At 55.4% G+C, this 60948-nt stretch overlaps 8 protein-coding genes and 1 pseudogene across 9 annotated transcripts; 5 read left to right on the top strand and 4 right to left on the bottom strand.

Moving 5' to 3' along the window:
• Positions 1-951: 951 nt before the first annotated feature.
• LOC125159419 (EKC/KEOPS complex subunit LAGE3-like) lies at positions 952-2269 on the bottom strand. The gene is made up of 3 exons (XM_047847754.1): positions 1950-2269; positions 1509-1637; positions 952-1240 (listed from the first exon to the last, which is right to left on the bottom strand). The coding sequence occupies exons 1-3, from the start codon at positions 2207-2209 to the stop codon at positions 1102-1104; spliced, it is 528 nt and encodes a 175-aa protein (XP_047703710.1). The 5' UTR covers positions 2210-2269; the 3' UTR covers positions 952-1101.
• A 3298-nt stretch (positions 2270-5567) lies between these two features.
• LOC125159417 (cancer/testis antigen 1-like) lies at positions 5568-7032 on the top strand. Its single transcript, XM_047847752.1, has 3 exons — positions 5568-6081; positions 6399-6527; positions 6741-7032. Exons 1-3 carry the CDS (start codon positions 5786-5788, stop codon positions 6877-6879), a joined length of 564 nt encoding a protein of 187 aa, XP_047703708.1. The 5' UTR covers positions 5568-5785; the 3' UTR covers positions 6880-7032.
• Positions 7033-10417: 3385 nt separating this feature from the next.
• On the bottom strand, positions 10418-18738 carry LOC125159415 (olfactory receptor 3A3-like). The gene is given in 4 exon segments (XM_047847748.1): positions 10418-11993; positions 11995-12418; positions 17594-17721; positions 18274-18738. Coding segments are annotated over 2 exon segments (789 nt in total). The 5' UTR covers positions 12259-12418; positions 17594-17721; positions 18274-18738; the 3' UTR covers positions 10418-11468.
• A 308-nt stretch (positions 18739-19046) lies between these two features.
• On the top strand, positions 19047-20762 carry LOC125159420 (EKC/KEOPS complex subunit LAGE3-like). The gene is made up of 3 exons (XM_047847755.1): positions 19047-19802; positions 20183-20308; positions 20521-20762. The coding sequence occupies exons 1-3, from the start codon at positions 19720-19722 to the stop codon at positions 20645-20647; spliced, it is 336 nt and encodes a 111-aa protein (XP_047703711.1). The 5' UTR covers positions 19047-19719; the 3' UTR covers positions 20648-20762.
• A 332-nt stretch (positions 20763-21094) lies between these two features.
• Positions 21095-31069, bottom strand: LOC125159404 (uncharacterized). Its single transcript, XM_047847742.1, has 5 exons — positions 31035-31069; positions 24395-24950; positions 22608-22811; positions 21202-21309; positions 21095-21100 (listed from the first exon to the last, which is right to left on the bottom strand). The coding sequence occupies exons 1-5, from the start codon at positions 31067-31069 to the stop codon at positions 21095-21097; spliced, it is 909 nt and encodes a 302-aa protein (XP_047703698.1).
• LOC125159416 (EKC/KEOPS complex subunit LAGE3-like) lies at positions 24450-26032 on the top strand. Of its 2 annotated transcripts, none has more exons than XM_047847750.1 (3): positions 24450-25080; positions 25371-25496; positions 25712-26032. In XM_047847750.1, the coding sequence occupies exons 1-3, from the start codon at positions 24698-24700 to the stop codon at positions 25854-25856; spliced, it is 654 nt and encodes a 217-aa protein (XP_047703706.1). In that variant the 5' UTR covers positions 24450-24697; the 3' UTR covers positions 25857-26032. The 2 variants fall into 2 exon arrangements, with proteins under 2 accessions (XP_047703706.1, XP_047703705.1); XM_047847749.1 differs by having other exon boundaries at positions 24452-25080; positions 25368-25496.
• Positions 31070-34745: 3676 nt separating the features above from the next.
• Positions 34746-36153, top strand: LOC125159418 (cancer/testis antigen 1-like). The gene is made up of 3 exons (XM_047847753.1): positions 34746-35136; positions 35457-35585; positions 35836-36153. Exons 1-3 carry the CDS (start codon positions 34877-34879, stop codon positions 35972-35974), a joined length of 528 nt encoding a protein of 175 aa, XP_047703709.1. The 5' UTR covers positions 34746-34876; the 3' UTR covers positions 35975-36153.
• A 1496-nt stretch (positions 36154-37649) lies between these two features.
• Positions 37650-45121, bottom strand: LOC125159403 (cytochrome c oxidase subunit 4 isoform 1, mitochondrial-like; annotated as a pseudogene).
• A 4430-nt stretch (positions 45122-49551) lies between these two features.
• LOC125159402 (sodium- and chloride-dependent creatine transporter 1-like) lies at positions 49552-53991 on the top strand. Its single transcript, XM_047847740.1, is given in 11 exon segments — positions 49552-49590; positions 50606-50659; positions 50661-50741; positions 50828-50931; positions 51020-51144; positions 51733-51845; positions 51966-52103; positions 52180-52282; positions 52375-52475; positions 52545-52742; positions 53920-53991. Coding segments are annotated over 11 exon segments (1128 nt in total).
• The last annotated feature ends 6957 nt before the right edge of the window (positions 53992-60948 follow it).

The raw sequence follows: 60948 nt of genomic DNA, 5'->3' as shown, positions 1-60948 counted from the left end.
GGGGTAGTGAGGGCAAAAGAGATCGTGGGATGTACAGTCACCAAGGGTTGCTGGGGCTGGTGAAGCTCTCTGTGTAACTTACTTCTTGCTTCCCCAGAAGCAAAGAAGAACCATACAGAGAAGACAGAACTCAAAGTACAGGCAGGGGTGGGGGGAAGACAGCGGGAGCAGGGGAGTTGACACTCATTAGATCCCAGTTGCTTTTGCTTCATCTAGGAAGGGTTCAGGGTGATGACCATTAAAGTAAAATTGGGTACCTGCGTGTGTGTGTGTGTGTGTGTGTGTGTGTGTGTGTTTGCATAAACTTAGACATATATACTCATATGCATGTATTCATAGAAAGATGCCTAGAATAATATTCGCCAAGATGCTAATTGACCAACTGTGGTCATTGCTAGGATGTGAGATTTTTAACTCGAATGCTTTTAAACAAAAATCATATCAGTCTTCTAAACTGTGTTCCTTGGGGGTGCCCGGCAGACAGTCAGCTGAGTAAGCGACTCTCGATCTTGAGGGTGTGAGTTCGAGCCCCACAATGGATGTAAAGATTACTTAAAACTAAAATCTTTAAATAAATTAAAAATAAAGAAAAATGGTGTTCCTTGGGTGTCAACAAGAGTTTCAAGAGGTTTCTGTGATACTTGAGGAGTTTGGATAAAAAGTTCACATTAGATGAAAGCCATCAGGAGTAATGCGAAACGTGCAAACGATGGGCATATTCCCACATGTTGAGAGTCCTTGATACCGAAGGACAGGACGCACGTGGGTTCTGCCAGTTCCCAAACTGCCTTCTACCACCTTCCGAGACTTGCACGTCGACATCCCAGGAGCCGCCCCGCCCCCCCGCCTGAGGACAAAGGGAAGACTATCCGGGGGTGCCACAACTGAGAAGGAACCGGGAATAGCAAAGCGCAGTTTTATTTTCTGCAGTAGCAAACATTTAAATGGCAAACAAAACAAGGGGACCATGAGTGCCCAAGGGCTCGGGCCCTCGTTGCCCTCAGAAGACCAGGCAGGCGCCCAACCTCAGGTGGCGGCTAGCGCAGGAATCACTGCCCTAGGAAGGACGGACCGCCCAGACGGGGGACACGAGGCTAGACCTTAGCCCCCTTTCGCCAGCGCGGGCTTAGCGGGAACCGGGAACCGGAAGCGCTGCATGGTCCGAATCACCACGCAAAGCTGGTCAAGAAAGTTGATGATGGAAATTCGGAGGAGGAAAGGGTTTTCAGCTCTCCAGCGGCTGAGAGAGGAGAAAAGGCAATCAAGTTGGAGGTGGTGGCTCCTCCCCTTCCTCGCTCAGCTCCCCTCCCCGCCCAGGTACCCATCCCTTGCACCCTTCCCCGCGCCCAGGAGCGACCCCCCCTACCCGCAGGTGCAGGTGTTAGAGCCTGCGGGCCCTGGCCCGCACCTAGCCCTCGACGATCCAGCAGAGAGCGCCCCCCCCACCCCCCATGGAGACTGGACCCGCCACCTGCAGCCACCCCGACCCCGGCCCTTCCAGAACTAACATGGCCAGGACGCTGCCGAACACAGTGAGCTGCTGCTCCACAAGGCATCCATACGGTTCCCGATATGGGGCGAAAGACGCACAGGCGATCTCCGCCTCCAACTGGGACGGGAAAGGCACGCCGAGGGCGCTGGGTGCAGATTCGGTTAAGGTACCACCACTACTCACTCAGGGCCTGAGCCCCCTTCTCAGGCCACCCTGACGAGGCCACCCACTCCCGACCCTAATGGCTCGCGGCCACCCCGTTACCAGGCCCATGTCCGCCCACCGCCCCCGGGAACCCGTTTCCCCCCTGATCTCCTTCCTTCCTCCTCCCCCACCTCTCTCCAGCCACCCCGGGACCACCCTGCTTTCAGATCTTTGCCCCGCGCCCCGCAGGTCACCGCGGCTCCTCTCCCTTTCCGCCCCCTGCCCATGCCCGCTGTCCCCTCGGCTAGGATACAATATGTGTACTCGGGTTTCCGGCCTTCCGGCCGTGGAGAGGGCATCTCCGCCTGGCCCGGGGGCGTGAGGTGGTCGCGGGACACGCGGAGCCTCGCCGGCGACCGCGGCCTCCGCGGCCGCGCCTCCGAGGCCGTGACCGTGCCCGCGGCGGCCGAGGCCGCCTCCCTGGCCCTCCTGGCCCTCCTGGCCCCCCTGGCCGTCCCGGGCGTTGTCGGCGCCGCCCGCCTCGCCGCCTGCGGCTTTGTCTGCCGCCTCCATGGTCGTCAGGCTCCGCCTCAGGTCCAGTCCCCTGAACACAGGCCCGGCCGGGCGCTCGCCCAGTCGCCCAGTCCGCTGGGCTGGCGGCTGAGGCGCTGCGGCTCCTTCCCGAAGCTCCGCCCCGCGCGCCGACCCCGCCCTCCCCGCGCACGCGCAAACGGGCCGTCGGGAGGCTGCCGGGCGCGTGGCCGGTTCCCGGCAAAGCGACGCTGTCCCAGGCTCTCTCGGACCCTGGCTGCGGAAGCCCCGCCTATCACAGCTCGACGCCACCCCCAGGCGCCTGCGCCAACGGGCTCCTAGGGTTCCTAGTGAGGCCGCCAGGCCTGCGGCCGGTGCCCGCCCAGCCGGCCTTTCCGCCCTTGGGCCCTGGGAGACCCCCTGGCTTAGCTAGACTATGAGCGCTTCCTCATAAAGCCCACGCAAGTCACCCCGGCCTCCCGGGAGCGCCGAGGCCAACATTTCCCCACCCCCACCTCCCGGCCGTTCCCTTGGGCGCCTGACTGGTTCCCGCCCAGCCAGCTCTGCCAGGAGCCCCTAGAGACTACCCCCCCCACCCTTGTCCTCCTAGCCAACGAGGGTTCCCTCCTAAGGCTCCGCCCCCAAGCATCCAAAGCAAGGGGGCTCCCAGGAGCGCCTGAGCAAACAGACCCCTCTGTGTTCCTCCCGGGCCTGGACCTGCTTCCCGCGCGCCTGCCCCGAAGCCAGCTCTGCCCTGGGCTCCCAGAGACCCCGCCCTCGGCCGCCTCTCCAGCAGCTGCTCCCTCACCAATCGTCCCCACGGGCTGTGACGTGTGACACCACTGCACCCGCGCAAACCAGTCCTACCTCAGCTCCACCCCCTCCCCACACCCCTAGCCCCTCCCCAGACCTCGTGGGAGGCCGCCAGACTCCACGGCCTGTTGTCCAGAGGGCCCTGCCTCTTCCTTGGGCTCAGTGTCCCCAGCACGTGGGGCTCCACGACCTCGCAGCGGTTCGTGGAGGGAGATGGGCCACAGCCCAGACGGACACGGCCCCGCACCCCGTCCCCTTCCCCGGTACAGGTGGACACACCAAAGCGGCCTTTGGAGGGGGCGACTGAGCACAGGTGCGGATCCGATCGGCGGTCTGGGAAGGTCACGAAGGGGCTCCCGTCGGGGGGCAAGCCTGCCAGTAGGAGGCAAGGAGGGAAGGGATGCCGACTGGAGCTAAAGTAGTTAGTGGCCACGGAGAACAGGGATGCGGTCGCATAGGAAAAAACCACAGTGCAAAAGGGAAATCACTAAAATCCCAACTTAGGAAGCTACTGTATATGTGCACGGAAATCCTGCCACGGTAGCCTGAAGTGTAAACACCTCGTATCTCTGTGTGGTGCGATTGAGGGTGGTCCCCACTTCTTTTTTGTGTATTTCTCCCCCAAAAGGTTCACAATGACTTTACCTGACCTTTAGTGTTTTCAATTCTTTGACATCCTTGCGTGCGTGATCTCTACGCCCCACGTGGTGCCGGCACTCACGACCCAGTGAGTGCTTCCACAAGTCAGGCTTGAGAGAGCAGATGATGCCATGCAGGGCGCCGGGCAGCAGCACTCCCCGCACCAACAGCACGACGAGGACCACGCAGGGGAAGGTAGCTGTGAAGTACACGATCTGGGGCGGGACGGAGGGGGGGACCTGCTCAGAAGGGGCCCTGCGGCCCCGCCTCCCCACTTAGGGGCCCCCAGCCTCAGCAGGGGGACAGGCGGGCCACACTCCCCCCACTGTGGTACGGTCCGCTCCGAGGTCAAGCGGGAGGCCAGCCTGCAGCCCCCCCTTCTACTCCTCAGAGCCTGGGCTCCTCCCGAAGGAAGCGGGGTGCTCAGCTGGCCATCGGCCGCCCCCGCAAGGACAGGTCAGCTGTAGAGAGGGAGGGCGGAGGCAGGACCTTCCCCGGGTGGGGAGCAGGACATCAGCCTGGAGGCAGGTCCCATGCCTCCTGTGGTTCTCTGCACAGAGGCAGGGTCCTGGGCAGGACGGAGTGGACTGGGCCGGCCAGAGACAGAGGCGACAGCGAGGTGACCGCGAAGACCTCTGCCTCCGTCCCACCCTCAGCAGAGCAGGACAGGTAGGCAAGGGAGGGCCACGGGCCGGGTCCCCCCAGGCTGGCCGCAAAGCAGAGAGTGAGGAAGTAGTGAGTGAGGAAGAGAGGGAAACTGGGGCGGGGATGCCCGACACGGGCAAGTTCAGCTGGCGGTCGCCTGGGCCTGTCCCCTCAGGACGGAAGGCGGCTGGGCTGGAGTTTGGAGGTTGCGGAGGACTACCCAGGCACGCGTGGGAAATCCACCGGGCTGGGTTCAAGGACCTGCCCCCGCCTCAGGCCCTGGCCCGGTCACCTCGCATGGCGGGGTGCCCCTGCCCCCCACCGGCCATGCTGCCCCCACCCCTGCCATCATCACCCACCCCGACCCGCCCGCCTCCAGCTGTAGCTTTCCTGTTGACTTGACCCCCTTGCAGACACAGAAGTAGGCCAGCACCCAGCAGGCCGGCAGACACAGGGTCACCTCCCAGTTGAGGGCCCCTGGCACGTCCAGCACTCCCCCCCCCGCCCCCCCGAGAGCCGCAAGACTTTGTTCCTGGGGGGGGTCAGCCCGTCAGGGCTGCCGCAGCTGAGGGCACAGCGAGCGGGGAGCTGTCGCCGGGGCGGTGCTCCCCCATGCCGCTGCCCTCGGGTCCAGCTGGGCCCCCCTGGGCCCTCAGGCCCCCGGCCCAAGCCCGCAGCCATTGCGGTGTGGGAGGCGGGAGCCCGGGAGCCCCCGGCCAGAGGCCGGTCGCGCCCTCGGCGGTGTACCCTCCCCCAGGCTGGCAGGCACTAGGGGACTGACGGCGCCCGGGACCGAGAAATGGTGAGGGAGCCAGGCCCGTCCCTTCCAGCTCCCCTAGGGGCCGCGCGGGGCGTGCTCCCTGAGGACAGGCAGGGCCTGGGAGTGGCCCCTGCTCGGCATCCCGCGTCGGCCCCCCCGGCCCCCGGGGACGGGTCCCGGCACACGCAGACCCGAGTCGTACGGGGAGCCCACAGACAGGGACAGGCACGGTGCTGCCCAGAAGCGCCTGAGCGCGGCCCACGCCTCGATGCCCGGGACCCGGGCGGGCGGCGGTCAGGGGGCTGCTCACAAGTGCGCCCGGCTGGCGCCTGCGCAGACACACGCTTGGGGGGAGGGGCGGGCCAGGCCGGAAACAGTCACGTGCCAGTGGCCTCACCAGAATGCTCTCGGGGACGAAGGAGCCCGACAGTGACGTCACGCGTCGAGGGGCGCAGCTTCCGGAACCAGCCTCCATCTCCTCGGGGTCAGCGTCGACCGGATCCAGGCTCTGGGCCAACACAGCAAGGCCGGCTCGGTGGGAACCAGCCTGAACACGCTTGAGGGGAGGGGCGGGCCGCGCCGGAAACAGTCACGTGCCAGTGGCCTACAGGAGGGGATTCTGGGCATTAGCCTCGGGCCGGTTTGCGCAGGTGCGCGGGGAGCGCAGGTGACGTCACCCGCTTCCCGAGGGAGCCTCGTTAGTTCGTTCGTTCGTTCGTTCGTTCCCTCGGCGGTTCAGCCGAAGTCCAGGCCGGGGACCCATGGAGGCCACAGATCGAGGCGCAGGCGGTGGGGCCGGCGGTCCCGAGGGTCAGCGTGGCCCGGGAGACCCCGGTGTCCCAGATGGCCCCGGAGGCCACGAGGGCCCCGGCGGCGGCGGAGGTGGTGAGGGAGAGGAGTGTGCCACGGCCGGTGCGGCCCCGCGGGTCGCGCAGGCGCCATGTGCTCCCGTCCCGGGCGCAGCTGCCGTGCCAGGGCTTGGCGGACACCCTTTGCCGGGACCCGGTGGGCACGGCGGTCCCACAGCCGGAGGGCCGGGGAGCCAGCCGCTGCAGTTGTATCCTCTTGGCCGAGTGGCGGGTGGCCGGGGCGATGGGCCTAGAGGAGGCGACGGGGCGGGGGGCGGAGGGGAGGGGGTTCAGCCTGGGGGTCCGGGGCACCGGAGGGACCGGCCCGGGGGGCGGATGGGCCAGGGGTGGCCGGGAGGGGTGGCGGGGAGAGGCGGCCTGATGGACCAGGAAGGAGGGGAGCGGACCTGAGAGGATGGAGAGGGGGGAGAGTGGCCGTGGGGGAAAGCAGGCCTCGGAGTGGTCAGGACGCCTGAGGCACCGACGCGATCGGTTTTCGATGATGCCTTAACCGAATGGCTACCAGCTACGTCACCATGCCTTTCCCGTCACCCACGGAGGCACAGGTGGCCCACCAGTGTCTGGCGACACAGGGCCAGCCCCAGGTCGGGGCAGTTCGGAAGGAGTTCACGGTATTCGGCAACGTCCTAATTATGTTAGTTCCAAACGGGTCCCTCGTGGGGGGTGGTGTCAGGTCGCTAGGGCCTATCTCCTGAGGGCCGTTCTAATAGTGAATTGGAGACACCAAAGGTTAGGTCCAAAGAGGTAGGTGTGGCACCCTGAGCCTGCGGCCACCTGAGGGGGGGCAGAGAGATAGGGGCAAGAGTGATGACATTTCATTTGGATTTTCTTTTTCCCTCACTTTTAGCCGACTGACTGCCGAAGACCCTGGCCAACTCCAGGTTTCCATCGCCTCCTGTCTTGACCAGCTTTCCCTGTTGGTTTGGACCATGCAGCGCTTCGTGCCCCCGTTTTTCAGAGTGCCGGAGCCAGGCAAAAGGGGCTAATTGTAACCTAGCGTCCCTTCCTTCCCTAGGGCGTCCATTCCGATGCTGGTCGCCGCTTTATTACGGGGGTCTAATTGTTTGTATTGGACTTTGGGCCTTGTTTTTCCCTATTGCTGGAGGAGGGGCGTTCTTACAGCAGAAAATAAAACTATTTTTCCGCATCTGAGTGTATTTTCAGCTACTGTGTCAGAGCAAGGGGAGAGGGCAGAGAGAGAGAGAGAGAGAGAGAGAACCCAAGCAGTTCCTGCGCTGTGAGTGCAGAGCCCGACGTAGTGCTTGAACCCACCAACCGTGAGATGATGACCTGAGCCGAAACCGACTCAGGTGCTTACCTGACTGAGCCACCCAGGCGGCCCTCGTTGATTAATTTTTCAATTGGAATAGTCATATTTTACTTATTGATTGGTGAATGCTCTTTATATACAAGAGATACCAAATCTTGGCCAAAGTAATTGAAAATACTTTCCTTCCTCATTGCTTCACTGAATTCTTGTTTATAGTTCTATTCTGTACTGGAGGGTTTTTAACTTTTTCTTGTATTTAAATATGAAGTTTATTGTCAAGTTGGTTTCCATACAACACCCAGTGCTCATCCCGACAGGGGCCCTCCTCAATACCCATCACCCACCCTCCCCCCCATCAACCCTCAGTTTGTTCTCAGTTTTTAAGAATCTCTTATGTTTTGGCTCCCTCCCTCTCTAACCTCTTTTTTTTTTTTTTAATGTATGCAAGTGGTACATTTTTGTCATTATGATTTTTGCAGTTTATGTCCAAGGGAAAGCCATCCCCACTGTAAAATTATAAAATTTGTCCCTCATGCCATCTTCTAGTACTTTGAAATGTTAACACACAAGGAATTTATTGTGGTGTGAAAGATGACATTGGTCTAATTTTGTCCCCTTCCCCCCAAGGTTCCTCAGGTGTCTCAATGTCATTTATTGACTAATCCATATGTCTCCGCTGAACTGAAATGTCGCCTTCACCAGGGTCTAAACCTGCATCTTCATTTCTTCTTGCACATTTGTTTCTCCAGCAAATTTGGGCTAGGTGATCTCGGATGGCCTCTCTGAGGAAACGGCCTGAAGGATACAGTAGAGAAAGTTGGGATTGGTGTGGGAGAAGGGACAGACAGAGACAGAGGAGGACAGACAGACCGGCCGACAGAGATTTGATTGGCTCAGCTTGGATTGCCCTTCGAAGGGCGCAGGGAGAAACATGAGGACAAGAACGAGATGAGAGAGAGAGAGGTTAGGGCATCAGTGCATTAGAGGACTGTTGCACTGGGGATACTGGAGCATTTGGGGTTTTCTTCTTTCGTTACGAAAAACCTATTATACATAATACTACTGTGAATATTTTGTTTAAAAAGATTGTACAGGGGCACCTGGGTGGCTCAGTTGGTGAAGCGTCTGACTCTTGATTTTGGCTCAGGTCATGATCTCACAGTTCTTGGCATCGAGCCCTGCATAGGGCCCTGTGCTGAGCATGGAGCCATCTTGAGAGTCTCTCTCTCTCTCTCTCTCTCTCTCTCTCTCTTTCTGCTTCCCCAACCCCCGCTCACGTGCATGTGTGCGCGCTCTCTCAAAAGAAATAAAAGAAATTGAAATATATTTCTATATATGTTTAAATACACACAACCCTAGTTTCAGTGGTGATGGAGTTTTCAGGTTATTGAGTTCACGATCTTGTAGGAACTGTACATTCCCCCATGACCTACTGATCCAGGTTTCTGTAATTACGGCATATTACCTGGTTAGCGGCTGAGGGAGCATTATTCTACTATGTAGGAGAGTGAAGGATATGGGGAGAAAGGCCCAGATGGGTGGCTGCAAAGTTGATGTCCAAAGTCGAGCACAAGTCCCATGTCCTCAGGGGAGGGTAAGGTTTCTCAGCCAGGACACAAGCAGTGTTCTAAGGGACCAAGCCAGAGCTGTGCCTGGAGAAAGAGATGTAAAATGAAGAGCCAGAAGCCAGAGTCAAACCCAACTTGAAAGAGTACGTAAAGAGCAATGGTGAAAGAAATTATTTGGGTTACTCGAGTCAGAAGAAAAAGAAAGCCGGTCTTGACCTTATTCTTAAGTCAAACAGTAAACAAAGCAGGATGCAAAATCCAGAAGCAAACAGCCACAACCACAAATAAACCAACACCAGTGTCTAATTACACAAAGGTGTTAAGCTCTGTTAGGGAAGAAAACATCATAAATAAAATGGAAAGACAAGTTAGGAAGACATTAGTAACCCAAAGGGCAAACTAAAGTGAGTATCTTCAAAACACAAGTGACCCTTAGCAAATAAATCCATAAAAGACACAAACAGCCCAGTAGAAGATTGTACAAATGACAGGACCATGGGATTCCTGGAATAAGGATTATAAACAGCCAATTTGGTACAGGGTATTGTTTACCAGTGGGAGCGTCTACATAGCGTGAATGGAAGCCTCCACTCTTGGATCCCCCACGGAACGTTTCCATGAGGATCTGCGCTCAAATAAGGACAGCCAGAAGGAAAGTAGCAAGCACAAAGCAGTTTATTAAGGACAGTGCACTCTCCAGGTGGCAGAGCGGACAGGCCCAGAGGTGTCTGGGGTTTGGGGTGTCTTTTCTCTGTATGTTTGCATAGGTTCCGGATGGGTCACAGCTAGCGGGGTCTCCCACTGAGGGTGCTTCCCATCATGTGAGCAACTCCTCCTACCGGTTGGGAGGGGGAGTTTTTCTGGCCCCGCCCACAAGGTCCTGGCCAGAAGAGTCCATGGCCATCTTCCCTTGGGCGGGGAGAGTTGAAAACAAAACGATGTAAATCTATTATAATGAAGCTGTAGGTTACCCTGAGGCCAAGGTTGAAGAGGAGAGCCCCTGTTCTGCACCTGTGGCCCTTGGTCTGTCAACCTGGGGGTGTTGGAAGCCATAGGACCAGGATGTTAACAGCCACAAAGTCAGGACATTGTGCCCTCAGGCTTCTAACGTGTCACCTATTTAACACCGCCTTTGCCTCTGGCTCATGTCTAACCAACTGCCTACTTGATCGGTATGATCCTATGTACGCAAACAAGCAAAAGAAAAACCGTTATAAACGCAGATGAATATATCCTAGGAAAAAGTCTGGGAGGACACACGTAAAACTGGTCATAATGGTTACTGCAGACACTGAGTTTATGGGAAATGTTTACTTTCTAACAACACACCTTTGTGTAAGGCATGAATGATTTTATAATACGCATACATTATAGTGGAAAAAAAATTTAAATATCTAAGCGTTCGGAGCTGTAAGTGCACTATGATTCCAGTTTTGCTTTCCTACTTTAAATGTGTATGCACGTACATTTGGTCTTTTAAAAATTTTTTTAAGTATATTCATTTTCTTTGAAAGACAGAGAGAGACAGAGAGACAGAGAGACAGAGCACAGCAGGGGTGGGGCGGAGAGAGAGGGGGACACAGAATCCAAAGCAAGGCTCCAGGCTCTGAGCTGTCAGCACCAGAGCCCGACGCGGGACCCGAACTCACGAACCGCAAGATCAGGACCTGAGCCGAAGTCGGACGCTCAACCGGCTGAGCCACCCAGGCGCCCGTGCACATACATTTGTAGTGCAAGAAGAAACCTGAAATAAACCATCAAAATGTTTACAGTGAGGTTCTCGCGCGGTGGTGAGGTTATAGAGGGCATTTTTTTCTTTTTTGGTCACTTTGTAAGTTTCTGTAACTGCACAACCTATGCAATGACCATGTTTTACTTCCATAAATAGAAAGCAGTGTTTTAGAATAAGGGGGGGAAAAAAAGAGCAACAGAAATATTTGATCGTTGCTGAAAATGGGGGGAAACCTGGCACCCAAAATAGGATTCACCAAATGGATCACGTGCATGACATTTCAAACTCCTGTGTGATTGGATTCACCCCCAAAGCACTGGCATGTGCCAGCCCCACCCTGGAGAAGATCTTCATGGGCTTACACACATGGGGGGAAGTGCCTGGTGGGGGGGAATGGTGGGGGGGAAATGCCCGGTGGGGGGAAATGAGCTTACACACATGGGGGGAAATGGTAGGCCGAAGGCCTTCCAGTGCCACCTTCATTCCAATCTCCGTGTTGGAGAGGTCAGCAAAGGGTACCTCCCGTTGTCACCAGTTCCCACAGAAGCACTGCAAAACTCCCCGTGTCTGCTCAGCGTCTGTTTGTATCTTCAGGCTTCTTCTGCAGAGCTTCAGGGGCCACCCAGGCAGGTGCATACCTGCGCCCAGGGCATTGGAAGGAGAACCTGACGTCGGCCGTGCTGGTTCGGGGAGTCATGTCCTCATCAATCATTACACTACGGCTGCTGAGCGCGTGTCGTGGGATGAGGGGCTCTAGAGTGTGTACGAGGGCCATGCCCCTTGCCATGTCCAATGCAAACGTCACAGCCCGGCTCTGGTCCACAGCAAAATTGGTGCCTTCGTGTAATACATTGTACAGGGAGGGATCCATATGGCATCCAGTGTGCGACGAGGGTGGGGTGTGGAGCAGGTGGAGACTGACAGGCACCTAGCACTGGGAGCACATTCGGATGTGAGAAACTCCTGAGCCGGGGACACTCCTCGTTGACTTGATGTGACCGGTGCCTAGGAGGCACTTTCTTTCCCGAGGGCCTTGAACAAAGCCCTCTTCACCTCCTTGTTTCCCATGCTGTAGACGACGGGGTTGAGCATGGGGGTGAGGACCACGTACAGCACAGGGAGCACCCGGTCCCGCAAGCCAGAGCACGCAGAGCTGGGGAGGATGTAGCAGAGGACTGGAGCGATGTAGAAAATGCAGACCACGGTGGTGTGAGCACCACAGGTGGAAAAGGCTTTCCTTCGGCCCTCAGCGGAGTGGATCCTGAGAATCGCAGCCACAACACGTACACAGGAGATCGCAACCGGGGCACGGGGTGCAAGAGCCACCACGAAACTGAGGACAAACAGGGCAAGTTCGCTGGCCCACGTGCTTGAGCAAGAGAGTCTGGTCAGTGGAGGGAGGCCACAGGAGAAGTGGGTGATGAGGCGAGGCCCGCAGAACCTCAGTGGAGCTGCAAGGACGGTGTGGGCGAACGCATCGGCCAAGGCAAGCAGGCGGGAGGTGGAAGCCATTCCTGCCCGGGTCCGTCCGACGGCCCAAGAGGACTAGGTGGTGCGGTGGCCGGCCGATGGCCGCATAGCGGTCACAGGCCATGGCTGTGAGCAGGAAGCACTCCCAGGGAGCCAGGAAATGGAGAAAGAAGATCTGGGGAAGACAAGCACGATAGGGCACGGTCCGCACTGCTGCCAGCAGGTGTTCCAGCACCTGAGGCCCCGTGCTGGAGATATAGGCAGTGTCCAGCAGTGAGAGGTTGACTAAGAAGTCGTCCATGGGAGTGTGGAGTCGGGAGTCCATCACAGTAAGGCTGGCAATGCCCAGCCACGCTGTGGACCAGCAGAAAGATCACAAAGAGCAAGGGCCTCAACTCCTCTGCGTCGGCCAGCCCTTCCAGAAGGAACAGCGACACTCGGGTCTCATTCCCCAGCTGCCCGGAACCATGCGCAGAAACCTGCACCTGTAGAGTCCAACTCAGAGTCAGATGAGGATCCAAGTGTGGAGTTCCAATTTGCACAAGGCAGCAGGGGTGAGGGAAGGTGCAGAGACAACAACAACAACAAGAAAAAGAGACAGGTTTCAAGCTTAAGAAAATAAGACTCAGAATTGGGGGAGTGAGGCTAGGTTCAGGAGGCCAGCGGTAAGGTAGAGGCCAGTAGAATGGAATCGGTAACCCCACACCAAGACAAGGTGCACAGACCTTGAAGCCACGGTGCATGCACCTCCTGTAAGGATATCAAAGTCAGTCCCTCAGAAGCTTCTACCTGAATAAGGACCCTAGACCTCGTAATTACCTGCAGTGGTCCCCTTATTTCACCCTCACCAACCCAGCAGAGCCCCAACTCAGGAGCAGTGATAGGACACTAGTCAGGTCCCTCCTCCTCCCGCTCTGAACCTTTCAGTGCCTCCCGTCTCAGCGTCAAAGCCAAAGTCCCCCCGGCGACCTACCAGGCCCTCTGTGATACGCTCTCCCTCCTCTCCTCTCCTCTCCTCTCCTCTCCTCTCCTCTCCTCTCTGACCATCGGGCAAGAAGTCTGTCAGCTCCGTGCCCCATATCACATCTTCGGACTGGCCCACAGCAGCAAACGCCCTTGCCTATTCCCTGCCTCGGTGGAAGAGAGCCCTGCCCTCCTATCCAAGGCTAGCTTGTCCGATTTCCCCAGCTGCTCTCTTCATTGTGCCAGCCCTGCTCGGCAACCCTTTTACATGGGAATGTGCTAAATGCCACTCGACTGTTCACTCTCAGATGGTTTATTTTATGTTATCTCGATTTTACCTCCATGAAAAAAGGAAGCAAACTAAAGACTTTTTCAGACATATAAAAGCTGAGATTAACTCGTTGTCAGCGGAAAACCTGCACTACAACAAATGTTAAAGGCTGTTCTCCACAAGCAAGGATGATAGCACGTGGGAACTTGGACCTACATGAAGTAATGAAGAGGGTTCCAGAATTGGAAAGTATGTGGGTAAATGTAAACATTTTTTCTCCCTTCAAAATGTCTCTCAATCGTCGCAAACCATCTAAAGCAAAAATATTGACAACACGGCGTGGGGTGTGTAACTGCTATAGAAATAAAAGGTATGACAACAATAGCACAAAGGACACCAGTGGGTGGTTGGAAGGGTACTGCTGTAATGTTCTTACGTTACGGGCGAAGTGATTTGAAATTACTTGAAGGTGGTCTATAATGAGGTAAAACACATATCAGGATCCCTAGAACCCTAGGTTTAATATGTACACTTCTCTGGCGGAGATAAAGTGAATTTCTAGAAATTACTCAATCTGAAAGGAGTCGCGAAAAGACAGAGAGGGGAACGCAGAACACATGGGGCAAACAGAAAATAAATAGCAGGATGGTAGATTGAAACTCAACGATACCCCTCGTTACATTTATTCTAAATGGTCTAAACGTGGCAACTAAAACACGGAGATTGCCAGACTGGATAAAAAGGCAAAGCAAAACTATATGCTACGCGTAAGAAATGCGCTCTATGAAGACACAGATACGGTAAAAGTAAAAAGATGGGCAAAGATACACCACGCAAGTCTTCTTTTTTTTTTTTTTAATTTTTTTTTTCAACGTTTATTTATTTTTGGGACAGAGAGAGACAGAGCATGAACGGGGGAGGGTCAGAGAGAGAGGGAGACACAGAATCAGAAACAGGCTCCAGGCTCCGAGCCATCAGCCCAGAGCCCGACGCGGGGCTCGAACTCACGGACCGCGAGATCGTGACCTGGCTGAAGTCGGACGCTCAACCGACTGCGCCACCCAGGCGCCCCACACGCAAGTCTTCTAATAAGAAAGTTTGAGCAGCTATATTAAGAGCAGGCAGGACAGACTTCAGGACAAGGAATACGATGGGGTGGAGGACGTTTGCTAACGATAGAGGGGTCACTTTGTGAAGAAGACATAAAATCAAAACCTAAATACATAGTAGGAAAGAAATAATGAAGCTAAGAGGAGGTATGAATAAAACGTTAAATGGACAAACAATAGAGGAAAATCCACGAGGCGGAAAGCCTTTTTTTCCTTTCTTTCTTTTCTGTTTTAATGTTTATTTTTGACACAGAGAGAGACAGGGCGCGAGTGGGGGAGGAGCAAAGAGAGAGGGGGGACACAGAATCCGCAACAGGCTCCAGGCTCCAGGCTCCAGGCTCTGAGCCGGCAGCACAGAGTCCGATGCGGGGCTCGAACCGACGGACGGACCGTGAGATCATGACCTGAGCCGAAGTCAGACCCTTAACCGACTGAGCCACTCAGGCGCCCTCTCCCCCACTTTTTAAAGGTTTTATTCATTTTTGAGAGAGTGCATGTGGGGGAGGGGCAGGGAGAGGGGGACAGAGGATCTGAAGTGAACTGCGCTGACAGCAGTGAGCCCCATGCGGGGCCTGAACTCACCAACTGCCAGATCGTGACCTGAGCCAAAGTCGGACGCTCAACCGACTGAGCCACCCAGGTGCCCCTGAAAGCTTCTTTAAAAAAAAAAAAAAAAAAAAAAAAAAAGCATACCAGGGGCACCTGGGTGGCTCAGTCGGTTGAGCGGCCGACTTCGCCTCAGGTCATGATCTCGCGGTCCGTGAGTTCGAGCCCCGCGTCGGGCTCTGTGCTGACAGCTCAGAGCCTGGAGCCTGTTTCAGATTCTGTGTCTCCCTCTCTCTGACCCTTCCCCGTTCATTCATGCTCTGTCTCTCTCTGTCTCCAAAATAAATACACGTTAAAAAAATGTTTTTCTAAAAATACCAATAAAGCTGATTTTGAAAAATAAAGTGTAACCAGGGAATATTAGGAACAATATTTGTGGGTAAGTTTCCCAATTTAGATGAAATGGACAAATTCCTTGAATGACACAAATTACCAAAACTGACTCAAGAAGAAATAGAAGACCCGAATATCCCTACATCTATGAAAGCAATGGAGCCGAAAACTCCAGGCCCCCGTGGCTTTACTAGTGGCTACCACCAAATTCTTAAAGGAGAACTTTCACCAATCCTACACAAATGCTTTCAGGAAGCAAAGGAGGAGAAACATTTCCCAAATCATCTTATGAGGCCAGCATTACACAACCCCAAAACCAGATGAAGACATTGCAAGAAAAGAAAACCACAGGGCAATATCCTTCAGGAAGTCACACACACAAAAGAACTTGATTCGATATTAGCAAATTCAACCCAGCAACATACAAAGAGGATGATACCATCATGGCCAAGTGGGGTTCATCCCAAGAATTGGTTTTCATTAAAGACAAAAAAGTCAATCAGTGTCATCTGTCATATTAAGAAAATAAAGGAGAAAAAACATGTGATCATTTCAACAGACACAGAAAAAAAGCATCAGACAATATCCAACAACCACTCATGACAAAAACTCTCGGAGAACTAGGACTAGAGGGAAACGTTCTTAATCTGATAAAGGGAACCTACAAAAATCCTACAGCTAACATGATACTTAATGGTGAAAGATAGAATCACCGCCCCCGCTCCCTCGCCCGCAAAGTTTGAGAAACAAGGTATGGATGTTCACCACTTCCATTCAACACTGTCCTGGAAATCCTAGGCAGTGCACTAGGCAAGAAAGAGGAATAAAAGTAGTGACACAGATTGCAAAAAAAGAAACGGGATTATCTTTATTCAGAGATGACATGCTTGTTTACGTAGAAACCCCTAAGTGATGTACAAAAAAAAGAAGAGTGACATTTTTAAAAAATCACTACCATTTATAATAGCATCCCCAAACATGAAGTATTTGGGGACACATGTAATAACATATGTGCAAAACCTTTACGGTGAACACTAAAAACTATTGATAAGTGAAAGAAAGCTTACAAAAATGGAGAAACGCATCCTATGCGTGGAGCGGAAGATCCTGTATTCTTTTTTCTTTTAGCGTTTATTTATTTATTTTGGAAGAGACAGAGAGAGCATGAGCAGGGGAGGGGCAGAGAGACAGAGAGGGAGCGAGAGAGGGAGGGAGAGGGAGAGAGAGAGAGAGAGAGAGAGAGAGAGAGAGAGAGAAAATATCCCAAGCAGGCTCGGAGCTGTCAGTGCACACCCCGACTCTGGGCCCGGTCTCACAAACCGTGAGATCATGACCTGAGCCGAAATCAAGAGTCAGACGCTTAATCGACTGAGCCACCCAGGTGCCCCAAGGCCCTGTATTCTTAAGATGTACACTCCCACCACAGCATTCTAGAAATTCATTGCAAACCCAGTAAAAATCGTGATAACGCAGAAACGGACAAGCTGATTCCAAAGTGTACATCCAAACGCAAAGAACCTGGAATAGGCAGCTCGAACTTGCAAAAGAGGAATAAAGTCGGAAGACATAGGATGACTAAAAGAGGATACAGACAGAATGGAAAGTTCACATGTCACTGGTGGGACTGTAAATTGGTATGATCACATCGGAAAACAGTGCTTCCGTTTCTTATACAGTCACACTTACGCTTACCATGTGACCCAGAAATCCCACTTCTGCTATTTACACGAGGGAATTAAAAATATATGTGTGTGCAAAGACTTGTACGTGAATCTTCGTATCAACTTGATTAACAATAACCGCAGTTTGGAAACAAGCCAAACGTCCAATAGCAGGTGAGTGGTTAAGCCTAAGTTACGGTACATCCACGCAATGGAATACCGGTCAGCAACAAAGAAGGATGGACATACTGTGTGATTCCTGGAAATTCCAGAAAAGGCAAAATCTAAGCTGAATTTGCTGTGTGGGGGCAGACTGTAGAGGAGGACACTGTCTGCACGGAGGCACAAGGGCGACTGTGAGAGCGATGGGAATGTTCTGGATCTCGGCTTTGGCTGTGGACACCTTTGTCGTAACTCATGAAACCGTACGCTTAAATGTGTGCAACTTCCCATACGTGCATTTTGCCTCAAATAAGCTGAGCAAAAACAAAAAAAGAGAAGGGACAAACAAAAACTGAATAGCAAAGTGGCAGACTTAAATCCGACCATATCGGTAATCGTATTAAATGTGAATTTGCCAAACAGTCCAATTTAAAAGCAGACATCGTTAGAAGGGTGCTTTCTTTAAGTGACCAAACTACACGCTGTCTACGTGAGCCACATTCAAGACGCAAAGACACCAATAGGTTAGAGGTAAGAGGATGGAAAAGGACTTACGAATAAATAGTGAGCAAAGAAGCCTGATGTGGTTATATCGATATTAGAGAAATCAGACTTCGAGGAAAACCGTGTTACCAAAGATGAGGGGATGCGTTTCATACTAGTAACAGCAGCAATGAATCCATCTGGAAGAGAAAATGATCATAAATATGTCTGTGCCTAATGACACACCTTCAAAATACACGGGGCGCCTGGGTGACTCAGTCGGTAAGCGTCTGACTTCGGCTCAGGTCATGATGTCACCGTTGGTGAGTTCCAGCCCAGCGTCGGGCTCTCTGCCCGTCGGCACCGAGCCTGCTTTGGATCCTCTGTCCCCCTCTGTCTCTGCCCCTCCCCCGCTGGCTCTCTCTCTCTCCCCCTCTCTCAAAATAAACAAACTTAACACACACGCACACTCACACACACACACACACACGCACGCACGCACACACACACGCGTGCGCACGATGCAAGAATTTTTGAGATTAACAGGTGAAAGGGACAAGTCCAAAATCACGGTTGGAGATTTTAACATCCTCTCTCAGCAAGCGAGAGAGAGAGACAACACACTCTGTTAAAAGAAATAGAGCAGGGATTGGCAAACTACCGCCTCCTGGCCAAATCCAGCCCGGGGCCTCTTTTATGTGAAAAGTTTGTTGTCCCCCGACATAGAACATACGATCAGTGGTATCACCTACCTTGACCGATGTCTTTAGAACACTAAACAGGAGATCTGAATTTCACATGTGTGTCCACTACACATTCTTTTCAAGTACAAGTATGTGTTCGCCAAGATAAAGCATTTTCTGAGCCACGGACCAATTCTCAACACGTTTCAACGTCAAGGATTGAAATTTAACCCGGTACGTCTCTGACCAGCCTTGCCTTGTTCTTGATTCTAGAGGGAAAGCTTTCAACCTCTCACTGTTGCGTATGATGTCAGCTGTGGGTTTTGTCGTATGTGGGCTTTGTGGTATTGAGCTATACAACTTCTCTGCCCCCATTCGTGGAGGGTTTTTATCATGGAAATATGTTCTATTTTGTCAAACGCGTTTTCTGCACCTAGGGAGATGATCATATGGTTTTTATCTTTCATTCTAACGATGCGGTGCTTCGTTTATAGACACGCATGTGTTGAAAGATCCTTGTTTTCCGGCTGCAGGTTCCTCCTGCCCGTGCCCGGAGATGAGAGCTGCCTGCCCCGTAGACAGTGACAAAGAACAGGGCAGACAGAGACAGTCCGAGGCTCAGGCTGAGGCGCTCTTTGGTGACACTGCTCATTGAAATGCTTCCACCAGCCACAGGCCGCTCTAGACACTGGCCACCTTCTTGCTGTGACACCTGCCTCCAGGACAAGGCAGCTGTGCCTTTACTTTCCTCACTTGTCCTGAGGACCTATTCGGAGACGCTCAGGTACAGATTCGTAACTATAGAGTCACGGAGTTCTACACAGCTCAGTCACGTGCTCAGAGGCTTTAGGAGTGGGGCCATGGCAGCCTGTTTGGGCATGGACAGTGGGGACCATGAGCCGCACCACCGTGTGGGGAGTAGTGTCAGGCAGAGGCTTCCTGGATATCGCAGCTGGCGGGCCGTCGAAGGCTCGTGGCACGGCTGGTTCAGGCAGACGCATCCACGCGGGTGCCCGTTTGGGCAGACGCCCTAGGGTGTCGTGGCACTCTAAGGGGTGGAGCTTCATAGGTGAGAACTGATTGGCTACAGAAGGGACTGCTTGGTGGGAACCAATCACAGGTCAGGAGGCATTACCAGTGGTCCGTGTGGACAGTTGCTCTGGGCATCCGGAATTGCATTGTGGAGTAAAGGGGTGAAGCATTGTGAGAGAGCGCTTTGTCCTTCAGTGATGCCTTGAGAGGGTGGGCGGATTCAAAGTTGGGTCTCAGGTGGCTGGTGGAGGCCCCGTGAGGGCAGCAGACGAAGGCACGGGTGCCGTGGGCGTGGTGGTGGGCGCAGCAGGTGGTGGCCAGTGTGTGCCAGGTGGACCTCGTGGTGTCAGTGGCCCCAGAGTCCCTGGTGGTTCGGGTGGTGCCTGTGACCCTGGCCATCCCAGCAACCCCGGAGGCCTGAGCGATCCGGAAAGAACCAGCATTGTGGGAGAGGTAGGTGCCGCCTCTGGTGGCGCTCTCCAAATGGAGCGGGCACCCTACACACCAGGTCCTGGTGGAGATGCCGCGCCTGGCGCCAGAGGTCCTGGTAACCGACTGCTTCAGTTGTATCCTATTCAAGGAGTCCCAGCGGGCTGGACGGCAGGGGGATGGGCTGGAGGTGGTTTGGCGCGCGGCGGGGTGGGGTGTGGGGGGAGACTTGGGGAAGTGGAGTTGAAAGGGGAGCAGGAGGGAGCTCCGGGCACCTGGAGGGTATCAGCTAGGGTTTGGCCCGTGCTGACAGAGGATGGGGAGTGGGGTGGACCGCCTGATGGGACTGAAGCGGTAGGGACAATGCTATCCGGGGTGGCCTGGCTGTATAGGGTGGGAGGTTGTGGACAGCCTGAGGGTCAGCCTGGGGTGGGGAAGGCAGGCCTCACTGAAGAGGAGGCCTGAGGCACAGGCAAAATTAGTACTGTGGATGGTGCCTTAACCCAGTCTCCACCAGCACCCTCACTATACCTTTCCCCTCGGCCATGGATGCGGAGATTGCCCACAGGTTCCTGACTCCAAACGAGGAGCTCCAGGAGCCAGTTCGGGAGGAGCTCCATGTGAACGGCAGCATCCTGACTGTGTTAGTTCTAGAACGGTCCAGGGAGAGGGTGGTGGCAGGTGACCAGGGACAAGGTCAATTCCGGAGGAGCTGTAACGCAGACAAGGGAAACAGGAAAGGAGTGAGTCGAAGGAAGGAGTGTGGTGCTCTAGGATCGTTGCTGTGTGAAGGGGCGGAGCGGGGAATGTGCCCCACCGGCCCTCTAACTTGACTTATTTTTTCCTACCTTGTAGCCGCTTGACTGCCGATGACCCTGGCCAGCTCCAAATGTCCATCACCTCCTGTCTTGGCCAGCTTTCCCTAGTGATACGGACCATGCAGATCATCATGCCCCCCTTTTTCACAAAGCCGCAGCAGTGAAAAGGTGGCTGGACCCAACTCTGTGTCCCCCCCACATGACAGTGATTCCTGCAGCAGCTGCCGTTTTCTTATTGAGGCCGCATCTTTTGCCTATACTGGCCCTTGGGTGCTTCAGATCCACATTTTTTTTTTTTTTTTTTTTTTTTTTTTTTTTGGTGATCAAATGGTAACTGCTACTATTCTATGTCTGGGTTTCTTTTTAGCATCTACGCCTTCTCCTATTCTCGCCTTTGTTCTCAGGTAGGGGGAGAGATTCTGACATTCAGATACTCAAGTACTAGAAGGCAATTGAAGAAGACAAGTTAGGCGATGGGAGACAAAAATTATGTCCTGTTATTCAGGACATTAACTACTGTCAACATGTTAGAACTTTTAGTTTTATACTAGCATGTACGTAGTCATGTATAATACCTGCAGAGTAGGACTTTGTGGCTTATTGGCCTTGATTCAGATCTGTGCAGAAGAGCGCTGGCACAGCTGGCTAGGTCGGCCCCACTGCCCATTCTATACTCCCGTGTCATCAGAGGCCTCATTCCCTGAGGTTCCGAACCCACAAATCTCAGAGCTCCTTGTGGTTGGCTCTCACTTGTATCATCCTTCCCCAAAGTGTTTTTCCAGTTTATTACGCTGCTGCTTGCTTCCCTGAAGTCCTGACAAGGGTCCTTGAGGAAAACAAAAAGGGGAAGAGGTCTCCCTGAGGTGGGGAGGGGACATGAGGTACATTACCCTTTGCCTTCCCCTCCAAGACTCTCTTATTTAGCACAACAGTGGGGCCACGGACAAGGCACCCGAGTGGCTGAGGAGGGGAATGGGCGACGCCCCGGCGCAGGAGGTGAGTCTCTAAAACGGAGAGAGGAGGAACAGAGCCTTGCCTGAGGGAGAATTAGCACTGTCAGCAGAGAGAGACTGAGCTGTGGAGAACGCCGTGACTCTATAGTTACGAATCTGTACCTGAGCGTCTCCAAATAGGTCCTCAGGACAAGTGAGGAAAGTAAAGGCACAGCTGCCTTGTCCTGGAGGCAGGTGTCACAGCAAGAAGGTGGCCAGTGTCTAGAGCGGCCTGTGGCTGGTGGAAGCATTTCAATGAGCAGTGTCACCAAAGAGCGCCTCAGCCTGAGCCTCGGACTGTCTCTGTCTGCCCTGTTCTTTGTCACTGTCTACGGGGCAGGCAGCTCTCATCTCCGGGCACGGGCAGGAGGAACCTGCAGCCGGGAAACAAGGATCTTTCAACACGTGCACGACTATAAACCCCGCCCTCGGCCGCCTCTCCAGCAGCTGCTGCCTCTCCAGCGGCTGCTCCCTCACCAATCGTCGCCACGCGCTGTGACGTGTGACCCCACTGCACCCACGCAAACCAGTCCTACCTCAGCTCCACCCCCTCCCCACACCCCTAGCCCCTCCCCAGACCTCGTGGGAGGCCGCCAGACTCCACGGCCTGTTGTCCAGAGGGCCCTGCCTCTTCCTTGGGCTCAGTGTCCCCAGCACGTGGGGCTCCACGACCTCGCAGCGGTTCGTGGAGGGAGATGGGCCACAGCCCAGACGGACACGGCCCCGCACCCCGTCCCCTTCCCCGGTACAGGTGGACACACCAAAGCGGCCTTTGGAGGGGGCGACTGAGCACAGGTGCGGATCCGATCGGCGGTCTGGGAAGGTCACGAAGGGGCTCCCGTCGGGGGGCAAGCCTGCCAGTAGGAGGCAAGGAGGGAAGGGATGCCGACTGGAGCTAAAGTAGTTAGTGGCCACGGAGAACAGGGATGCGGTCGCATAGGAAAAAACCACAGTGCAAAAGGGAAATCACTAAAATCCCAACTTAGGAAGCTACTGTATATGTGCACGGAAATCCTGCCACGGTAGCCTGAAGTGTAAACACCTCGTATCTCTGTGTGGTGCGATTGAGGGTGGTCCCCACTTCTTTTTTGTGTATTTCTCCCCCAAAAGGTTCACAATGACTTTACCTGACCTTTAGTGTTTTCAATTCTTTGACATCCTTGCGTGCGTGATCTCTACGCCCCACGTGGTGCCGGCACTCACGACCCAGTGAGTGCTTCCACAAGTCAGGCTTGAGAGAGCAGATGATGCCATGCAGGGCGCCGGGCAGCAGCACTCCCCGCACCAACAGCACGACGAGGACCACGCAGGGGAAGGTAGCTGTGAAGTACACGATCTGGGGCGGGACGGAGGGGGGGACCTGCTCAGAAGGGGCCCTGCGGCCCCGCCTCCCCACTTAGGGGCCCCCAGCCTCAGCAGGGGGACAGGCGGGCCACACTCCCCCCACTGTGGTACGGTCCGCTCCGAGGTCAAGCGGGAGGCCAGCCTGCAGCCCCCCCTTCTACTCCTCAGAGCCTGGGCTCCTCCCGAAGGAAGCGGGGTGCTCAGCTGGCCATCGGCCGCCCCCGCAAGGACAGGTCAGCTGTAGAGAGGGAGGGCGGAGGCAGGACCTTCCCCGGGTGGGGAGCAGGACATCAGCCTGGAGGCAGGTCCCATGCCTCCTGTGGTTCTCTGCACAGAGGCAGGGTCCTGGGCAGGACGGAGTGGACTGGGCCGGCCAGAGACAGAGGCGACAGCGAGGTGACCGCGAAGACCTCTGCCTCCGTCCCACCCTCAGCAGAGCAGGACAGGTAGGCAAGGGAGGGCCACGGGCCGGGTCCCCCCAGGCTGGCCGCAAAGCAGAGAGTGAGGAAGTAGTGAGTGAGGAAGAGAGGGAAACTGGGGCGGGGATGCCCGACACGGGCAAGTTCAGCTGGCGGTCGCCTGGGCCTGTCCCCTCAGGACGGAAGGCGGCTGGGCTGGAGTTTGGAGGTTGCGGAGGACTACCCAGGCACGCGTGGGAAATCCACCGGGCTGGGTTCAAGGACCTGCCCCCGCCTCAGGCCCTGGCCCGGTCACCTCGCATGGCGGGGTGCCCCTGCCCCCCACCGGCCATGCTGCCCCCACCCCTGCCATCATCACCCACCCCGACCCGCCCGCCTCCAGCTGTAGCTTTCCTGTTGACTTGACCCCCTTGCAGACACAGAAGTAGGCCAGCACCCAGCAGGCCAGCAGACACAGGGTCACCTCCCAGTTGAGGGCCCCTGGCACGTCCAGCACTCCCCCCCCTCCCCGAGAGCCGCAAGACTTTGTTCCTGGGGGGGGTCAGCCCGTCAGGGCTGCCGCAGCTGAGGGCACAGCGAGCGGGGAGCTGTCGCCGGGGCGGTGCTCCCCCATGCCGCTGCCCTCGGGTCCAGCTGGGCCCCCCTGGGCCCCCAGGCCCCCGGCCCAAGCCCGCAGCCATTGCGGTGTGGGAGGCGGGAGCCCGGGAGCCCCCGGCCAGAGGCCGGTCGCGCCCTCGGCGGTGTACCCTCCCCCAGGCTGGCAGGCACTAGGGGACTGACGGCGCCCGGGACCGAGAAATGGTGAGGGAGCCAGGCCCGTCCCTTCCAGCTCCCCTAGGGGCCGCGCGGGGTGTGCTCCCTGAGGACAGGCAGGGCCTGGGAGTGGCCCCTGCTCGGCATCCCGCGTCGGCCCCCCCGGCCCCCGGGGACGGGTCCCGGCACACGCAGACCCGAGTCGTACGGGGAGCCCACAGACAGGGACAGGCACGGTGCTGCCCAGAAGCGCCTGAGCGCGGCCCACGCCTCGATGCCCGGGACCCGGGCGGGCGGCGGTCAGGGGGCTGCTCACAAGTGCGCCGGGCTGGCGCCTGCGCAGACACACGCTTGGGGGGGGGGGCGGGCCAGGCCGGAAACAGTTACGTGCCAGTGGCCTCACCAGAATGCTCTCGGGGACGAAGGAGCCCGACAGTGACGTCACGCGTCGAGGGGCGCAGCTTCCGGAACCAGCCTCCATCTCCTCGGGGTCAGCGTCGACCGGATCCAGGCTCTGGGCCAACACAGCGAGGCCGGCTCGGTGGGAACCAGCTCCGCGGCGTCTGTGTGCGCAGGCGCCCTGGCCATCCCCGACAGCCTTGCGCGCCGAGGGGCCGGGCTTCGCGAGGCCTGCCAGGGGTCTCAGCGGTCCGCCGACAGTGGGCGCAGCGTAGCGGTGGGCTCTGAGGAGGCCGGTGCGGCGGCCATGAGGGCCCCGGACGACGAAGCGGCCTCTCCGGCCCCGGACGACGGCGCGGAGGAAGTGGCGGTCACGCAGGCCCCTGACGATGACGGCGCGGACGGCGCGGCGGTCACGAGGGCTCCCGAGGGTGGCGCGGAGGACGCGGGGGCAGGCCCACAGGCCTCCGACGGAGGCACGGACGGCCACGACCCCCAGCTTAGCCCCCGAGGTCCCGGTTGCCAGGGCAACTGCAGCCGCCACGATGGCGAGGGTGGCCCTGGCAGCAAGGGAGCAGTGGTCGAGGGGGCCTGCGCCCCTCCCCTGGCCGAACGGGCCCCGAGGGCCCTGGCCCCCGGTGGAGACGCAGCGCCGGTGGCGGCGGGGACCTCCTCAGGACTGCTGGAGTTGTATCCTTTCCGTGGAGCCTGTCTGGGCAGGGGCCGTGGCGGGGTGGCTGGGGAGCAGGGCGGCAGCCCGGGGACGGGACGGACGGGGGCGGGGGTGGGCAGCCTGGCGGGACAGGGACGGCCGGTGCCCGCGGGCCCCCAGGGTGGGGGAAGCGGCTCAGGGTGGGCAGAGGTGGCGGGAGGGAGCGCGAGTGTCCCGGGGGTAGAAGCGGGCCTCTGAGTGGTCAGGAGGCTTCAGGCCATGGGAACTCCAGGAGCCCGTTGTGCCTTAACCGGGTGCCTCCCAGCAGGCTCACTGTGTCTTTCCGGTCGCCCCTGGAGGCAGAGATGGCCCGCAGGGCCCTGACTACACACGTCCAACGCCACCGAGGGTTGGCTCAGAAGGAGCTTTGCGTGAGGGGCAGCGCCCTGGCCGTGTGAGTCCTCCAACAAGAGTAGGCGCGGGACGGGTGGGCGGTGGCGGCGGGTGCCGTGGTCGCATCTCTGCCTTCCAGTGCCGTCGTGGAGGCCCCGACGCACGCGTTAGGTGGAAGGCGGGGGGTGGGGGGTTGTGTGGGGGAAGGGGCTGGTGCCCTGCACCTCCACAGCAGGTCTCCCCTTTAACCGGATTTCCCTCTTCCCTCACTTCTAGGAGATGGACTACTGAAGACCCCATCTGCTTCCGAGTGTCCGTCAACTCCTTCCTGGACCGGCTTCCCCTGGTGATACGAAACATTCGCGCCTTGGGGTCCCGGCCTCCGCCACGCCTAGGCCCGGGAAAGGGGGCCGAGGCCTAACCTGGTAGCCCTCACTGGGCAAGGCACGGGGCGTTGACACTTGGCGTCCTCGCCACTTTATTATCGGGGGTCTAACGTTCTGCAGGTCCGGGCCTCGGTGGCTCTTGGCCCACTTCAGTTCCTTCCCTGCGCCCGGAGGGACGGGCGCTTACGTGTTTGTTACTGCACAACATGAAACTGAGCTACTCTTTTGTGTCCGAGTTTCTTCTCAGTTCCTGCGCCTCCACATTTTCTTACCTTTGTTCTGGTGTTGGAAGGGAGGTTCTGGGAATCGTAGTCCAGCAGCCCAAGCTTATCGAAGACGACTCAGGGAGAGGAAAATCAGGTCCTATATTCAGCGGTAAATACTGCTGACGTTTTGGAATACGTTCCTAGTTGTATTTACCCGTTAAATGGATAACAACGTATAACGTATGCATTTTCCAGTTTAGCGTTAACTTTTCTCCGGATCCTTTTTGTTTTGCTTTGTTTTGTTTTGTTTTGTTTTGTTTTGTTTTTGTTTTTCCCCGTTGAACGTACTAGCTTTCCCACTCCCTAAAAACTCTTCAAAAACTGTTATCCAGGAGACACACAAACGTATTATTACATAATGGTGAGCAGTCGGGTCGTTCTCAGCTTTGCCCCTATTATGGGTCGTGTGAGTCAATGGGATTCTTGAACAGAAGTCTTTGCGCGAACAGTTACTTCCTTCAGATCGTTTCCGAGAGGTAGAATTCCCGCGTTCTATAGCTTCTCGGCACACAAGTGCTCTCCAGAAAAGGCGCCCCGCCGCAAGAAGTCTGGTCTCCCCGCATCACCAACCAGTAGGGTGGCTTCCTACCGAAGTAGAAGACTCCTTTTGTACCAGGGAAATAAGCACGGAAACACTAGAATAGGAATTTTGGGGCTTACTGGCCTTGTTTCCGATGAGCAAGGGAGTGGTGCCACAAGTGGCTACAGGTTTGGGGGCGAGGTGGGGGGTGGTTAGCTCCCTCTGAGTAGCTTGTGTCTTGGAACCTCGCTAAACAGGAGTGCTAGCCTCACGAGGGTTCCCTCGGAGTTTCTACATGCATGGTCATGATCTCTGTAAGCAAACACGGTTTTGGTTCCTTCCTTTCCGGCCTTGCCGGGGCTACGGGGGCGGGGGGAGGGAACAGGCCGACACTGGACAGATGGGAAGCAAGAGCAGGAAGGCACATGGCAGAGAACCAAATCCTGGATCCAGCCATGCCTGAAGACAGAACTACCCGCCCCCTGCCCCCGCCACGATCGTTCAGTTACACACACCCAGAAACTCTCCCTTTGGTTAAGCCAACATGAATCCTTTTTTTTCTTTTCTTTCTTTCTTTCTTTCTTTCTTTCCTTCTCTTTCTCTTTTGTTCGAATGGTTTTATTTAGTGTTTGAGAGCAAGACAGAGACAGCGTGAGCGGGGAAGCGGCAGAGAGACAGAGAGGGAGACACAGAATCTGAGGCAGACTGCAGGCTCTGAGCTGTCGGCACAGAGCTCGACGCAGGGCTCAAACCCACGAACTGTGAGATCGTGACCTGAGCCGAAGTCAGACCCTCAACCGACTGAGCCACCCAGGCACCCCCGTCGTGAATCCTTTTTATTGCTTTTCTTTTTGTCTTTCTTCACTTGCAATAGAAAAGTCTTGTCCTTTATTGACTTGCGGAACCGTAGGTTTTCTTGTCACTTCACCTGAGAACGTGGCTCTCCCTTCTTTTAACAGAGAAACTGGGCTCTTTAAGTTTACAAAGGCATTGGCTCCTAGCTGGTAGGCCTTCAAGCCATATGGTGGTAGAGTCTTCTGTGGGTAAGAGTCCAGAGAGGGAGGGGAGGGACTGCAAGGGGCAGCTGGAGGAAAGGGACAAAGAGAAGGGGCACTGGGACCCACCCTTTCCGGATAGGGCTCCCAAGACTGGCCCGGAATTGTGGGGCCAGATCGTCAAGAGACCGGAACTTAGTGTGAGCCTCCCTCCCTCTCCCAGCAAAGCCCAGAGTTAGGCCACCGCCCTGGCCCCACAGACGGACTGCTGAAGGTGCCGGGCGGCCTTAACACGTCAGCCAGGTCACAAAACAAATCGATTCCAACGCGTCCCCGGGCTCCCCTCCCAGAGACGAGCCAGAGCCCTGCCCCGCGGCCCGCCGCGTCAGATGTGATCCGGCCCGCATCTTCCACGGCCTCCTTCCCTCCCCTCTCCACCTTGCTCACTCGGATCCAGCCACACTGGCCTCCTCCCTTCACTGAAACACACCAGGCCCACGCCTGCCTCAGGACCCTTGCACTGCCTCTTCCCTGCCTGGACCTCTCGTCCCCCGGGGTTCCATCTGGCCCACTCAAATAGCATTCCTGGCCGCTCTCCTTAAGGTTGCGTCCCACGCTCTCCCCACCTGCATTACTTTCACAGGTGTCGGGGGGGGGCGGTAAGAAGCAGGTGCGCCCGTCAGCATGGAGGTGCACCTGCGGCAGTAAAGCGTCGTGGGACACGAAGGAGCTTGGGTGCTGTCGATGACCCTAGGGAGTCTTGAACGGAGCGGGACGGGATGCAGCTTACGTCTTATCAGGTTCCCAGTGCCTGCTGCGCTGGGAAGGGGACGAGGGCAGGCAGGACAGAAGTGGGGAGACTGGCACGCAGGCGAGAGACCCCCAGGCTGCGGCCAGTGGAGGTGGGGAGAAGGGAACGGGTTCCGACTGGATCTTGACGGGAGAGCCACCGGGGTTTGCTGGCACGGATCGGACGTGGCCCTGGACCTCGTCAGATGCGCGGGACCCCTGCAACGGGTCACCCTTCCTCCCATAAAGGGAGCCCAGCTCCTCCAGAGTCCAACAGCCTCCCCACCTGCTTCCCTGCTCGCCGACCACCCACCTGCCACACACTGCCGCCGTTTTCCCGACGTTTAATTCAGAAACAAGGCTCCAGGAACAACGACAAAGAAGCTCATGCCAAAACAGAGGGGACAGCTGGGTTTCCGGGACCACGCGCCGGGGCCAGATTCCTCGGAGGGGGAAGAGGGAACAGAGGGGTAAGGCACTGCCGCCTCGGCCACTCGGGGCGGGCGCAGGACAGGGCAGCGGGGGTGAGGGGTCCGGGCTCAGCGGGCACCACGCCGAGGAAGCTGGGCGCTCGGGCCTGGAGAAGGAGACTTTCCAGAGCCCCCAGGCCCACGTGGGGCCCTGGCACGAACCCGCTCATAGCTCCCCAGGTGCTGGGGACAGGGCGCCCGAGAAAGGTACGGTCCGACCCCCGAGAAGTCCGGAGGGGATGCCGGGACCCAGCCGCGGGGAGACCCCTGGGCGCAGCCACAGTCTGGGGATGGCTTCGCCGCATCACCCTGGGCGCCCCCCTCCTCGCCATCAAGTGCTGCTGGTGTCGGGGGCCTCTGCTCGGACCCGGCGGGGCCCGCCACGGCCAGGGGCAGGTGCCAGAGGCGAGGCCGAGGCTGACCGTGCCACCAGGGAGCCAGGACGACCCAAGGACAGAAGGGGCGTGAGGTTGTCCACATCCCAGAGAAGGGGCACGTGGTGACAGACGGACACGGTGAGGTGCAGATAAATTAAATAAATAGGTGGTTGGGGGTATAAACAGGAAGAGGGGGCAGGGGCTGGCACGACCCGGGGGCACGAGGGTAGGAGGGCGGGGATATTGCTGCTGCCAGGGTCAGGACCCTTGGTCCTGTCACCACCGCCCCCACGCAGGGCCCAAAGAAAGGCACTAATGAAGGGGGCCGGGGTGTGCGCAGGGCACGAGAGACCGGTGACCACCCCATCCCCGCCCCCGTGCCACCCGATCCAGGGCTCGGCCCCGAGGTCACCTCAGGCCTGGGACGCCCCCTCCTCACCGATTCCGCCACCCTTAGCTGTTGCCGGACACGAGGCTGATGGTCTGTTGCAGGTTTTGCCCCAACTTAGGCTTCCGACAGCAGGCGTCTCGGTCCAGAGCGGTGAGGACCTGGGGGAGGAGGGTCCCCCCGGAGCCAGGCTGGCGAGGAGGGGCCGCTCCCTCCCTTGCCAAGCCGTCCTCCCCTGCCTGAGCTCTTTTGTCCCTCCTGCGTCCACGCACCCCGCTCTCTGCGGGTCCCCGGCACGTGGGTAGGGCTGCAGCCCCCCACCTCTGCACACGCTGCGACTTGGCCACCCCGAAGCCACCGCCTTCTCTGCTCGGCGGCCACAGTGCGGCCCTTCCCGGGAGAGGTTTGGACCCGCTGTCCCCAAACGCCCCGTCCCCTCCTGGCCCACACCCCATCTCCCCATCCCCTCCTGAACCCCAAACCTGCACCTGATCTCCCCGTCCCCTACTGACCCGAAATCTTGACCCAACCTCCAGGTCCCCTCCTGACCCCCACCCCGCACCCAATTCCCCATCCTCTCCTGATCCGGAATCTGGACCCAACCTCCAGGCCCCCCCCGACCCCACCCCACACCCAATGTCGCCATCCCCTCCGGACCCCCATCTGTACCCCGCACCCAATCACCTTGTCCCATCCTGACCCCCACCCGACACCCGAATTTCCCGGCCCCTCCTGACCCCACCCTGCACCCAACCTCCAGATCCCACCTGACCCCCACCCTGCACCCAATCTCGCCATCCCCTCCTGACTCCCACTGACACCCCGCACCCGATCACCTGGTCCCTTCCTTACCCCCACCCGACACCCGAATTTCCCGGTCTGTCCTGACCCCACCCCGCACCCAAGCCCCATCCCCTCCTGAACCCCAACCCCACACCTGATCTCCCCATCTGCTACTGACCTGGAATCTGCACCCAACCTCTGCGTCCCCTCCTGACCCCCACTCTTGCCAAGCCCCCGATCACTTCGTTCTCTCTTGTCCCCCACCGCCACCCTGCACCTGATTTCCCCGTCCCCTCCTGACTCTTACCCTGAACCCGATCTCCCTCTCACCCCCTGACTCCCCCGCCACACCCCACCTCCCCATCCAATCCTGATCCCCACCCCTACCTGACACCCGATCTCCATGACTCCTCCTCACACCCACCCTTCCACCCACCTTGCTGGACACTCGTGACTCCCACTCCACACCTGATATTCCTGTGTCCTCCTGACCCCCACCCTACCCCACATCCAACCTCTGCCATCCTCTTGACCCCCACTGCCCACTCAACCTCCACGCCCCACCTGGCCCCCACCCCACACCAAACCTCATCTTCCCCTGCTGACCCCAACCGCCACCCCGCACCCGATCACCTCGTCCACTCCTGACCCCAACCCCATACCGCACCCGATGTCCCCATCCCTTCCTGACAACCACCCCACACCAGACCTCCTTGTCTTCTCCTGACTCCCACCCAACCGAAACCCGAATTTCCCGGCCCCTTCTGACACCACCCCACACCCAACCTCCCATCCCCTCCTGACCCCCACCCTGCACCCCAATTCCCCATTGACTCCTGACCCAGAATCTGCACCCATCATCCACTTCCCCTCCTGACCCCTTTTCCTACCAAGCACCCGATCACTTTGTCCCCTCGTGTCCCCACCGCCAACCTGCACCCGACTTCCCCATCCCCTCCTGACACCCACCCCGCACCAGACCTCCTTGCCCTCCCTTGAGCCTTTTGATCCCTTCCTCTATACTAAAACGAGGTAGGTCCAGCATTTCTAATCTGTTCATGGTGAGCCGCCTTTAGGTCCATGTTGCAGCCAAACAAACAAACCTTTAGAGACCTTTCTAATTCCTGGAGATGCAATATTAAATGAAGGATGCCTGCTTAGCGAGCCCACGTCAATAAATTTGGCCCGATCCAACTTTATGTCCCTTCCACCGTTGTCCCACACCCTCAGTATCTATTCCCACACATGCTCCCCAGATTTCTGTCTGTATAAATTAGAAAAGTCAAGTCATTCTTTTGGAGTGGAACATACCTCCTCATGTGTCACACTTTGTAACTTGCCTGTAGGGGCCTGCTGGGACTTGAGTCTACTTATAGGTCTAGAAGCAAAAAGGGGTGGTGGGGGTAGGTCCTGAAGAGAATCAGCATTATCTTGCACGGCAACTGCCTCGGGGAGGCCGTTATGGTTTCCTTGGGCAATGTGTGGCTAATCCCCTCAGAGGCGGGTGGAGAGGCCCATACCACTGTGAGCTAGGAGGCTGCTGCCACTGGGGGTAAATAGGCCACTTCTACTGGGGGTGGGGAGGCCATTTCCACTGGTAAAGAAGACTCATCAGAATTTAGGGGCCCAATGGGGCACCTGGGTGGCTCAGTTGGTTAAGCGTCCGACTTCGGCTCAGGTCATGATCTCGCAGTCCGTGGGTTTGAGCCCCTCATCAGGCTCCGTGCTGACACCTCAGGGCCTGGAGCCTGCTTCGGATTCTGTCTCCCTCTCTCTCTGCCCCTCCCCCGCTCACACTCTGTCATTCTCTCCCAAAATTAAATAAATAAATAAATAATAAATAAATAAATAAACATTTTATTTTATTTTTTTTATTCAACGTTTATTTTATTTTTGGGACAGAGAGAGACAGAGCATGAACGGGGGAGGGGCAGAGAGAGAGGGAGACACAGAATCGGAAACAGGCTCCAGGCTCTGAGCCATCGGCCCAGAGCCTGACGCGGGGCTCGAACTCACGGACCGCGAGATCGTGACCTGGCTGAAGTCGGACGCTTAACCGACTGTGCCACCCAGGCGCCCCGAAATAAACTTTTTAAAAAAAGAATTTAGGGGCTCAATGCCCCCAGCCTCAGCAGTGTCTTCCCACATGTAGTCTCCGTCTCAACTTAGAGGATCCCATTGTTTCCCAATCAATGGCCTCAGTTTCACAGCGGGCACACTTCAAGTCTGGGAGTTCAACTTGCATTATAGTTCAGTTAGTTGCACTTAGGTTCTGCATTTGAATTTTCAGCAGTTTTGGCTCTGTGGCTAAAGAACGGTAGGATTTCTTAAAGGGCACACATAGAAGCCCCTAGGCCGGTGATGTGGTGTTTGAGCTGGGAATTCAAATCTCTGAGCTCATCCTTCCATTTAACCACGTTCCCAAACCACATTAGGAGCTACCAACCAATGTCATTATATTTGTTAGTTTTCCAAAGAGGTTCAAAAGTATCATAGAAGAGTCACCCAGCTCCTTGTTTCTTATAAGTAGTTGATTAGGAGTAGCCAGTGCATATATTTTGCATATCTCTATCAGCTTACGTCACAGGCTACCAGTGTTCTCTTTGCTACCAGAAACAGTCACGAGCATCTTTAAATCTAATCAGATTGGAGCCAATTCCAGAAACCTCAGAACCAATTCCGAGAACCCATCCTTAAAATTCTGTTCCTCTAGAACCACTCCTGGTACCAAATCTGTATTAGTCAGGGTATTCCAGAGAAGCCAAACCAACAGATAATTCATTCATTCAGATTAGATGATAGATAGATAGATAGATAGATAGATAGGATAGATGAGAATGGAAGCTGAGTGGTCCCATGACCTGCTGCCTGCAAGCTGAGCGGGAGACCCGGCAAAGCTGATGGTGTAATTCAGCCTGAGTCTGAAGGTCTGAGAACCAAGGGAGCTGGTAACAGTGTAAATGCCAGTCCCAGGGGGCAGGACAAGGTGAGATGTGATGTCACAGCTCAACAGTGAGGCAGAGGAAAGGCCTGGGGGAGAGACCAAATTCCTCCTTCATTCCTCCACTTTTTGTTTCATTCAGGCTCTCAATGGATTGGACGATGCCTGCTCAACATTGGGGGTCTACTTTACTGAGTCCACAGATTCAAACGCTCATCCCATCCGGAAGTATCCTTGCAGACACACCCAGAAATAACGTTCTGTCAGGGTACCCTATGCCCAGGCAAGCTGATACATAGAATTAGCCATCGAACCCAGTGAATGAGCCGCTTTTAGGAGCGTGACCTCAGCATGCACATAGTCACCACTCTTTGACACAGGTGACTGCCCAGTGGGACTGTGTATTGCACAGAGTATCTGCCTTTCTCTCTATAGAATGGGGGCCAAAAACGTTAGTGACAAAGAAACCATCGATAACCGACTATGTCAAAATTTAAAAGTTTTGTTCTGCAAACAGTACCAATCAAGAAAGTGAGAAGACAACCCATAAAATGGGCGAATGTATTTTAATTTAAAATCATGTGTTTGAGGGGCGCCTGGGTGGCGCAGTCGGTTAAGCGTCCGACTTCGGCCAGGTCACGATCTCGCGGTCCGTGAGTTCGAGCCCCACGTCGGGCTCTGGGCTGATGGCTCGGAGCCTGGAGCCTGTTTCCGATTCTGTGTCTCCCTCTCTCTCTGCCCCTCCCCCGTTCATGCTCTGTCTCTCTCTGTCCCAAAAATAAATAAACGTTGAAAAAACAAATTGAAAAAAAAAAAAATCATGTGTTTGATAAGGGACTTCTATCCAGAACATATCAATAGCTCTTGCAAGCGAGGAATGCCGTTATTCTCAGAAACGGGAAAGTTTGAGAGTGGCAGACACTTTGTGAAACGATCCAACTTCCCTCAGCTTGCCACCCTCCACCCGCCATGTGTCGATGGGGCAATTGAGACGCACCGAGGGACCACAGGGATACCGGCAGATTCTTTCCCTCAGTGCACACTTCTCCAAGTCCTAACCATGGTGGCCAGCGTCCCCACAAAGCTAAGGCAGCCACGTCTTGACCGCATTACCCGCGCCACATTTGCCCCTTTTTCTGTCCCCCTTTGTCTGTCCCCCTCCACCTTCCGCCACCCCCACGCTCCTACTCTAACCCTCCGTCCAGAATAGGAGGGGCCTGTTTGCACAGGCGCGCAAGGGAGACTGAGTTGCGTCGCGTACTGGGGGCGGGGCTTCGTCAGGGAGCCCTGTCTCTCCAGCGCTGCCGACGGGGTCTCCCTGGCGGCCCGTGGGCAGCCGGGCCAGCTTGGCGGGAACCAATCACATGCCAGAAACCTCACCAGAGGTCTGTCTGCGCAGGCGCCCTGGGCATCCCCAGCAGCCTTGCGCATGGAGGGGCGGAGCTTCGTGAAGCAGTCCCAGCGCCTCAGCGGTCGGCGGGGCGTGCGGTTTGGCGGCGGCCTCTGAGCGGGCGGGTGTGGGGGCCATGCAGGCCCCGGGCGACGGTGCGGACGGCGCGGACGGCGCGCAGATCCTGGACGACGGCACCGGTGGTGCGACGGGTAGTGCTGGCTCGTCCAGTGGCCCCGGAAATCCCGGAGGCCGGGACGGCACCGCGACGTCGGGCACCGTGGCTGGGGAAGCTCCCCAGGTCGAGGGGGCATCGCCCGCCCCAAGGCAGGGGGGAGAGGCTTCGGCCTCGGCCTCGGCCTCCGGGGAAGCCTCAGAAAAGCAAGTTTTGGAATTGTATCCTTTCCAAGGAGCTCCCGAGGTCGGGGGGGGGGGGGGCAGTGGGGAATGGCCGGGAGGGGAGGCAGGTGGGGGCCCCGGTGGATGGGCGGGAGAGGTTTTGGGGACTTGCGGGGGCACAGAAGGGAAGTGGGGGGGGGGGCCGAGGGAGGCTGGAGGAAGCAGCTGGGGGTGCCGTGATGCACGTTTCCTGAAGGGGCGGCCGAGGTGGTCTTGGGTGGCCCTAAGGGCGGTCTGGGGGAAGGCGGGCCTCCGATGGGCAAGGAAGCCTCCTCCATGAGGTCCACCCAGATATGCCTTAACCGAATGTCCACCAGTGCCTTCACGGTGCCTTTCCTGTGTTACGTGGATGCGGAGCTGACCTACCAGTACCTGACCTCGAGTGCCGAATGCTACCACGAAGCGGTTCACACGGAGCTCACAGTGATTGGCAGTGACTTGTTTATGTAAGTTCTAGAAGGGGCTGGCGGGAGGCCGTGGGGAGCTGAGGTAACCTCTGCCCGACGGACACTTCGGTTGGAGATGTGCAGACACCAAGGGCTTGGTCTAAGGAGGCACATGGGGCCCCGGGTCTGTGGCAGCCTCAGGGGTTGCTCTAAGGGAGACACGGAGGAGTAACCTTGAGGGGGGAGATTGGAGTGAGGAGGGCCAGGAGTTCTCAAATCTAAAGTGATTTCCTTTTCCCCTTACTTTTAGCCGACTAACTGCTGAAGACCCTGTCCTCCTGCAGATTTCCACCGCCTCCTTGCTCAACCAGCTTTCCATGGTGGTGCAGACCATGCAGCACTTGGTGCCCGCGATTTTTTCTAGGCCTCGGCCTGGAAAAGGGGGCTGAGTCCATGACAGTATCCAGTGGAAGGCCATGTGCCCTTCCCCAGGGGCGTGACCTTTGCAGTAGTTGCCACTTTATTTCTGGGGCTTGGTTATTTGCCTGTACTGGCCCTTGGGTGCTCTGTGCCCACTTGTTTTGGTTGCTGCTTAAAGAATACAGATAATAAAACCGAGTTAATGTTCCGTATCTGAGTTTCTTTTCAGCACCCAGATTTTCTTCCGTGTGTCCTCAGGTTGGAGGGGAGGTTCTGGTTCTAGTACTCTAGTACAAGGCGATCGAATACAATTGACGAAATGAAAGGAAATTAAGATTGCTTGGGTCCTGTCATTCAACATTGACTACTGTCAGGATTTCAGAATACTCTCGTAGCTTTAGGGTTGTAGGAATACGTTAAATGTATAACAATCATAGCAAGGAGTAAGCTTTTTCAAGTTTAGCATCAGTTTTTAATTCCTGAAACATTTTTGGGCTTTCCCTCTGTCTAAAACTTCTTCAAAAATATCTTATTGCATGGATACGTACAAGATGTATTATGATGCATTTGTTCAGCACTTTAGTTCTTCGCAACTTTTTTCCTATTACACATAATGTTTCGGTGGGATTCTTGTGTATAAGTCTCTGCGTGAATGGCTGTTTTCTTAAGATGGATTCCAAGAGGCAGATCTAGCATACAGAGTGGCTCTCGAGAAAATGTGCCAGAATTCTGGCACCAGCAGAATGGTGGTTTCCCCGCATCCCTGTCGTGGCTGGATCTGTTTTCTGCCACAAGAAGAAACTCAGTTTGGGTGCAGCCACTCTGGAAAACAGTGTGGAGGTTCCTCAGAAAATTAAAAATAGACCTACCCTATGACCCAGCAGTAGCACTGCTAAGAATTTACCCAAGGGATAGGGGAGTACTGATGCATAGGGGCCCTTGTACCCCAATGTTTATGGCAGCACTCTCAACGATAGCCAAATTATGGAAAGAGCCTAGATGTCCCATCAACTGATGAATGGATAAAGATATTGTGGTTTGTATACACAATGGAGTACTACGTGGCAATGAGAAAGAACGAAATATGGCCCTTTGTAGCAACGTGGATGGAACTGGAGAGTGTGATGCTAAGTGAAATAAGCCATGCAGAGGAAGACAGATACCGTATGTTTTCACTCTTAGGTGGATCCTGAGAAACTTAACAGAAACCCATGGGGGAGGGGAAGGAAAAAAAAAGAGGTTAGGGTGGGAGAGAGCCAAAGCATAAGAGACTCTTCAAAACTGAGAACAAACTGAGGGTTGATGGGGGTGGGAGGGAGAGGAAGGTAGGTGATGGGTATTGAAGAGGGCATCTTTTGGGATGAGCACTGGGTGTTGCATGGAAACCAATTTGACAATAAATTTCATATATTAAAAAAAAAACCTCAATTTGCATGAGCAAAGAACTTAGAAACACTAGAATAAGAACGTTGTGCTTTCCTGGCCTTGTTTCAAATCAGAGAAGACAAGTGCTGGGACAATTGGTCGGTCGGGGTGAGTGAGGCAGAGAGAGAGGCAGTGTAGCATAGTTTGGGGGAAATATTTTTTGTCACGTAAGCTGCTCACCTGTTAGCATCGGTGCTGCGACACAACAGTTCCCAGCAAGTACACCGAGCTGCGTGGAGGTTGCAGGACAAGGCGAGGCTCAGATGGCCGGGTGGCGGGCTACTGTTTCTTCCACTCGTTTTTGTCGTAGTCCCGCTTGACTGAGAAGCCCTGGATTGGGCTGGCCTTCCAAGTTGAGCCTCCTCTCAGTCTGCTTGGCCACCCACTCCTCTTCAGAGGTTGCGGGATGGGGCCGTACACGCAGTGCTTCTCCCAGATCAGAACGAGAGCAGTGGCTGATGGAGAACATGGTGGTGCCTACAACCATCTTCTGCTTGTTTGTGCTCCTGTTCGTTTCAGCCAAGCTCTCGTTGAACTGAATGTGGCACGATTCAGCTTTTTCATCAGTGGAGAGGATGCTGCAGGAAGGCCTCTTCTCTTTCAAGGCCTTCTGGCTGGCGGACGTTGTCGATGTGGGCCACAGCAGGCAGGGGATAGTCACGCCATTCGACATAACTCGAGAGAGCGTAGTTTTCACTCTTCATGACGCTTCCACGTGCTCCAACACTGAGGTGGAAATTCCTCACTTGCCAATTAGGCGAGCCACTCTGGTAGCCAGAATTCTGCCACTAGTGCCTGCTGTGATTGTGGTGACCACCCTGGGAAAATAGAATGAAATCAAAATCTTCTGTGTGCAGGCGCTATGCTATGCTCCCGACCCACATCGTCATGTGTAATTCTCAGGACAGCCTGGTGAGCTGGGTACTGTCGTCTCTACACCGGTTCTAGGTGAAGAATGGAGGCTGACAGAGGCCGGGTCTGTTTGATTCAAGCACCTACTGTCTGAGCCACACTATCCCTCCAACCTCAGCACGGTTGAGTGGAGCCACCAGGAGACTGGGAGAGTGTTTTTCCTTCTTACGGCTCCAGGGAACATCCATGTGACTAATGAAAAATGCAGAAATGGGCAAATGCAGGCAAAGTAGGTAAGAATTGAGGAGAACATGGGGCGCCTGGGTGACTCAGTCTGTTCAGCGGCTGACTTTGGCTCAGGTCACGATCTCACAGTTAGTGAGTTCCAGCGCCTTGTCGGGCTCTGTGCTGACAGCTCAGAGGCTGGAGCCTGCTTCAGATTCTATGTCTCCCTCTGCCTCTCTGCCCCTCCCCTGCTCACGCTCTGTCTCTCTGTCTCTCTGTCTCTCTCTCTCAAAAATAAATAAACATTTAAAAAAAAATTAGAAAGAATTGAGGAGAACATAAGGTTGATAAGAATCCCAATCCTGGCTTTGCAGTGGCTTCTCTATACTCCCAGGTCCTTTTGTACCTTGAAATCTTCATTTGGCCCTCTTTGAAATGGAGGGCACAATGGGGGTACCTGTTTCCCTCTTCCCCCTGCCCTCTTCCCTCGACTATGAAGAGGGCTCTTCTCAGGCATTTTTCCTAGCTGAGAAAAAAAATAGAGCCAAATCATCTGCCAACCCAGAAAAAGTCTCCACAATTGTGGAAGCAAAACAGTTTTCTCATTGAGTAGGCATTGCACCAGAATGTGATGCACATCACAGGCAATCTGCTAAGAGATTCCAAAGACAGGGAGCTTTCACCCTTTTGTATAGGTAAGCGGGTAGAGCTCATCACGTGTTCTCAACATCCACCATAAGTAGACCTCAAGTAAGAGGACGTGACGCCACCAGGCCCCCCACATAGTCCATCCTGAATTTCCCTGGGAACTGGGGTGGCCGTGTGTATTAGGTCGTGGCTGTTTCAGACGGTGCGTTTGTGTTCCCTCCCCCACATTAATATGCTGAAGCCCTAAACCCCAGTGTGGCTGTATTTGGAGATGGGACCTTTGAGGAAGTAAGTTTAAATGAGGTCATAAGAATGGGGCTCTGGTCCAATAAGAGTGGTGTCCTTATAAGAGAGACACCAGAGAGCACCCCCCTCTTCCTCTCCCTCCCTCCCCGCCCCTACTCCCCCGCTCTCTCCTCACCTGCACTGAGGAGAGGCCATGTGAGGACAGAGGAGAAGGTGGACCTCTACAAGCAAGGAAGCAAATTCTCACCAGAAGCTGAATTTGCTGGCACCTTGATCATGGACTTCTAGCATCCAGAACTGTGAGAAAATAAATTTCTGCTGTGTAAGCCACCCAGTGTGAGGTACTTTGCTATAGCAGCTTGAGCAGACTAATACAATTAATCGGCTTTATCCAAGGAAAAAATGAGCTTTTTCATATCTTTATGACAGGAGCTAGTTTTGCAACTTGGAGCAAGGTGCCTACTGAAGTTAGGCTTCTACCCTCCCACAGAAACTGAAGATCGGGACACAATCTTGCTTGATGTTTACATTCCAAAGAGATGTTTCCCAGGTCCTTGAAGAACACATTCCTGGGTTATAAAGATGGCAAGGGGCTCTTTTAGCCTTTTTTTCCTTAAATTTATTTATTTATTTATTTATTTATTTATTTATTCATTCATTCAGAGAAGGAGTGGGGGAGGGGCAGAGAGAAAGGGAGACAGAGGATCTGAAGCGTGCTTTGTGCTGACAGCACAGAGCCCGATGCAGGGCTCAGTCATGAGCCATGAGATCATGACCTGAGCTCAAGTCGGATACTCAAGCACTGAGCCACCCAGGCGCCTCTACCCTTTAAAAATACTACCTATTTTCAAAGAAACAAAGAAAGAACTTACAAGTCGTGTAAAGTAAATGCTTTAAGGAAGGGGAGGGGACCATCTCTTCCCATATTTTCAACAGGGAGAATGAAGCCTTTTACTTTATTCTTTTTTAATAAGCTCTATGGCCAATGTGGGGCTCTAACTCATGACCCCGAGATCAAAAGTCACATGTTCTATGGACTGAGCCAGCCAGGTGCCCCTAAGCCTCTTATTTTTAATGTGTACATGTTCTTAAAGCAGCTCTCTCTAAAATATGCTGAATCCTGAAAACTTGCTAAGGTCCCTGATTAGTCTGACAGCTCTTTTGTAGACGCCACTAGATTTTCTATATACGTAATCATGTCTGAGAATGAGGGCGGTTTTTCTTCTTTCTTGCCAATCTGGATGGCTGTTATTGCTTGATTTGTCTTCTCATCACGGGTTGGATCCTCCTGCTTCTCTGCATGCCTGGTAATGTTGGGCTGGATGCCAGACAGTGTGATTTTTCCTTGGGTTCTGGATGTCTTTGTATTCCTGTTTTAAAGGTTAGAATTTTCTCTTTTTATTTTGGAGACAGAGAGAGCGGGGGAGAGGGGCAGAGGGTGAGAGAGAGAATCTTGAGCAGGCTCCACGCTCAGCACAGAACCCGACCCCGGGCTCGAACCCACGACCCTGGAGCCATGACCTGAGCCAAAATCGAGAGTCAGACGCTCAACCAACTGAGCCACCCAGGTGTCCTTGGATGTCTTTGTATTCCTAAACATAGTCATGAGCTTTGCTCAGGGATGCTGTTAAGTGAGTGGGAAAAGATTGATCCTTTTGAGTCTTGGCTTTGAAGATTTGCTGCGTGGGACCAGAACAGCTCAGTGGAGGATTCGTTTTTCCCGCTACACTACTGAGGCAAGACCCTTCTGAGTGCCCTGCCCAAGGCCTCCAGAATTACGAGGTCTGTCCTCCCTGCCAGTGGGGATAGCCACCAGTCTCTGTCCTGCTTGAGGGGTCGGCACAATTACCTTTCCTCCTTTAAGATGGTTCTTTCTCTGGCTTCACATGGTTTGCTCACACACTTGCGCTGATCAGTGGTGTGCTGCACACTCCAGCAGGACCCTCTGTGTATACGTGGGCATATCACCAATGAGCACTTCCCTTCCCACTTAGAGCTGCGTTTTGTCTCTTAGAACCAAAGTACTCCAACTCATACAGATGAGAACGGTCAGTGGGTTTCAAGCAACAGACTCAGGAAATGCCGGGTGATTTGGGTGATCCGCAATGACTTACTGGGTGAAGCTGGGGGAGGCCAACAGACTCCCATTCACATCGCAGGACAAGGAAGCAGAGAACCCAACTGTCACCAGTGCGCAAGCTGGACCATGTGTTCTCCGAAGGCAAACTCTAGGTAGAGTTTGGGTACACGCTGCCGGGAAACCATTTTTAAAGGTGACCACGTGGTACACGGTCACGTCTGATGGTCTCGGGTAACCCAGAGCCTGGGAACCACTACTCCAATCTTGACATGATTGCGTCCAGACCCAGAAGGAACCTTCCGGCCTCTCTCTGACCTTGCTGGTGGGGTCCCTTAGCGCAGGCAGCCAAAGCGTGGAGACGTCAAGAAAACCCACCTCAGAAAAGGTCCTGAGAGTTGTTGTTACATTGCCATTGCAATGGTAGCTGGGTCTCCAACCTCCCCGCGTCTCTGTCCTTAATGCAAGAGCACCAAAGAGTGGCTTCCTCGCAGTTGTCGCGAGGATATCTGACATTGTTGGGAAGACTTGGAGAACCGCAAATCCCTCTGAAATGTCACCCGGCTGACTGACACTTCTGTGAGCTTGCCTCCTGGCATTCCAGAAGAAACCAATTTCCTCTGCTTGGGAGAGTTTCTCTATGTCTCCTCTGTCCTTTTTCCTCTCTTCCTCCCTCCCTTCTCTTCTACTCACTCTCCCCCTCCTCCTCCTCCTCCTTCTCCTCTCCCCTCCTCTCTCTTTCCTCCCTTCACTCCCAATGTTCCAGACCATGTCCTTCAGATCATTGCCCTAGACAGGCCATCCTGTACCACCCAACCTAAATTAGCTGGAACAGCAAAAGTGCAAGATTAAACTGAAGGGGGGTTTAGAATTTGCTGAAGATGACATTTCACCTCAAGGGAGAAATACAGATTATTCGCTAAGTGGTTTGGGACACCTTGACTAAAACTTTTTGGAAAGAAAACAAACTTACATACCAATGTTCTTTCTCACGAAAATTACCTCCCAGGATGTTAAAGTTTTAAAGTACTAGAAGATGTTCTCAGTGAATATTTTTGTAATTTTATACTGAGGAGGGCCTTTCATAGGAAATGCAAACCGCAAATTATACTGAAACAATGGATCACATAAACAAAAAAATGTTAAGCCACTCTATACCAAAAGACCAGGAGCAAAGATAAAATGAAGAAATGGCAAGGATAGGTATTTTCCAATTATAACAAAACTTTGATATTCTAAACAAGTTTTAAAAAAAAACAAGTATTTATTAACAACAGTGGACCAATGCATACTTAAGTCTTCTTTACAGGTTTCTGTAGCTTCTCTTAGGCTATTTCACTCAGTACTATTATTGCTATGGTTAAACATAACAAGAGTGCAAGAGTGGACATCATTTTTTGCGTGTTAAATTTGAGTTATCTTACTCAAATGTGAATAGAGATGTCTACTTGGCAGCTGGATACAGGAGTCTGCAGTGTGGGCAATGTCTGCGATGAAGATACAAATCTGGGACCCAGGACACGGCCCAGAGAGCCCCGAGCCTGCACGAGCTCGCCACGGGCAGCCGAGAGCCGGTATAGGGGGACAAGTGGCCCACGCACCGAGCCCTGGGGTCCTGGGACACTGCGAGGTGGCAGAGCAAAGAGGGAGCCGGCAGCAGAGACTGAGGAGGGGAGGGAGGGACCCTAAGACTGCAGGGTGGCCTCCTGGAACAGGAGTCAGACGTGCGCGCCCGCACACACACCTACCCACCCACCCCCACACACACCCACCCCCCCCCCACACACACACCCCCACACACACTGGGGGCAGGAAGGAGGTGGTCAGGAGGGAAGAGAGAGTGATCCTCTCCCCGGGGTGCTGCTGATGGTCAAGGGCGATGAGGCCCTAGAATGCTCACTGTGTTTGACAGCCAGATCCTGGAGACCTGCAAAGACAGGGTCGGGTGTGGGGTGAGGGTCAGGAGGGGTCGAGGAAGTCAGGTGCAGGGTGGGAGTTGGGAGGGGACAGGGAGATGGGATGTGAGGTGTGGTTCCGGAGGGGACGGGGAGACCAGGTGCGAGGTGGAGTCAGGAGGCGATGAGGAGATGTGGTACGGGGTGCAGGGTGGGGGTCAGGAGGAGATGGGAAGATTTGGCAAGGGGTGTGGGCTGGAGGTCTGGAGGGGATAAGGAACTCGGGTGCGGGGTGGGGTGTGTGTCAGGAGGACACAGGAATGTCAGCTGCGGGGTGGGAGTCAGGAGGGGACCAGGAAGTTGGGTGGGGGGTGGGGGTCAGGAGGAGTCAGGGAGATCGGGTGCTCGGTAGGGTTGGGGGTCAGGAGTGGATGAGGAGGTCAGGGGAGGAGTAGGGGTCAGGACAGGACAGGGAGGTCGGGGATGGGAGGTTGGGTGCAGAGTGGGGGTCAGGTGGGAACTGGAGGTTGGGTGCAGATTCCGGTGCCTTTCTTTGGGCCCTGCGTGGGGGCGGTGGTGACAGGACCAAGGGTCCTGACCCTGGCAGCAGCAATATCCCCGCCCTCCTACCCTCGTGCCCCCGGGTCGTGCCAGCCCCTGCCCCCTCTTCCTGTTTATACCCCCAACCACCTACTTATTTAATTTATCTGCACCTCACCGTGTCCGTCTGTCACCACGTGCCCCTTCTCTGGGATGTGGACAACCTCACGCCCCTTCTGTCCTTGGGTCGTCCTGGCTCCCTGGTGGCACGGTCAGCCTCGGCCTCGCCTCTGGCACCTGCCCCTGGCCGTGGCGGGCCCCGCCGGGTCCGAGCAGAGGCCCCCGACACCAGCAGCACTTGATGGCGAGGAGGGGGGCGCCCAGGGTGATGCGGCGAAGCCATCCCCAGACTGTGGCTGCGCCCAGGGGTCTCCCCGCGGCTGGGTCCCGGCATCCCCTCCGGACTTCTCGGGGGTCGGACCGTACCTTTCTCGGGCGCCCTGTCCCCAGCACCTGGGGAGCTATGAGCGGGTTCGTGCCAGGGCCCCACGTGGGCCTGGGGGCTCTGGAAAGTCTCCTTCTCCAGGCCCGAGCGCCCAGCTTCCTCGGCGTGGTGCCCGCTGAGCCCGGACCCCTCACCCCCGCTGCCCTGTCCTGCGCCCGCCCCGAGTGGCCGAGGCGGCAGTGCCTTACCCCTCTGTTCCCTCTTCCCCCTCCGAGGAATCTGGCCCTGGCGCGTGGTCCCGGAAACCCAGCTGTCCCCTCTGTTTTGGCATGAGCTTCTTTGTCGTTGTTCCTGGAGCCTTGTTTCTGAATTAAACGTCGGGAAAACGGTGGCAGTGTGTGGCAGGTGGGTGGTCGGCGAGCAGGGAAGCAGGTGGGGAGGCTGTTGGACTCTGGAGGAGCTGGGCTCCCTTTATGGGAGGAAGGGTGACCCGTTGCAGGGGTCCCGCGCATCTGACGAGGTCCAGGGCCACGTCCGATCCGTGCCAGCAAACCCCGGTGGCTCTCCCGTCAAGATCCAGTCGGAACCCGTTCCCTTCTCCCCACCTCCACTGGCCGCAGCCTGGGGGTCTCTCGCCTGCGTGCCAGTCTCCCCACTTCTGTCCTGCCTGCCCTCGTCCCCTTCCCAGCGCAGCAGGCACTGGGAACCTGATAAGACGTAAGCTGCATCCCGTCCCGCTCCGTTCAAGACTCCCTAGGGTCATCGACAGCACCCAAGCTCCTTCGTGTCCCACGACGCTTTACTGCCGCAGGTGCACCTCCATGCTGACGGGCGCACCTGCTTCTTACCGCCCCCCCCCGACACCTGTGAAAGTAATGCAGGTGGGGAGAGCGTGGGACGCAACCTTAAGGAGAGCGGCCAGGAATGCTATTTGAGTGGGCCAGATGGAACCCCGGGGGACGAGAGGTCCAGGCAGGGAAGAGGCAGTGCAAGGGTCCTGAGGCAGGCGTGGGCCTGGTGTGTTTCAGAGAAGGGAGGAGGCCAGTGTGGCTGGATCCGAGTGAGCAAGGTGGAGAGGGGAGGGAAGGAGGCCGTGGAAGATGCGGGCCGGATCACATCTGACGCGGCGGGCCGCGGGGCAGGGCTCTGGCTCGTCTCTGGGAGGGGAGCCCGGGGACGCGTTGGAATCGATTTGTTTTGTGACCTGGCTGACGTGTTAAGGCCGCCCGGCACCTTCAGCAGTCCGTCTGTGGGGCCAGGGCGGTGGCCTAACTCTGGGCTTTGCTGGGAGAGGGAGGGAGGCTCACACTAAGTTCCGGTCTCTTGACGATCTGGCCCCACAATTCCGGGCCAGTCTTGGGAGCCCTATCCGGAAAGGGTGGGTCCCAGTGCCCCTTCTCTTTGTCCCTTTCCTCCAGCTGCCCCTTGCAGTCCCTCCCCTCCCTCTCTGGACTCTTACCCACAGAAGACTCTACCACCATACGGCTTGAAGGCCTACCAGCTAGGAGCCAATGCCTTTGTAAACTTAAAGAGCCCAGTTTCTCTGTTAAAAGAAGGGAGAGCCACGTTCTCAGGTGAAGTGACAAGAAAACCTACGGTTCCGCAAGTCAATAAAGGACAAGACTTTTCTATTGCAAGTGAAGAAAGACAAAAAGAAAAGCAATAAAAAGGATTCACGACGGGGGTGCCTGGGTGGCTCAGTCGGTTGAGGGTCTGACTTCGGCTCAGGTCACGATCTCACAGTTCGTGGGTTTGAGCCCTGCGTCGAGCTCTGTGCCGACAGCTCAGAGCCTGCAGTCTGCCTCAGATTCTGTGTCTCCCTCTCTGTCTCTCTGCCGCTTCCCCGCTCACGCTGTCTCTGTCTTGCTCTCAAACACTAAATAAAACCATTCGAACAAAAGAGAAAGAGAAGGAAAGAAAGAAAGAAAGAAAGAAAGAAAGAAAAGAAAAAAAAGGATTCATGTTGGCTTAACCAAAGGGAGAGTTTCTGGGTGTGTGTAACTGAACGATCGTGGCGGGGGCAGGGGGCGGGTAGTTCTGTCTTCAGGCATGGCTGGATCCAGGATTTGGTTCTCTGCCATGTGCCTTCCTGCTCTTGCTTCCCATCTGTCCAGTGTCGGCCTGTTCCCTCCCCCCGCCCCCGTAGCCCCGGCAAGGCCGGAAAGGAAGGAACCAAAACCGTGTTTGCTTACAGAGATCATGACCATGCATGTAGAAACTCCGAGGGAACCCTCGTGAGGCTAGCACTCCTGTTTAGCGAGGTTCCAAGACACAAGCTACTCAGAGGGAGCTAACCACCCCCCACCTCGCCCCCAAACCCGTAGCCACTTGTGGCACCACTCCCTTGCTCATCGGAAACAAGGCCAGTAAGCCCCAAAATTCCTATTCTAGTGTTTCCGTGCTTATTTCCCTGGTACAAAAGGAGTCTTCTACTTCGGTAGGAAGCCACCCTACTGGTTGGTGATGCGGGGAGACCAGACTTCTTGCGGCGGGGCGCCTTTTCTGGAGAGCACTTGTGTGCCGAGAAGCTATAGAACGCGGGAATTCTACCTCTCGGAAACGATCTGAAGGAAGTAACTGTTCGCGCAAAGACTTCTGTTCAAGAATCCCATTGACTCACACGACCCATAATAGGGGCAAAGCTGAGAACGACCCGACTGCTCACCATTATGTAATAATACGTTTGTGTGTCTCCTGGATAACAGTTTTTGAAGAGTTTTTAGGGAGTGGGAAAGCTAGTACGTTCAACGGGGAAAAACAAAAACAAAACAAAACAAAACAAAACAAAACAAAAAGGATCCGGAGAAAAGTTAACGCTAAACTGGAAAATGCATACGTTATACGTTGTTATCCATTTAACGGGTAAATACAACTAGGAACGTATTCCAAAACGTCAGCGGTATTTACCGCTGAATATAGGACCTGATTTTCCTCTCCCTGAGTCGTCTTCGATAAGCTTGGGCTGCTGGACTACGATTCCCAGAACCTCCCTTCCAACACCAGAACAAAGGTAAGAAAATGTGGAGGCGCAGGAACTGAGAAGAAACTCGGACACAAAAGAGTAGCTCAGTTTCATGTTGTGCAGTAACAAACACGTAAGCGCCCGTCCCTCCGGGCGCAGGGAAGGAACTGAAGTGGGCCAAGAGCCACCGAGGCCCGGACCTGCAGAACGTTAGACCCCCCGATAATAAAGTGGCGAGGACGCCAAGTGTCAACGCCCCGTGCCTTGCCCAGTGAGGGCTACCAGGTTAGGCCTCGGCCCCCTTTCCCGGGCCTAGGCGTGGCGGAGGCCGGGACCCCAAGGCGCGAATGTTTCGTATCACCAGGGGAAGCCGGTCCAGGAAGGAGTTGACGGACACTCGGAAGCAGATGGGGTCTTCAGTAGTCCATCTCCTAGAAGTGAGGGAAGAGGGAAATCCGGTTAAAGGGGAGACCTGCTGTGGAGGTGCAGGGCACCAGCCCCTTCCCCCACACAACCCCCCACCCCCCGCCTTCCACCTAACGCGTGCGTCGGGGCCTCCACGACGCCACTGGAAGGCAGAGATGCGACCACGGCACCCGCCGCCACCGCCCACCCGTCCCGCGCCTACTCTTGTTGGAGGACTCACACGGCCAGGGCGCTGCCCCTCACGCAAAGCTCCTTCTGAGCCAACCCTCGGTGGCGTTGGACGTGTGTAGTCAGGGCCCTGCGGGCTATCTCTGCCTCCAGGGGCGACCGGAAAGACACAGTGAGCCTGCTGGGAGGCACCCGGTTAAGGCACAACGGGCTCCTGGAGTTCCCATGGCCTGAAGCCTCCTGACCACTCAGAGGCCCGCTTCTACCCCCGGGACACTCGCGCTCCCTCCCGCCACCTCTGCCCACCCTGAGCCGCTTCCCCCACCCTGGGGGCCCGCGGGCACCGGCCGTCCCTGTCCCGCCAGGCTGCCCACCCCCGCCCCCGTCCGTCCCGTCCCCGGGCTGCCGCCCTGCTCCCCAGCCACCCCGCCACGGCCCCTGCCCAGACAGGCTCCACGGAAAGGATACAACTCCAGCAGTCCTGAGGAGGTCCCCGCCGCCACCGGCGCTGTGTCTCCACCGGGGGCCAGGGCCCTCGGGGCCCGTTCGGCCAGGGGAGGGGCGCAGGCCCCCTCGACCACTGCTCCCTTGCTGCCAGGGCCACCCTCGCCATCGTGGCGGCTGCAGTTGCCCTGGCAACCGGGACCTCGGGGGCTAAGCTGGGGGTCGTGGCCGTCCGTGCCTCCGTCGGAGGCCTGTGGGCCTGCCCCCGCGTCCTCCGCGCCACCCTCGGGAGCCCTCGTGACCGCCGCGCCGTCCGCGCCGTCATCGTCAGGGGCCTGCGTGACCGCCACTTCCTCCGCGCCGTCGTCCGGGGCCGGAGAGGCCGCTTCGTCGTCCGGGGCCCTCATGGCCGCCGCACCGGCCTCCTCAGAGCCCACCGCTACGCTGCGCCCACTGTCGGCGGACCGCTGAGACCCCTGGCAGGCCTCGCGAAGCCCGGCCCCTCGGCGCGCAAGGCTGTCGGGGATGGCCAGGGCGCCTGCGCACACAGACGCCTCGGAGCTGGTTCCCACCGAGCCGGCCTCGCTGTGTTGGCCCAGAGCCTGGATCCGGTCGACGCTGACCCCGAGGAGATGGAGGCTGGTTCCGGAAGCTGCGCCCCTCGACGCGTGACGTCACTGTCGGGCTCCTTCGTCCCCGAGAGCATTCTGGTGAGGCCACTGGCACGTGACTGTTTCCGGCCTGGCCCGCCCCCCCCCCCAAGCGTGTGTCTGCGCAGGCGCCAGCCCGGCGCACTTGTGAGCAGCCCCCTGACCGCCGCCCGCCCGGGTCCCGGGCATCGAGGCGTGGGCCGCGCTCAGGCGCTTCTGGGCAGCACCGTGCCTGTCCCTGTCTGTGGGCTCCCCGTACGACTCGGGTCTGCGTGTGCCGGGACCCGTCCCCGGGGGCCGGGGGGGCCGACGCGGGATGCCGAGCAGGGGCCACTCCCAGGCCCTGCCTGTCCTCAGGGAGCACGCCCCGCGCGGCCCCTAGGGGAGCTGGAAGGGACGGGCCTGGCTCCCTCACCATTTCTCGGTCCCGGGCGCCGTCAGTCCCCTAGTGCCTGCCAGCCTGGGGGAGGGTACACCGCCGAGGGCGCGACCGGCCTCTGGCCGGGGGCTCCCGGGCTCCCGCCTCCCACACCGCAATGGCTGCGGGCTTGGGCCGGGGGCCTGGGGGCCCAGGGGGGCCCAGCTGGACCCGAGGGCAGCGGCATGGGGGAGCACCGCCCCGGCGACAGCTCCCCGCTCGCTGTGCCCTCAGCTGCGGCAGCCCTGACGGGCTGACCCCCCCCAGGAACAAAGTCTTGCGGCTCTCGGGGGGGGGGGGGGGTAGTGCTGGACGTGCCAGGGGCCCTCAACTGGGAGGTGACCCTGTGTCTGCCGGCCTGCTGGGTGCTGGCCTACTTCTGTGTCTGCAAGGGGGTCAAGTCAACAGGAAAGCTACAGCTGGAGGCGGGCGGGTCGGGGTGGGTGATGATGGCAGGGGTGGGGGCAGCATGGCCGGTGGGGGGCAGGGGCACCCCGCCATGCGAGGTGACCGGGCCAGGGCCTGAGGCAGGGGCAGGTCCTTGAACCCAGCCCGGTGGATTTCCCACGCGTGCCTGGGTAGTCCTCCGCAACCTCCAAACTCCAGCCCAGCCGCCTTCCGTCCTGAGGGGACAGGCCCAGGCGACCGCCAGCTGAACTTGCCCGTGTCGGGCATCCCCGCCCCAGTTTCCCTCTCTTCCTCACTCACTACTTCCTCACTCTCTGCTTTGCAGCCAGCCTGGGGGGACCCGGCCCGTGGCCCTCCCTTGCCTACCTGTCCTGCTCTGCTGAGGGTGGGACGGAGGCAGAGGTCTTCCCTGTCACCTCGCTGTCGCCTCTGTCTCTGGCCTGCCCAGTCCACTCCATCCTGCCCAGGACCCTGCCTCTGTGCAGAGAACCACAGGAGGCATGGGACCTGCCTCCAGGCTGATGTCCTGCTCCCCACCCGGGGAAGGTCCTGCCTCCGCCCTCCCTCTCTATAGCTGACCTGTCCTTGCGGGGGTGGCCGATGGCCAGCTGAGCACCCCGCTTCCTTCGGGAGGAGCCCAGGCTCTGAGGAGTAGAAGGGGGGGCTGCAGGCTGGCCTCCCGCTTGACCTCGGAGCGGACCGTACCACAGTGGGGGGAGTGTGGCCCGCCTGTCCCCCTGCTGAGGCTGGGGGCCCCTAAGTGGGGAGTTGGGGCCACAGGGCCTCTTCTGAGCAGGTCCCCCCCCCCGTCCCCCCCCACTCCCACCCCAGATTGTGTACTTCACGGCTACCTTCCCCTGCGTGGTCCTTATCGTGCTGTTTGTGTGGGGGGGTGTTGCTATCTGGCGCCCTGGATGGCATCATTTACTACGTCAAGCCTGACTGGTCGAAGCTGGGGTCCCCACAGGTGAGGGGGAGGTGGGCTGGACGGGACGAGGGGTGGGCCAGGCTGGCTAGGCCCCTTACCTCCTCCCCGCCCTGGTCTATCTCCAGGTGTGGATAGATGCCGGGACCCAGATTTTCTTTTCTTACGCCATCGGCCTGGGCGCCCTCACGGCGCTGGGCAGCTACAACCGCTTCAACAACAACTGCTACAAGTAGGTGCCGCAGGCCGCCCCCCGCCCCCGCCGCGCGTCCGCGGGCAGCGGGCGGCCTGACCAGTCCCCGCGGCCCCTCTGCCCCCAGGGACGCCATCATCCTGGCCCTCATCAACAGCGGGACCAGCTTTTTCGCTGGCTTCGTGGTCTTCTCCATCCTGGGCTTCATGGCCGCAGAGCAGGGCGTGCACATCTCCAAGGTGGCGGAATCAGGTGAGGACCCCGACCCCTCTGCCCGGCCTTCCGTCCTAACAGACCCCATCTGAGAACACACGTGCACACAGATATTCTGGGAAACGAGAGACAGATTCACTTCGCTTGTCCCGTTACTCGGGGCCGAGGGAGGCCTGGCCGAGCAGCTGCGAGGCACAGCTGTTCCCGTCGGCCCCGAGCCGGAGCCTCGCGGGCCGGGCCACGGGGGGCCTCGAGCTCTCGTCCGTCCGTCCGTCCGTGCATCCCTCCCCGGGGCCCTGGGCTGAGCCCCTCACATTCGGCCGAGTGTTGCAGAGGGAGAGGAGGGGCTTTCCGGGGTGAACGGTGACCGGTGACCACAAGGGCAGCCGGCCGGCAAGACCCGGAGCCTGAGCCAGACACCCCGCTCTCGCGGGCTCGGGCCCCCCCCCCCCCCGGCAACACCTTGACTCAAGGGGAAAGGCCCCCAGCCACCGCACGCCCCGGCGTCATGCCTCAGTTTGGAAGCTCAGGGAAGGGGAGAAGGGGAGGGCGGCGGGCGACGAGGCCGGACGGAACGGAACGCGGGCACGGGACACAGGTGTCGAGACCCTGCCGCTTCCCCTTCAGGGCCCGGCCTGGCCTTCATCGCCTACCCCCGGGCCGTCACGCTGATGCCTGTGGCCCCCCTCTGGGCTGCCCTGTTTTTCTTCATGCTGTTGCTGCTCGGCCTGGACAGCCAGGTTTGCGGGGGGGGCGGGGGGGACAGGACGGAGGGTGCCGGGAGGGTGGGGGAGGCCCCGGGGCCAGGGGGGACGGCTGGCAGGTGGCCGCAGGGGCGTGGCCTGAGCGCCCAGCCACAGTTTGTAGGTGTGGAAGGCTTCATCACCGGCCTGCTCGACCTCCTCCCGGCCTCCTACTACTTCCGTTTCCAAAGGGAGATCTCCGTGGCCCTCTGCTGCGCCCTCTGCTTTGTCATCGACCTCTCCATGGTGACTGATGTGAGTGGGGGCGGGGTGGGGGCCGCCCCAGGCCTCCCGCTGCCTGCCACCTTCCCTGACCCGGCTCCGTCCCCAGGGCGGGATGTACGTCTTCCAGCTGTTTGACTACTACTCGGCCAGCGGCACGACCCTGCTGTGGCAGGCCTTCTGGGAGTGCGTGGTGGTCGCCTGGGTGTACGGTAGGTCCGGGCCCCGGGGCGAGCTGGGGGTGCGGGCCGGAGCAGGGGTGGTGGGGCGTCCGGCTCCAGCCCTCCCGCCTCGCTCGCCCCAGGAGCCGACCGCTTCATGGACGACGTCGCCTGCATGATCGGGTACCGCCCTTGCCCCTGGATGAGATGGTGCTGGTCCTTCTTCACCCCGCTGGTCTGCATGGTAAGGGCCGGGGGAGGCCCGAGCCGGGGGAGGGGTGCCGAGCGCGCGGCGGGGGGTTCTCACCCACAGGGCATCTTTATCTTCAACATGGTGTACTACAAGCCGCTCGTCTACAACAACACCTACGTGTACCCGTGGTGGGGCGAGGCCATGGGCTGGGGCTTCGCGCTCTCCTCCATGCTGTGTGTGCCCCTCCACCTCCTGGGCTGCCTCCTCAGGGCCAAGGGGACCGTGGCTGAGGTCAGTCCCCTGCACCCCCTCTTCCCTGCACGACCCCGTCCTTCCCTCCCTCCCTCCCTCCCTCTCACCCACCGGATCAAGGCGTTTCCTCCCAAGTGCCCCTTCTCCCACCCACTACTAGGATGTAGCATCACGCTAGGAGTCTCTGGGCCAGAAGTCTCTGGGCCGGCCCACAGCGGGGTGGATGGAAGGAACGCTGAGCCTCCAGGTCCCGAGGTCACGGCAGGGGGAGGAGAGAGAGGTCTGTCCCTAGCCCCTGCCCCGTTTCCCTAGGACAGAGTGTGGGGTGTGGTCAGTGCCTGTGGGAGGGGCCCCGGACCCCCACCCGTGGCAGGTGGTGGGAAAACTCCAAACTCCTGCGCAGCTGACTTCAGTCCTGAGGGGACACGCCCAGGTGGCAGCCAGCTGCCCCTTGCCTGTGTCGGGCATCCCTGCCCCAGTTTCTCTTCTAGCAGGGTACAGAGACACCTGTAAGAACACTCGTGCAGGGCAAGGTGGCTCACTAGAGGAAGGTTGGAATAGAGGACGTGGAGTCAAGCTGCAGAATCCAGCACAGATCTTCCCCATGGCTACTTGGCACCAAAAACACTCGTCTCGTAAGACGTCACAGTAGCTCACGCTTCCTGTGTTCCAGGCTCTCTCTCAAGTGCTTTGTATACGTCAACCCGGTATGTCAGTTTTCCCGCAAGCGTGATAGCAGCCACGGTCTCCTCCTGCCGTGTTGCCACTGTCCTTCAAAACGTGAGCGCATGCTCTCTCTCCACGGCTGCAGAGACTCAAAGCCTGTCCATCTCTGGATGGTGCTAATTGCATCTTTACTCCATCCGTAAAATCGTGTGGATAGCCTGTAATCCGTGGGCTAAATTATTAAGTTCACCTCCACCAATTTAGCTGGAATAAAATAGTAGAGGGAACATGGGGCAAGGAGGAAATTAGCTAATCCAAATGAAAAGATGGGTAAAGTGACAAATCAAACAGGCCTAAGGGTTACAGTCCTCACTTCTACATTAGACGTGAGGCTCGCATTGGCACTTTTCGTTTCTTTTATCTGCCGTCCTTTCCCTCCCCGTGCCCTTTGCCCTCGGCCAACATCCCAGCTCATGAGGATGGGGTGACCCAAGCCTTCTTTCCCAAGGGGGCTGAGCCCTTCCTGGGCCATAAGGACTCACTGCCATCTTCCGCTGAATTTTACCTTCCCACGTAGTGGTACCAGGAGATGCCCCCGCCCCCCAAATTCTGTGGGTCTCCGGCACACTTCTCCCCAGCCCCAATGTAGGGCAGCGGCTCTCTCTCCTCTGGATCACCAGGATACCTCTCCCCGGCCAATGCAATAACCCCTCTGGCTTGTTGGTGCAAGAGCACAAGGAGCCCCAAGTGGCCAGGGAAATGCTGCAAAGTCAGTTTAGTGCAGCCTTTTTGTGGAGACCGTGACGGTGAATGAGACTTTGGTATGTCCAAGGACAGCATTGCTGGCGAAACCATGTCAGCAGGGAGGGCAGGTATGTATGTAGACAGACTATTCCAGGAAGGAAAACTTGTTGCCCCCTGCATGAGGGAGGGGGGCCGATGTAGTCAACACTTCAGCAGATCACCTGGGTGATCTCTCTCAAGAATGACACCATATATGGGCCTCTGTTTTTGGTAGATGGGGCATGGAGCAGTAATAATACCCAGATCAGTCTTGCCGAGGTGAAGGCCATGTTGTTCAGCCCGTGAATAACGGCCATTTCTGTCCCCATGGCCCCTTTTATCATGAGCCCACTGAGTCGGAATCGGGGCAATGGGGGGAGGGAGTGCACGGTTGGCTCAGTCGGTTGAGCGGCCATCTCTTGATTTCAGCTCGGGTCATGATCTCACAGTGCGGCTTGTGGGTCCAAGCTGCACGTCGGGCTCTGTGCTCACTGCATGGAGTTGGCTTCAGATCCTCTGTCTCCCTCTTTCTGACCCTCTCCCGCTCGCACACTCTGTCTCTCAAAAATAAATAAGCGTTAAAAAAGAGAACCGGGGTCCCTGGGGAAAGAGGCTGACTGCCATGCACAGAAGGGGTCGTCTTATCTACCTGATTACCAAAAGCCCCCTCTGTACTGGGTACACCTTGGTGAACATGCACAAGGAATGAATGTTTCCTCACGATGTGGACCCATTCTTGGAAGTCCATTCATATACTTCTTCCCCGGCCTGCCTTGCTATCAATCCTCCATCAAATGCTTCCAGGTCTGAAACACACCCCCTGGAAGGGACAGGGCTGAGGTACAATGGCGGCCAGCTGGGAGGGTTGTGGGGGTGGTACAACGGCTTTCTGACAATCAGTTATTCACCTTCGTCGTTAAACAAGTCATCCTTTCCCTACTGATCTTCAACATCAACTTCACTATGTAATTATTGCCCATATGTGTTAGAGACATTTTCTAGACTTTCTCTCAAGCCCATTGTTGTGTCTGAATATGCCCATACCTGCACCACACTCCCCTTTGAAAAGAATATGACAGGGGAACCTGGGTGGTTCGATGAGTTAAGCGTCTGACTTGGTTCCGGCTCAGGTCGTGATCTCACGGTTCGTGAGATCGAGCCCTGAGTTGGGCTCTGCGCTGACAGTACAGAGCCTGCTTAGGATTCTCTCTCCCTCTCTCTGCCTCTCCTCTGCTCACTCGCTCTCTCTCTCTCTCTCTCTCTCAAAATAAATAAGACTTAAAAAAAGAAAAAGAATATTTACAGAAAAAAATTCATGAATGTCAATTGTAGGATTGTAACAGAACAATGTTTACTTTATTGAGCCTACATCAAATGCACCTGAACCAGAGCTCCTGCCATCCCAAGACCAACAAGAACCTCCTGTACCTTTCCAGGCCAGTCAGTGTCACCCCCTACCCCCCCCCCCCCCACACACACACACTGTGCCAGGCAAGCTTAGTAACTGCTTAAAATGCCACAAAAGGACGAGACTATGTAAAGGCACATAGAGTAGGGTGTTGCGTATACAAGAAGAGCATAAACATTAAAAGCAAATCTTCTGGTGTCTTGAATTTCCTTTTTTTTTTTTACTTTAAAAGTTATGAGATTGGTAATGGGGGGTTAACTGCCTTAGAGACCAAAAAAATCGCTATTAAAACCAGCCTTTTCAACAAAATAACCATTATTGCCATCCTTGACTCCTTGTCCTTTCCTTTATCATCTTCGTCTTCTTTCTGTTCCTCTTTTTCTCACTTTTTCAGCCTTTACAGCCCCATTTTCTTTTCTTACCTCAGGTCTCTGTTAGCCACATACCCCAGAATATCCATTCTGTATTTTTCTCCATCTGAACAACCTTATCATCTACTCATTTCTCCCCGTTTCTTTGTGGCATCTCCCGTGGAAAGGGCGGGATATTCCCCTTGAGTAGAATGCGATGCTCAGAACAAAATAAGGAAATGGACAAAGGGCTCCTGGATGAATTTAGAGCCTTAGGTGGTTTTCTATTTAGGGGGAAATGAGCTGTGTCTGCCTCTGCCATGTCTTGCCCTTCGCAGAGCATTTGGAGTAGGAGGCGCAAGCATATAGATGAAGCTTCTGATGCTCCTCCCGGCACCATGTGGACTCTCAGTTTTATTCCTTTGGTCTATATGTGTCCCCATATGCCAATACCACACTGCTTTGATTGCCGTTGCTTTGTAATAAGTTTTGGAATCAGCAAGTGTGTGTCCTCCCATTTTATTCCTTTTTTTCAAAATTGTTTTGATTCATCATGTCCCTTTGCAATTCCATGTGAATGCAAAGATCGACATTTCCCTTTCTGAGAAAGAAAAAGAAAGAAAGAAAGAGAAAGAAAGAAAGAAAAAGAAAGAAAGCCATTGCAATTTTTATAGGTACTGCCTTGCATCTTTAGATCACTTTGGGTAGTACTGCCATCTGCCAAGACCATTCAGTGCGGAAAGAGTAGTCTCTTCAACAAGTGGTGCTGGGACAACTGGGTATCCACGTGTAAAAGAATGAAGTTGGACCCCTGCCAGACACCATATGCAAAAATTGACTCAAAATGAATCAACAACCTAAATGGGATGTCTTTCATTTATTTAGGTCTTCTTTAATTTCTTTCAGCAATGTTTTATAGTTTTCACGTATAATTCTTACTTTCCCTTTCTTGGTTAAATTTATTTCTAAGTATTTTATCCCTTTTGATACTATTGGCGGGGGAATTATTTTCCTATTTTCATCTTCAGATTGTTCATTGCTGGTGTACCGAAAAACAACTGATCTCTGCATGTTGGTCTTGTAACCTGAAACTTTCCATAATTCATTTATTAGCTCTAGCAGTTTTTTGTGGATTCCTTGAGGTTTTCTATGTATAAGATCGGGCCCTCTGCAAATAGAGATAGTTTTACTTTTTTGATGCCTTTTATCTCTTTTTCTTGCCTGACTGCTCTGGATGGAACTTGTAGTACAACGTTGAAAATCACTGTTGAAAGTCGGCATCCTTTCTTGTACCTGATCTTAGAGTAAAAGCTTTCAGTCTTTCACCACTGACTATGATGTTAGCTGTGGGTTTTTCATAAATCCCCTTTATCATGTCTTGGAAGTTCCCTTATATTCTTAGGGTTTTGTTTTTTTTTTTTGTAAATGTCTTCATTATGAAACGTTGTTAGATTTTGTCAAAAACTTTGTCTACGCCAATTAAGATGATTGGGATTTTTTCCCCTTTGTTTTATTGATTCCCTGGTAGATTTCACATATGGAACCACCCTTGCATTCCTAGAACAAATCTTACTTGGTGATTCTGTCTGTGTAATTCTTTTAATATGTTGCTGGATTCAGTTTGCTAGTATTGTGCTGAGGGTTTTTGCATCTGTATTCATAAGGGATATTGACTTGTAGTTTGTTTGTTTGTTTTTTTCGTGGTGTCTCTACTTAGCTTTGGTATCAGGGTAATGTCAGCCTCATAGAATGAGTTAAGAGCCGTTCCCTCCTCTTCTGTTTTTTGAGTTTGAGGAGGATCAATGTTCATTATTCTTTAAGTGTTTGGTAGAATTCTCCAGTGAGGCTACCTGGTCACGTATTTTTATTTGATGGGTATTTTTTTTTATTATTGGTTCAATCTCTTATTATAGGTCTGTTCATATTATCTTACCCACATTTCCATGAGGTTTGCTCCTTCACTTCTTTCAAGTCTTTGCTCAAGTGTCTACTCCTCAACAAGGATGTTCCTGGCTACTGTCACTAAAATGAACCCCCACCCCTATCTCCTGTCTCTCTTCCATGCTCCTTTTCCCTTAGTAATCATTGCCATCTAACATACTATTTATTCACCGTATGTATTGTCTGCTACTTTTGCAGGACTGTAAGCTCCATGAGGCAGAAATTTCTGCCTGGATTGTTCACCACTGCAGGCCTAGTGCTTAGCAATAGTGGACATTCGGTTAATATTTGTGGAATAAATGCATGAATAAATCAGGATAGCTGGAGCTCAGTGAGAGAACAGTTCCTAGATGAGAAAGAGGTGGGCCACAGTAATGAATATGGATTTTAGCTTCAAGTGCAATGGAAGGCATAGGAAGGCACCAAGAAAGGCAGTAAAATTATCTAATTTATGTTTTAAGATCAATCTGGAAACTGTATTTGAGGGGGACTGTGGTGAATTCAGAAACCAGTAACTTTAGTGTCAATAGCTTTCAGGAGAGAGATGATGATGGCTTGAACTAGTATTTCAGCAGTGGAAAGGGGGAAAAGTTGATGAATTCAAGAAATAATTTGAATATAAGTGAGACAGTGCTGGTAAATGGAAGTGTGTGACCACACCCACGCTTGCACTGTGTTTTTCTGTATTATACCAATTGCTTATAAGGAGAAAGCATTTGTGTATTATACACACAATAAGATGAATGAGAAATAGCAGAAGAAAGTTTAGATGAGCTTTATTCCCTTTCTGAATGGGGAAGACTTCTCTAAGCCTACCAACAATGGAATAATAATAACAGCCACAATTATTGGGTGATTAGTCTGTGTTCTAAGCATGAAATATGAATGAGCTCATCTCATTCTGAAAGACACCAACATTTTCATTGTGGTTGTTTTTAGTACGTGAAATGATTGATTGTTATTTTCTTCTCCAAACTTGCCCATATTTTCTTTATTTTCTACAGTGAGCATGGATTACCTTGGTAAGCAGAACACAAATTAAGAAAGTTACTCAGTAATTGTTGTTCAGCAAAACTTCTAATTAGTTCCCAAGTGAACTACTTTGTTGAAGTTTTAGTAGTTTTGTTCAATTCTTTGGAGGCCAATCTTTCCTTTGAAAGTGCTTCTAATTGGCACCTTTTCTTGATGCAATTAGGAGGGTTGTGATGAAGTCCCTGAAGTCACCAGATCTCAGGCCCAGGCTAACCACCTCGGGGCCAGTGCACACAGACTTTGAGCCATTCCAAAAAGCATCCTTTGTAAATTGCACACATAATGCTCATCCTACCTGGAAAGTTATTCTCCAGGGCACAAGTGGTAGCTTGGTTCATCAGCATTTAATCAATATTACATGAAGAAATATGTTGCTTTTCTACCTCTTCCAGGCACTCCCATATACAATCCCATATGTCTGTGAATACAAAAACCATGCACGCACAGCCAGATACTCAGGAAGGCTCAGCACTTCACAGCCCTCTTCTCTCTAGTGCCGGTGCTGGCCTGGCCACCTCTGCTGTGTAGCAGTCACAGCATTCATGTTTCTGAATCATAGAAGACTTGCTTGGAATGTAGTAAATATATTTAAAAAGACAGTAGGCACAATCTGTGATGACTATGGGTAAGAGGTGGCAGGGCCAGGGCGTACACATTCAAAGAAAGTGGTGATTAAATCAACATTGATCTCTTTGCCAGTTGCCAGATACTCAACATTTTTCTTGAATTCTTGAGCTTCAAGTTAGTATAGCCACATAAACTAGGCACATAAACTCCTGTAGGTGCCTGTAACCCAACTAGCCTCCAACCAACCTCACTATATTTCCCCTGCTCTCCAAAGTCTTCTGTCTCCTTTTCCTGTCTTGATGACAGGTGTTCCCACAGCCACTCATGCTCTCATCTTATGCCCCCCCCCCCCATCAATCCCTGTAAGTGTATCATAGCCACCCTTCCCAGGCCACCTTAGGCCAAGTGTGCATTGTCGCTCACCATACAGATTCCATGGCTCCTTCCCTCTGGGAACACCACCCCCCCCAGACCACTGAGGTGCGTAGGGTCATTTCGCCCCTGACCACTCCCTGCCCCACACCCTGTGGTCTCAGATGTGTCCCTCCTCCCTAGGATACTGTGTGCTGCCTGGAGTGGTGGGACTTCCTGTCTTTGCCCCTCTGCCTCCAGGCTGCATGTGCGTGTGCGTGTGCGTGTGAGTGTGTGTGTGTGTGTATTGTGTGCATGCACACAGCTGCCTGGGTTGGTGCAGTCACTTCTTTCTTTCACACATAACAAGGCCATGGTGGACGGGAACATGAGGCTGTACTGCTGTCAGGGACATTATCATTACACTTGCCTTCAATGGAAACAGGACCAAGGCAGTAATCAAAATGGGTCGTGGACTAAATGGTATTTGAGCTGTGCCTTCAAGGAAGAATGGAAGTTAGATACATGGCAAAGATGTGAGAGAGCATTCAAAGCAAGGGGACTGCTTGGGCAATGGAGACTCATCAGTTCCTTTACCTTTTAAAACTCTTTATTATGGAAGTTACACATTACACACAGGAGAGAGAATAGTATTAAAAAAAAAACCCACCTTCCTTTCACCCAGCTCTAACACTTGTCAACATTTCACTAGTTTATTTTGAGAGTAAGGAAAGATTTTTGGGGAGAGAGATGTGGGAGTTAATGTTTCTTGAAGTGATAGAAGAAGAAGCACCCACCCAAACTTGTCCAAATAAAGGGGTGACCACACACCTTTTTATAAGGGCATTGCAGGTCCCTGAGGTCCAGGGCCCAGGTGGGATTGGAGCGGGTGACATCAGCTACAGTGTCTCCCCCTCCCTCTCAGGAGCCACATGGGTTTCATTTAGCATTGTGGTAATGTGGAGGGGCCCAGTACTGCTTAAGATGTGGCTAATCCTTGCTACCATGAATTTGGCACTCTGTAGCCCAGGGGCTGGTCTAAGCATCGCTTTTCATGCCTGTCCCTTGCAATCCTCACCACAATCTCAGGAGGTGTGGAATAGTATCGCTTCATTTGGTAGCAACATGGACTCCTCTCTCAGCATAGCACTGATAGCCCTGGACTATCTATCCC

The sequence above is a fragment of the Prionailurus viverrinus genome, unplaced genomic scaffold, assembly GCF_022837055.1.
Source record: "Prionailurus viverrinus isolate Anna unplaced genomic scaffold, UM_Priviv_1.0 scaffold_49, whole genome shotgun sequence".
NCBI classification, from domain to species: domain Eukaryota; kingdom Metazoa; phylum Chordata; class Mammalia; order Carnivora; family Felidae; genus Prionailurus; species Prionailurus viverrinus.
Note: the sequence above shows the minus strand (reverse complement) of the source record. Positions and strands in the feature narration are given on the sequence as shown.

Excerpts from the sequence above, each read along its gene's own strand:
- LOC125159419 (XM_047847754.1), bottom strand. The coding sequence starts at position 2,209 with ATGGAGGCGGCAGACAAAGCCGCAGGCGGCGAGGCGGGCGGCGCCGAC. Across the intron at positions 1,638-1,949 it reads GAAACCCGAGTACACATATT|CGCCCTCGGCGTGCCTTTCC; the intron begins GTATCCTAGCCG and ends ATCTGCACCCAG. Across the intron at positions 1,241-1,508 it reads TTCGGCAGCGTCCTGGCCAT|CCGCTGGAGAGCTGAAAACC; the intron begins GTTAGTTCTGGA and ends CTCCTCTCTCAG.
- LOC125159417 (XM_047847752.1), top strand. The coding sequence starts at position 5,786 with ATGGAGGCCACAGATCGAGGCGCAGGCGGTGGGGCCGGCGGTCCCGAG. Across the intron at positions 6,082-6,398 it reads GGGAGCCAGCCGCTGCAGTT|CTACGTCACCATGCCTTTCC; the intron begins GTATCCTCTTGG and ends AATGGCTACCAG. Across the intron at positions 6,528-6,740 it reads TTCGGCAACGTCCTAATTAT|CCGACTGACTGCCGAAGACC; the intron begins GTTAGTTCCAAA and ends CCTCACTTTTAG.
- LOC125159420 (XM_047847755.1), top strand. The coding sequence starts at position 19,720 with ATGGAGCGGGCACCCTACACACCAGGTCCTGGTGGAGATGCCGCGCCT. Across the intron at positions 19,803-20,182 it reads GGTAACCGACTGCTTCAGTT|CACCCTCACTATACCTTTCC; the intron begins GTATCCTATTCA and ends AGTCTCCACCAG. Across the intron at positions 20,309-20,520 it reads AACGGCAGCATCCTGACTGT|CCGCTTGACTGCCGATGACC; the intron begins GTTAGTTCTAGA and ends CCTACCTTGTAG.
- LOC125159416 (XM_047847749.1), top strand. The coding sequence starts at position 24,698 with ATGAGGGCCCCGGACGACGAAGCGGCCTCTCCGGCCCCGGACGACGGC. Across the intron at positions 25,081-25,367 it reads TCCTCAGGACTGCTGGAGTT|CAGGCTCACTGTGTCTTTCC; the intron begins GTATCCTTTCCG and ends GGTGCCTCCCAG. Across the intron at positions 25,497-25,711 it reads AGGGGCAGCGCCCTGGCCGT|GAGATGGACTACTGAAGACC; the intron begins GTGAGTCCTCCA and ends CCTCACTTCTAG.
- LOC125159404 (XM_047847742.1), bottom strand. The coding sequence starts at position 31,069 with ATGGGGTTGGGGTCAGGAGTGGACGAGGTGATCGG. Across the intron at positions 24,951-31,034 it reads GGAGTGGACGAGGTGATCGG|GGCCACCCTCGCCATCGTGG; the intron begins GTGCGGGGTGGC and ends CCTTGCTGCCAG. Across the intron at positions 22,812-24,394 it reads TCGTCCCCGAGAGCATTCTG|ATCGTGTACTTCACAGCTAC; the intron begins GTGAGGCCACTG and ends GTCCCGCCCCAG.
- LOC125159418 (XM_047847753.1), top strand. The coding sequence starts at position 34,877 with ATGCAGGCCCCGGGCGACGGTGCGGACGGCGCGGACGGCGCGCAGATC. Across the intron at positions 35,137-35,456 it reads GAAAAGCAAGTTTTGGAATT|TGCCTTCACGGTGCCTTTCC; the intron begins GTATCCTTTCCA and ends AATGTCCACCAG. Across the intron at positions 35,586-35,835 it reads ATTGGCAGTGACTTGTTTAT|CCGACTAACTGCTGAAGACC; the intron begins GTAAGTTCTAGA and ends CCTTACTTTTAG.